Below are 64352 nucleotides of genomic sequence, written 5' to 3' on the forward strand. Positions count from 1 at the left end.
GGCCAGGTGGGGCGCGGTTGGCATAGTCGGGCACAATGTCTCCTTTGCAGTCGAACTTTATTGATGAACACCCACTATTCTCATTAGTATCATCTGCTTTCGAGTTATAGCGCTAACTTTTTTCCGTTTTCATTGTGTTTTCAGATGCAGCGGTTACCGTCGGTCTTCTTCTGCGTGGAGTGCCGGTGGGACTACACGTACATTAAGGATCATCATCCTTTTAGAAGAGGTCGTAAGTATTATTTTTATCTATTTGACTATCTATGTGACGGGATACCTCAGGGGTGTGATAGAATCTATGAGAATTTTCAAGTGTCATTAACTGACCCACCCTCCCTTACATCTGATTTTTTTTGGGTTTTTTTTTTTAGATACTTACATTCACTGTCACAGTGAACTACGCCGACCAAGTAAGTATGGTGATGTTTTTTTATATCCTCCTGATTTCCTCGCTCGACTACTAAGTTCTCCGTGTTTTCCTTGCAGTGAATATCGCACTGGGGAGGGCGTTCCGTGTGACGGATGAGGACCGGCCCGTCCTCATCCCTCAACATCCCGTAAGGGACTTCGCGGCGACGAGAGCGGCGTGCCCCTTTTGCGAGGAGATGGGTGAGTAAATGAGAGGACGGCGACGCATCTGGCTGCCGTTGACTGCACAAGTGAGATTTCAATTCAGTTTCAGTACTGTGATGGTGCGGGTTTGGATGAGGAGGTTTCCGGAGAGAGAGAGGAGGTGCGGCTTATAAACTGAGGGTCTACTGGAGTGAATACTAGTACAAGGGGTTGCGCGGAGCGAAGGTCTACGGGGCGCGTTGGGGGGCTGTTGATGCGCACGCGAGCAGTCGGCCCGGGCCCGCGCGGTCGGCTGGGTGACGCGGGGTCGTTATGTCGGGCGGGGTGGCGTCTGGCGGTCTCGCCTTGGGGTCGGGGCTGAATCTTGGCGCGCTTGGCTGGAACGGCCCGGCGGCCTCCAAGGAGAGCCGTGCCAGGACCGGTACTAGCAGGCCGTGGCACGGCGTGGTGTCACCTTTGACGTGGCGCGCTGCCTGTAGCCAGCTGGGGCGCGAGACTCAAGCGCAATGTTGGTCGTCAATTGTTCGGCCCCGGGCTGTAGTTTTTGAAAGTCCGTGTTCATGGTAACATGACGATTTTTAGCAGATGATACCTTTATACTTGAAACACACTCAAAACTACTATACACATGAAGGTGTCAGCGTGCTTTTACTCTTGAGTCCAGAAACCAAGCGGCTGGCTGCCGGGGCGGGCTGGTGGGTGATTCCGCGCGTAGAGGGCGTTTTCGTGTCCACACCCTCCCCAGGGTAAATTCATTCGAGAGCAGTCCATTTATGCACTTAAGAATCTTCTTTGGCACCAGTCTAGCTTGTTCCCTTTGAATATGGACTTTCAAAGCCAACATGTGACGCGGGATGGGGGCCAAAAGGGTCGATTTTGTAAGTTCCGTCATGTCCATTCGCAACTTACACCAACTTTGCGGCTCTGTAACCATTTGTTTCATTCTAATCTTCGAATTCCACACATACCCATCAAATCTCTAACGTATAGTGACTATCTTGCCTGAATTTTAAGATCGTATATTGACTGGAAGTGTCCTTTCAGAACGCGTTCAAAACGTCGACCGTACTGCGACTTTTGTCTTAGCAGTTTCAAAGTAACTATCATAAAAACTACTAAGAGTGCTCCCTGCTGAAAACCACCGCCGTATTTGGAATCAGCACGGTCTGCACACTAAACTTCTTACGGATACACCCTATCTGTATTACGGACATTTTTGTGCAATTGCAATTACGGATAGATTTTGCTTGTAATACGGATGAAATCATCCGTATTACAAAGAGTTTTACGTCCGTACCATACGGATATTTTCGTCTGTATGTTACGGACGTAAAACTCTTTGTAATACGGATGATTTCATCCGTATTACAAGCAAAATCTATCCGTAATTGCAATTGCACAAAAATGTCCGTAATACAGATAGTATGTATCCGTAAGAAGTTTAGTGTGTGTTGAACGAATCCCGGTGGCGAAAAAGTAAGGGGGCCGAGTGTGCGAGTGGAAGCTGTGTGTGAAAACGGTGGGTTGTACTAATTGATGTAATTCCCGTACGCCCATCTCGCCCCTCTCCTATTGGGTTTAGAAAGTCATACTACACGTGAAAAGACGTGTCTTGACGCCGGACTAATGTGCCAAACTTATAGCATATTTCTGAGGCGATGGGCATTTGCAGTGAGCCAGATACATCTGTTTGTAATTACCGTCAATCGTAATTTCCGTCATATTTTCAGTAAATTTCGTCATATGTTATAGTGGGAGAAAACGGAAGTCAACTTGTAGCTCGCCCACGCTAAGAGTGTCGTCCTGGTGTCCTATTGTCGCCATCTAGGCAAAATTCAGGCCGAACAAGCAAGATTGATTATGTGACTTTCTAAGGTGGCTAAAACTGCCCCTGCACACTAAACTTCTTACGGATACATCCTATCTGTATTACGGACATTTTTGTGCAATTGCAATTACGGATAGATTTTGCGGATGAAATCATCCGTATTACAAGCAAAATCTATCCGTAATTGCAATTGCACAAAAATGTCCGTAATACAGATAGGATGTATCCGTAAGAAGTTAAGTGTGTGCGTACGGAATCACCCTGGTGTGTCTGGCGGTGATGCGCAGCCTGCGCGGAATTCGACAATGGCACCCCCTCCTCGCGCGCGACGGCCTGCGCGCAGCATGGACAATCCCTCCCTGCTACAGCGCAGATGCATCGGTTGCTCGCAATCAAACGGGCACGGCGCGGCGGTGCAGGCCACGCGGCACAAAGGACTCAGTTTTTCAATACTATCTTTGGAATGAGCCCATACTACCCCGTAGAAGAAAACCAAACGAGTATCATCTGCTTTCATTAACGTTCGTTGAATGAGATTTTTACAACACTACCTTAATGCTTGTCATGGAACGGTAAACATTTCAGTGTAGGTGTAAAATGCATTTTTCCCTGCCTCGGCAAAATAATTGTTTGACTTTAAATTTTACATGAATGGATCCAAAATTTTGTCCCGCGTGCACACTAAACTTCTTACGGATACATCCTATCTGTATTACGGACATTTTTGTGCAATTGCAATTACGGATAGATTTTGCTTGTAATACGGATGATTTCATCCGCAAAATCTATCCGTAATTGCAATTGCACAAAAATGTCCGTAATACAGATAGGATGTAACCGTAAGAAGTTTAGTGTGTGAACAGTCAACTCTACAATTCAAAGAGTGTACATAGTATGCTCTTACTGGAGCATGCCTGAAAGCACGCTTTAGCTAGCGCATGCCCGCCAAGCATGCACTAACTAGTGCATACATGCCATGTACACGCTTCCTGATGCAGAAAACTCCCTATCCCTTATGCAGTAAATGTATCCTTCAGTTAGCGTGTACATGGCATGTATTCACTAGTTAGTGCATGCTTGGCAGGCATGCGCTCTAGAGCATGCTTGCAGGCATGCTCCAGTAAGAGCATCATGTACACTCTTTAATTTGTCGGATGTTTTTGTCCGTAATACGAAGGTTTTGATGTCCGTATTTTACAAATAATTTCGTTGTTGGCTGAGCGATAGCGAAGCCTATTACTTCAGTGGGGTTGGAAAGTTTTTCCTGTCTGTGTGTCTGTGTGTCCGCACTACTCCTCCTGAACGGCTCGGCCGATCTCGGTGAGATTTTGCATACTCTTTGGGTATGTCCTTGGCTCGGCACACGCGAAATTTCACTACCCTAGCTCAACTGGTTCAGTTTTTATAGCCGAAAAACATTACAAAACGGCGAAAAATCGAGTTTTCTGCAGATTGATCACTTCAGTCTTATTGACTGAGCGATAGCGAAGCCCGTTACTCCAGTGCGGTTGAAAAGTTTTGTCTGTCTGTCTGTGTGTCTGTCTGTGTGTGTGCACTACTCCTCCTGAACGGCTCGGCCGATCTGGCTGAGATTTTGCAGGCTCATTAGGTATGTTCTTAGCTCGGCACGCGCGAAATTTCACTATCCTAGCTCACGTGGTTCAGTTTTAACAGCCGAACAAGCTAGGGCCCGCCCTTCCGTCGAACCGAATTGCCAGCTCCGCTTCGCTGCGCCGGCAACTCGGTTCGACAGGGGGCCGGCCCAGCTTGGCCTGCCGGCGGTCTTTTCTCGGGCCTTCGGCCCTCGCATCAGACCCAACTTGGCCAGTCGAAGGCCCGAGCCTTCGGCCCGCTCGCATCACACACACCGTGAGCGGGTAAAGCAAAGTTATCGATGTACCATCGTGACTTATGCCCGCCCTTCTATTCACAATATGCATAGTCCTTACACTTTTTACTCCAACTGTCCTTAGAATATGCCCATTTCGTTTGTCTCTTCGCCCTCATTCCGAAAATACCCATATTTGCCATGCTACTGCAACTCCTTGCAATAGAGGCACAGCAGGAGCGCAAAACGAGTCCGTCGCACTTTTTCCCATAACTCATGAAGGCGGGCTCCTGGACCCCCCTTCCGACCCCTCGTTGAAGAGGTCTTGCCAAGACCTATCCCAAACTTAAGTAAAAATTTTCAGTCAGTCGACCCCCTTTTTTCAAGATCCTGATGTGACTAATAGACGAAGTCGGGCTCCTGGACCCCCTTTCCGACCCCTCGTTGAAAAGGTCTTGCTGAGACCAATCGAAATCTGCAATAATTTTTTTTAGTCGGTCGACCCCCTATTTTGAAGATCCTGATCTGGCCAACTTGTAAAAGCGGCCGATGGGGTCGGGACCAGGTCCATTCATCTTGTCTCGTCGCCCCGATTCCAAAAATACCCCTATGTGCCCTGCTAGCACCAATAATGGCGGAAATCCCCCTCCCGCTCATGTAAACCATGATGCACCTGCAGCAGCCCTTGTGCGACCCGGACGGGATTTGCACCACCGGATTATTTGTTTGGACGGTACTCCTGAAGTACCCTCCAAATCTGGTTACTCTAGCTCAACTCCTTCCTTGTACACAGACGCCAACAACAACAACAACAACAACACACAGACACAAAGGCAAATGCATAGGCCCTCCCCCTATTTTTTGAATAGAAGGGCGGGCCAAAAACACCTAAAAAATAACGAAAAATCGAGTTTTCTGCAGGTAGATCTCTGCTGTCTTGAAGAAAGGGGGGTCTGAGGGGCGGAGCCCCCCAGCCTCGACAAGTTGAAAAGTTGCAAGGGTCAAGGTCGTGTTATGTGTAGATGAAGCAACCCTATCTAGAATAAAGGGGGGTCTGGGAGTCCGAGCCCCCAGCTAGTAAGAAGTAACGGAGACGATGGACGAGCTAATGCCTGCCGAAGGCAAGCTAGCGCCGCAGGCCAAGGTAGGTACGCCAGGCGCGGATTGGAGAAACAGGCAGCGAGATATCGCGAAGCCTGTTACGACAAGACACGGTCTGGCGTAAACCTACCTTGCAGAGAGTGGGGTCTGGGGGACGCAGCCCCCCGGCCTCGTCAAGATAAAAATTGACAAGGGTCAAGATCGTATTATCTGTAGATAAAACAACTATATTTAGAATGTAGGGGAGTCTGGCGGAGCCCCCCAGCATGCAACAAGTTAATAGAAAATAACCGACAGTGGACAAGCCATTGCCTGCCGCAGGCAGGCTAGCGCCGCAGGCCAAGGTAGGTACGCCAGGCGCGGATTGGAGAAACAGGCAGCGAGACAGCGCGAAGCCTGTTACGACAAGACGCGGTCTAGCGTAAACCTACCTTGTAACATACGAATTCCCAAATCTTTTATTACGGACAAAAACATCCGAATTACAAACAAAATTCGATCTGTCATATGGCTGCTCAAAACTATCCGTAACCTACAAACACGCTATCCGTAAGGACTTTAGCGTGTGCATCGGTCATCGTTGCAAACATGTCGAACGACGCGTTAGAAATTTGACTCTCTAGACTAAACCTAGTGCTATAGCTGCTAACGACTCAACCTCAATCGGTCCTTCGTCTTTCGGGCCTGACCCGCCGGTTCACGGAGAGGATGGCTTCCGTGATGCGGTAATGGCTTTATGCAGGTTCCGTGCCGTGTTTCTGAGCGGCATAGCGAGCGTAGCGAGGGCTGGTGTCCTACGCGAGTAGGCGCTTCTTCGTGAAGAAAGAGCGGCTTGAGACGGAAGTTCGGCGAAACCTCGTTGTTTCGGTGAAATCCACCAAAGCAAGCTCTTTGCCGCGCGATGTGGATGCCGAGCGCCGCGGGTTCTGCGCGGTCTTGTAGGTGGCACCTTGGTGCACCATTGGCGGGGGTGGGCCATGTTCAGACAGAAGCGGGATGCCCCAGAGCAGACCTTACACTCTTAATGTTGTACAGTGAAGATTCTCCATATTATGGTGAAAATGTTCCCTATTATGCTGGTGCAGTTGACTTCATAATTGGCTGAGCGATAGCGAAGCCTGTTACTCCAGTGGGGTTGAAAAGTTTTTCCTGTCTGTCTGTCCGCACTACTCCTCCTAAACGGCTCGGCCGATCTCAATGAGATTTTGCACACTTTTTGGGTATGTCCTTGGCTCAGCACACGCGAAATTTCACTATCCTAGCTTAACTGGTTCAGTTTCTATAGCCGAAAAACTCCTTAAAAACGGCGAAAAATCGAGTTTTCTGCAGGGAGATCACCTGTGTCGAAGGAGGGGGGTCTGGGGGGCGGAGCACCTCAGCCCCGACAAGTTTCACAGTTACGAGGGTCAAGATCGTGTTATCTGAAGATGAAACAAGTCCATCTAGAATGAAGGGGGGCCTGGGGGGCGGACAAGCCATTGCCTGCCGGAGGCAGGCTAGCGCCGCAGGCCAAGGTAGGTACGCCAGGCGCGGATTGGAGGAACAGGCAGCGAGACATCGCGAAGCCTGTTACGACAAGACGCGGTCTGGCGTAAACCTACCTTGTTAAAGTAACCAAATCAACAGAAAGGAAGTAGTGAATGAATTATGTATCTCATCGGTGGCAGTGTTGTGGATGTTATGTTCCTCTGTTACTAAAAGTGAAATGTAATTGTTAATCAATCTGTGGGGATGGTCTTATGGGCTGTTCCCAGACAGAGCCCTTTGTTGAACGTCCATCCTTAAACCTTAAACCAGTGCAGTCTTTTAAGGTATTGTTGGTGTAGGTGTAAAGAATGTGGCTCAACTTATCATTCAAAATTGATGCCCATTTCAAAGCCATGTCATTAAAAAAAATGCATTTAGTCTTTGCAACAATAAACAAGGTAGGTTTACGCCAGACCGCGTCTTGTCGTAACAGGCTTCGCGATGTCTCGCGGCCTGTTCCTCCAATCCGCGCCTGGCGTACCTACCTTGGCCTGCGGCGCTAGCCTGCCTTCGGCAAGCATTGGCTTGTCCATCATCGGTTGCTTCTACCTTGTTGCATGCTGGGGGCTCCAGACCCCCCTTCATTCTAGATAGAGTTGCTTCATCTACAGATAACACGACCTTGACCCTTGTTACTGTTTAACTTGTCGAGGCTGGGGGGCTCCGCCCCCCAGACCCCCCTCCTTCAAGACAGAGATGACCAGCCTGCAGAAAACTCGATTTTTCGCCATTTTTTAGGTGTTTTTCGGCTATAAAAACTGAACCAGTTGAGCTAGGATAGTGAAATTTCGCGTGTGCCGAGCCGAGGACATACCCAAAAAGTGTGCAAAATCTCATTGAGATCGGCCGAGCCGTTCAGGAGGAGTAGTGCGGACACACAGACAGACCGACAGACAGGAAAAACTTTTCAACCCCACTAGAGTAACAGGCTTCGCTATCGCTCAGCCAATCATGTTACTCATCGGTGGCAGTGTTGTGTTACTAAAAGTGAAATGTAATTGTTAATCAATCCATGGGGATGGTCTTATGGGCTGTTTCCAGTGCAGTCATTTAAGGTATTTGTGGTGTAGGTGTAAAGAATGTGGCTCAACTTATGATTCAAAATTGATGCCCATTTCAAAGCCATGTCATTAAAAAAACATACATTTAGTCTTTGCAACAATAATTCATGTTACTTATGGGTGGCAGTGTTGTGTATGTTACGTTTCTCCATTAAACAAGGTAGGTGTACGCCAGACCGTGTCTTGTCGTAACAGGCTTCGCAATGCTGCGCCAGTTACGACAATAGGGTACTTCGGAGGAAACCTAGACCGGAAGTCAGCGACAGAACGGGAGAAACAATAGAGCATCGCGCGGCCGTGCTGAGCGGTGGTGGGGGCCGGAATCGGCAGAGTGGGGGTAGTATGCGCGCGCCGCCTTCACCCCCACTCCGCCGATTTCGACCCCCACCACCGCTCAGCACGGCCGCGCGATGCTCTTTTGTTTCTCCCGTTCTGTCGCTGACTTCCGGTCTAGGCTTTCTCCGAAGTACCCTATCCACGCCTGGCGTTACACCTAACTTGGCCTGCGGCGCTTGCCTGCCTTCGGCAGGCCAGGTTTCTTTTCCAGGCATCCGCACACCAATTTGCGTGATTGAAGGTCAAAACAGCATTTGATTTCGTGCCTAAGGCTGCATTGGCCTGACTTTTTAACTTGTCGAGGCTGGGGGGCCCCGCCCCCCAGAACCCCCTTTCTTCAAGACAGAAGTGATCTGCCTGCAAAAAACTCGATTTTTCGCCGTTTTTTAGGTGTTTTTCGGCTATAAAAACCGAACCAGTTGAGCTAGGATAGTGAAATTTCGCGTGTGCTGAGCCAAGGACACACCCAAAAAGTGTGCAAAATCTCACCGAGATCGGCCGAGCCGTTCAGGAGGAGTAGCGCGGACACACACACACACACACACACGCACGCACACAGACAGGAAAAACTTTTCAACCCCAATGGAGTAACAGGTTTCGCTATCGCTCAGCCAACAAAAATGCAAAGCAACACGAAATGGAATCGTTATGGTGGTGGTATTTTGGGCCACTCCCCGTGCAGTAATTTAAGTTGGTGTTGGGACTGGTTTGAAGTAATAAGGTCCATCATTCCTCACTCCATCACTCTTTTATTTCCGCCTGCCTCCGAATGTCCCCTTCACTTGTAGTCTTCCCCACCTAATGTTGATCCTCCTGAAAATGAAGAAACAATAGGTTTGAGAACCCCGACTGGTTTCTGCGCAAGGACAACTGTAAAGTGAAACTTGCATATCCTTGAAATATTTGTCACAGGAAGTTCATTTTGTGGTCAAAATTCCACCACTAACATGATTTCATCTAGAAAGTCGAGGGACCCAACTCGTTTAACTTTCCGAGCTATGGAGGAAGGATTTCATAGACCCTTGGCAGTTCCTCCAAAACTGTCCTCAGGATACAGGAAAAAATACGCTAACCTCACAGTCTGGCAAATGAACCTTCTAGGACAAAAGGATAGGATAGCGTTGGCATATTTGGGAATATGAGTGGAGAAGACACCTTCAAAGCTATGTTACCTGGCCAATTTATATTTTATTTCGAATTTGAGAGATCTTGGTCTTGTCTCCTGTCTATCAGGAAAACCAAGAAAGGTTTCAAGAAGAGCCCAACGCTATCATTTTCCTTTGCAAAAAAATATTAGAATGCCAGATTGAAGTGCCAAAAACAGGAGAAAGTGACTTTCCTCTCCTGAATCGGTGAAATTAAGCAGATTGTAAATATCATGGGGTTTCTTTGTGCTATCCAACTGTCCGCTATGGGGTGATAGGTCCTAGTCATTGCCTTTGAACCTACAAAGTTTGAATCCGTGACCCAATCCTAGGATGTCGGTCCTGCTTGGGGGTGGAGTGCCTAAATATCTGGGTGAGTCCCTGCATTGCGTTTAGATTGCTCACCTCAGGCGGCAGGCAAGGGCGCCCGCCACCACCGTCCCGGCGACTGCCAACGCCCGCATTGCTGCAACAAACGAACAATCCATCTTCACAAACCTGTTGAATGCAGCCACCTGTGAAACATGCCTATTGGAGGTCGAGTTGCGGTGTCATGGTCAGGGGTGCCGGTGAAACTGTAGCCAGACCCTCAAATCTAGCGTCGCGACTCGGCCACTACGGGTAGGGACAGTTAAATAACTCTACTTACTGAATTCTTTTGTGTCAGCAGTCGCGGGGTGGTGAGCGAGGCCGCCCTTGCCCTCCCCTGTCTCCTTTTTCTCCATTACTCCTTGGTTTTCTTTGGTGTCTGACTTGCTGTACGAGCTATGTTGTTGCATGGAAAAGCACAAAAATGTTTAGATCACCTTAAAAGTTTATCACAAAATAATGATGAAATCCTTGGGACAAACGGGCGTACCTCTCGCTGTGGTAGTCTGCTACTCTCTGGTGGCTGCTTTGTTGTTGGTTTTGGAGGGCTTTTGCTATTGCCGTTGCCAACATGTGCCCCTGCCGCCTCGCCATCCAGCTTAACTCTTAACTGCAGTGTCACTGCAATGTATTGGTGTGTACGCAACTCGCAACTATTTTCGACAATAAAAACCGATATCACCCACGAGGGACAATTATTATGCTGCAGTGTAGGAAGCCAATGACAAACATTGAGTTGGCAGCATCGTAACGTCCTTTGTTTATACGTATTCCCTGCCTTGGGGGTGGGGGTTGGAACGAAACAACCCCCCCCCCCCTTTCCCCCTTGCAGCGTCGAATGTCAAGACTGCGTCGCGGCAGACTGACTCCGCGATTCGGTTTCGTCGCTCTGTCTCTCTCGCACTTATGGGCCGTTCCATCTGGGGGCAGGAGAGAGGCAGCGTCGAAAACTACCCCTGCCCGTTCCGAGGCCTGGTGGACCTCGGCGCTGTCCAGGTGCCAGGACGAGCCGAGGCGCGGTGCTGCACGGCGTGCTGGGCCTTCTTGGGGCGCAGCAGCACGTCGGGCTCGGGGAGCGGGGGCTGCCTGCCTGCTAGCACGCCCTGCCCCGCGCCGTGCCGCGCCGCACCGCCCCGCCCTCGCCCTGGCCGGTCCGCACCGCGGCGCTGCTGAGGCCGCCGTCGTCGCCGGCGTGAAGGTTTCCGTCCGTCCATCGGCGGCGTCCTGGAGAACGCACTGGAGCAGGCAAGCCCTTGGCAGCGCACATCGTGCGGCGGCACTGCAGGCCGCGGCTAGGCCTTGCATCGGCACGCCTCTAGTGGCCGCCTGGCCGCCACCACACTTGGCTGCCGGTCCTGGCGCCCAGCAGCGGGTCGTCCTGCACCGTCCAGGACGACGGCCTACCTTCACGGGGTGCAGCGTCGGCGACCACCTGCCGTCCGCCGGAAGCGCCGCCCTGCCTGCTCGCAGTGCTCGGGTGCCGCGGGCCGCGGCGTGGCCTCGCGACGCCCTGCGCGAGGTGCGTTCGATGTCCCTGTGCTGGAGTTGGTGCTGCTCTACTCGTCGAGGCCATACGGCGCGCCGAGTGCGGCGTTCTGGCGGACTCGCGGCATACCCTCTTGGCCAGCGGCAGCATAGCGTGACCGTGCGTTCAAGTTTCCCCTGGCGGCCTCGCGGGTGCCCTAACTGGCAAGCAGACTGGCTGTGAGACTCCTTTTTGTCGCTGTCTTTTCTCGCGGAGCAGGGCGCCTGGGCACTGGGGCCGCGAAGCCTGTCGCCGTCAGCACGGCGCGGCTGCGACGCAGCCACCTGCCTTGCGATGTCAGGCCAGAGGGCTGCGATGCTGCCATCGCAACGTCTAGTCAGTAGACTCTAGTGCCCTCGTTGCCCCCCGCGCGTACACAGAGAGGGAAAGGGGGTGGCTCATGCCCTCCCACTCCCCATTCCGCCACCCCGCGGCCGTGCAGCTCTCGTGGGTGTCTGCGGCGTGAAGCTCTGGGCTGTTTACCCCCCCCCTCCCAAAATCGCCTCACCCCACCACACCAAGCCCATGCCCCGCCCGCACGGGTCTTCAAGGGTCCAAGACTGCGTTCCTTTGTTAATGGACGTCCCCTTGCCATGCTTGAAACAATTATTCCATCAACGAGGTGGCCGAGGCTGTACCATTCAAATCGAGGGGCAAACAACTTCGTCAAAATTTGTACACCGTTAATTCAAATTCACGTTATTTCATTGTTATTTCAACGTGATTTCGCTTTATTTCACGTTTTAGCCTTACTTCACCGTTATTTCAGCGTTTTTCACCGTTATTTCACGTTATTTCACTATCATTTCATCTGTGCAAAGCGTTTTGCAATCAATGGGCAAGATCTTCCAATCGAAGCAAAATACACAACATTGTACACTGTCAGTGACAATGACGTTGTCAGTGCCGATGTCAGTGACGATGTCAATGACGATTAGATACGAAATCAGTGACTCTGTCACTGACGCTGTCAGTAACGCTGTCAGTAACGCTGTCAGTGACGCTCTCAATGACGCTCTCAGTGACGCTCTCAGTGACGCTGTCAATGACGTAGTCAGTGACGCTTTCCGTGACGACGTCAATGACGCTATCGGTTACGCTTTCCATACCGCTTTCGGTGACGATGTCAGTGACGCTGTCAATAACGCTTTAAGTTACGCTGTCAGTGACGCTATCTGTGACGCTGTCTGCAACGCTGTAAGCGACGCTGTCAGCGACGCTGTCCATGACGATGTCAGTGGCGCCGTGTATGGTGTCGTCAAAGAACCCGTCAGTCACGCCGTTAATGATGCCGTCGGTTACGCCGTCAATAATGTATGTGTCACTGACAGCGTCACTGACGCTGTTACTGACGCCGTCAATTACAAGGTCCACTGACAGGGCCACTGACGCTATCATTTTCGCCGTCAATGACGATGCCACTGACGTTATCAGTGACAACACTGTTAAAAAAATCCATCTTAATTTTAAGAAACTTTTTTATGAAGCAGTTTACAAAGACTTTTTGGTAGTAAAAGTAATAAACTTTTTCTTCTTAAAAGTAAGAACCAAATATGAAAAGTAATAATCTGTTTCTTAAAAGTTGTTTTTGCATTTAAGAAGAATTTAACACAGAGTAGGGAAAAATTTAACGCCTTATGTACGTAATGAGATATTCATTGTACGGTAGTAGTCGATTTCACTGCCGAAGTTGCTTGGAAGCGTGGTTGAAACTCGGTCTCGAACCCGGAATTCCGGATTACCGCACCGCGACGCTACCAACTGCGCCACGAGTGAGCTCTGCGAGGCGGGCTCTAGGATGTGGATGACTCCAAGCCTCTCGGCGGAGACTCCACTAGGCAGCGGAAGCGCTCATCCCAGGGCCTCCAAACACGACTTCACATGACCAAGATCATCCAAATTTGTTCTTTACGTACACTGGTAGTGAAGCGTCCAATGATCACAATTTTAACTGGCAGGATGAGAATCAAATATGAAAAGTTATAGTAATTTTTAATTTTAAGAAACAAATAATGGCATTTGGCAAACAATCTTAAATTTTATGAACCTGTTTTTCAATTTTAATAAAGTTTCTGAAAGTTACCAATATTTTCATAACTTGTCAGAAATGTTTTGGTAAATGTAAGAAATTTTCTTAAACTTCACAAACCTTTATGAGTTTTCATATCCTTTCAAAAGGTTATTAAAATTAAGATGTCATTTTGTATTAAATTTAAGAATTTTTTTAACAGTGAATGTCAGTGAGTCTGTCAGTCACAGTGCCAGTGACGCTGTCGGCGACGATGTAAGTGACGATGTGAATAAAGCTCTCAATGTCGCCGTCAATAACGCTGTCCGTGCCGATGTCAGTGACGCCATCAATGACGCCATCAACGATGCCGTCAGTGACACCGTCAGTGACACCGTCAGTGACGCCATCACAGATGCCGTCAGTGATTCCGTCAGTGACATGGCCGATGACACAGTTTAACTGTACAGTGTACAGCTTTACTGACAGCGTCACCCACAGTGTCACTTGTAGTGTCAGTCGCAGTGTCACTTTAAGTTGCGTTGACAGCGTCATTGAAACCGTCTTTACGGTCGCCTGTTATAGCGTTTGGGTTCTGGCCTCAGATGCGACTATTAAGGCACAGGTGGAGAAGACTTATTTGACCCGCAACTTACACTCTACAAAGTATAGACCTACCCAAACATGTAAGAGTAAACTCCATTGTTCATTACTCTTTTTATACTTTGTGAAGATGGATCTCTCATCAAAAGAGCTGGATCGTAGCTTTCAACATCTTGATTTGTAACATAAGCCTTTGAGGGAGCATGCCAAACCGAAGCTCCAGGACGTCTTCTTACAAAAACTCCTCTATTCCCAACAACTACTGTGCAGTCTTGAAGTTTCTTCGGGAATTTAAAAGCGCAGTCATATGTTCCAGTTTTTTGTCGGCATGGGGCTCTTTCATTGTTTGAACAGGGTTTGTGAATTTGATGAGAAAGAACTAATTTTCTTAATTCTGGATCTGATGGTATCTCACCACTGATTATAGTATCAACTTGATGAGGTGTTTGTGGAACATCTGCATCGTTCATGAAGAGCACAATGTGCAAATGTGGAACAGCTGAAACAAGAAAAATATAAATAAGGAAAGGATTTTGTTCTTAATTAAAGGTTTAAATAGAAAAGAGTGTGATAGAGAATGTTGAGGGCAGTTAAAATTTGCCCATCTGTTAATGTGCGGGATGCGCCAAAGTTAATTATAAACTTTGTTGTTTTTTCTATTATTTAACTTGTACACTGAATCGTTTAGAGAATATTGCTAACAGTTTAGTACTTACTACTTTCTCTGTCTTCAACTACGCCGGTGAAGCCCAGGCACCTTCCAAGAACTGATTTTTCACAGCAATCATTTATGAATGTTAACATTCGCATCTTAAAGCTTCGGTCCATTAGATCGGACCGGAACAAAACCCACTCACGGCCCTGGCCTTGTCTTTTTAACTCATCAATAATTTCTTTGTTTTCAATAACAATAGATTTTGTGACAAAGTAAGTTGGGGAAACATTTATTTCTTCGGCAATGGCCAGACATTTAAGAAGACATGTCTTGTAGAACCGAACACTGCCAACGTGCGATTGAGGATTAATTACAACGGTTCCAACTTTCTTTTTCTCCCCGTCAGCCATGCTTTGTAAAGCTTTTTGTACTTCTTGTCGAGTTGATCGGTACAGAAGATGTTGGTTTTGTTCAAGGAACCTAAGGTTGATCTCCTCCATTTTTATCGCTGTGTAGACAAAAACACACCAGGATGTACGAAGGAATGAAACACGGAATTAAAGAAAAGTGAAAACTTACGTTAGCCATTACAACTCCAGGAGGACCCAAGCGAACAACCATCCCTCGGTAACACTGAGGAACGGTTAACCGATCTGGCCCCTGAAAAATGTGGAGATGGTTGGAAATGGTTACACAAAGTGTACTTCATATAATTTTACCCCTAAACTGTAAAAATAATACAGCGACGCTTGTGCGTACCTCGATATTGACCTTCAGATTTATTGTGTCTCATGAGGTCCGTTCGTAGTTGAGAAAACACTCCAACTTTAAGCTGCATATCAACTTGGGACCCTCTACACTGTGTGAAAAAATAGTTCCCGTCAAATGCGGCTTGGCTATGATGTTAAAACGGAGGTGAGTCATCATAAACGGGTGTTACGCCCCTGAACTTCCGTCAAATTCGATGAAACTTGGTGTCTCAAGTTACCCCGTACAGTTACCATTTTCTAAAAAAAAAAGTCAATATTGCCCGATGAGTGATGGCTTCCCCTCAAAACCAATTATACATTTAGAATGTTCAAATAATAGGGTTGAGAAATACACTGAGATTCCATACGCTATGAGTATAGCACGTATGGTACGGTACAATGCAGCTGAGATATCGCACCATACGTGCAATGCGATAGCCATATTGCACCTTACGTGCGATGCGTCCCAAAAATGCCCTATGCTAATGCATGGGAATGGGGAGGTATTGCACTTCATGTGCAATGCTTTTGCATCGCACCAATTGACGCTATACACATAGCGTTTGGATTCTTAGTGTACTGCAGTCATTTGAGTCTAAACAAGACTTGTTTCGAGTACCAAGGGAGACTCGTAACACCCCTCTAAAATTGTTAAAGTTCTTAAAATTGAAAAATCGTTATGAAAGTGGTGAGCCTGGTCCTAACCCGCCGTTCAAACGCTTAATCGTCTTTCCAAACAAGTATGAAACACGTGCTAGGGCAGTTTTGACCTCCGAATGTGCCGAGCTAGGTGGCACCTCCTAAAAAGGTGGAAAAGCAGAAGTGTCTCAAGTTACCCTTGCTGTCTCAAGTTACCCCGGTTTACGGTAGTGCCGCATGGTGGGGTGCGAAACGTCCACAGATACGACAAACCGATACTAAGTTTAATTCTGAACGTTTTAAACACTCTCATCCCAGTAACGTTCAAACGAGTGTGACAAAATGTCGCGTTCGTTTCGACGTGAATCAGCCATAACTTAGCTTATTTTCATTCAAACGAATGTGACACAATGCTCAAGGGAACGTGTCACATTCGTTTCAACGTGGGGCATTTAGGCCCCTTGCTCGTTTAATCGATTGTTCGCCCTGGAGCTTTCGCTACTCTACCACATGCATAATGTGACAGAACTGACAACTCACGTCACAACGGGTCAAACAAGGCAGAATCACTAATAATTATCGAATTTTCGTGTTATTTGATGTTTTCGGACGCCATTTTGACACATACGCCCTCCCCCATTGGACCCTGCACGTTTTCAAAATGTGGAAACTTACGAAAATTGACAAGAACTGCCAATTACTATGTACAAAAGAATAATGAGTACTGACATCGAACACGAAACCCGAACGAAATGAGGCAAATGACCCGGGAAAACAGCAATATTTCGTACTTATGGACGTTTTCGGACGCCATCTTAGCAACTAAACCCTTCCACATTAGACCACTTATATTCCCAAAGCGTGGAAATTTATGAAGATTGAAAAGAACTGCCATTGGACGTGAATCACGAGCAAGAGGAGGACAAAACCGTTCCAAAACACGGATATTTGGTGTATTTTGACGTTTTCGTACGCCATCGTGTCATTTGGGCCCTTGAAAAATGTGCAGATGGTTGGAAATGGTTACAGAATATGTGCCTAATATTATTTTACCCCTAAACTGTAAAAATAATACAGCGACACTTGTGCGTACCTCGATATTTTAGAAAAACAAGCTTTTTGGCGGCCATTTTGGACGCCATCTTGAATTTAGGGGCTTAAATGCAAAAATCGAGCTTGGCAACAGGGCGCATCGTTTTCAGCGGGGTCGAATTAGTCCAGAACCGCCTGTTGCCAGTTTGTAGCACAAATCGCCTCTCGACATGCAGTTATCGGCAATCTTTCCCGGTCTAAGCTGCAAGTTCAGAGAGAGACCAATATGGCCACCTTCCAACAGAGCGACAAGGAGAGAACAAGCAGATTGACCAACATTGGAAAGTTACAGGAAGTGTTTGAAAAGGACGCGCGATAAAATTACAAGGCAAAATTAAAAGCCAGAACCAAGCGAGAAGAAAGATCCAAGAATGGACATGAAAAGACAACAAGAGAGTCAACATTCAAAAACAAAGAAGTCACAGAGAATAAAGCAAAAGAAGTTCGACCGTTAAACAGACACAGTTGGTACGACTGGCGTCTGCAACCACCACCGAGCCAGACAGGCCGTAATGGAATGGCAGGAAAGCCGGAGTCAAGTATCAAGGAGCAGAGGCTCTTTGGAATGTCGGACACAGTAAAGAGTTGTAAGAGTCAGAGGCAAAATACTACTATGGTCTGTGACAGGGGTGAGCCAGATGGAGAACACCACACGGTATCTGAAGTGAAGGCCACATCATCGGCATCGTCAGCAAGCAGCACCTCAAGCGTACCCCTAACAGGAGCTCCTGGCGGCACAAGCTCTTGCAGAGCGGCGCGATGCTCATGGCCATGTTCCAGAGTACCATGTACCAACTGGACGGCTCAAGGCGGCGCACTCCTGCACGTCCCCAACCACTCCTACGCCAATGTCGGCAATTATTGTCCAAGATTTCGGACTGTAGATCCGCCTTCGAGTGAACTGAAGGGCGGAACCGGTCAGACGATCTGCCAATTGACATTGTTGTGAAGGTGGTTGTGAAGGATTTGAACCGCTGTTTCCAGAGCTGGGAGTCACACACGCTACCCACTAGACCATTGCAATACATCGGACGGAGCGGAGCGCTAGTCCTGAAGAGCCGCTCTACCCCCACCACTGACGCGAGCGTCGACGAACTCGGGAGCCAATCAGCGCAGCGACTTGACCCCACCATCGGCACGAAGTGACGCGCACGACGAAGCAACAGTGCGAACAGGGTAGCCAACCCAGTGAAAACAATAGCCATTCATGCGGATCAATCGCACTCGATATGAACGCACCGAGGCAATGCGTGCTGGAATGCATAACACGCGGGCCGTTGCCCGGTCAAGCCTTATGGTCAGTCGGCACTTGACAGCCAAGAGACGCAGACATGGCGCTTGCTTGGTTAAGTCGGCAGCCATGGTACAACAAATTCAAGCAGACAGCTGTCAAACAGCCGGTGATTGTTTACATTGAAGGAAACATAGGAGTTGGCAAGTCAACGTTACTGAAGAATTTGGAAGAAAAAGGATACCTTGTAGTGCAAGAACCAGTTTCCCAGTGGACAAACTATCATGGGATTAATTTCCTGGAATTGTACACTCAAGATATGCAAAAGTGGGCGTTTACCTTTCAATCAATGGTGCTCAGTACATTGTGGCAGACTCAATTAGAAGCTATACAACAAGAAAATCCTGTCATCATCGCAGAGCGATCTCTACATAGTGTGGTCAAGATGTTCGCTAAAACGCAGAAAGACGCTGGATTTATAAACGAAGAGCAGTATGTATTGCTTGACAACACAGCCAAAGAGAAAGGAATACTTCTTATATCTTCGAGGCAGTGCCACGACAGCCTACCAAAGGATCCAACAAAGGGCAAGGGATGAAGAGAACACACTGTCCAAGGATTACATCCAACAGCTTCATCTGATTCTGGACAACTGGATGGAGAACGAACCAGGACTTCATGCAGTTGTGGATGCCATAGGATCTCCAGAGACAGTGCAACAGCAAGTCATCGAGGCCTTGGGACAGTTACCAAGTTAAGTGTGGTAAAACATTGGTGTTAATTAGTCTTCTTAGATCAAAACTGGTGTTTTAGATAGGATTTAGCTAGCTAGTCAGGATTTGCAACACCAAGGCATTATCCCCAACTGTTAGTTAGAGGGGATTAGGTTACAAAATTCTGTGCGCAGTGTTATGTGTGTTACAGGAGAATCTACGAGAATTCTTCTAGAACTGTCTTCTAGAGTCAACAAGACCAACACAGAAGGAATAATCCATTTCTGTAACATTTCTTTATTTTAAAATGATCAGGCTAAATGGTTGCACCCCAGGATGGCGTCCCTAACTAGTTTTTGGACGTGCCATGGGAGTTGCTGTTGAACCACTCTTTAAGAGGATCATGAATTTTGTTTGATCGTTGATGGCGTGTCAAGGAAGGACTGGACACCCTTACCTTGAGTCAGATGGGCCTAGACGTGATATTGTTTTCAGCTCAACACTCAAGGTGACGCAGAAAAATTTAATTGAATGTCAAAGTTTGGGCAACTTACAATTTTCTTTGAAAGAAGGAGTGGAGTAATAACTTTAAAAGGAGGAGAAGTGATAACTTTAAAAGGAGGAGAAGTGATAACTTTAAAAGGAGAAGTGATAACTTTGAAGGAAAGGGAGCAATTTGAGAAAATTCTTTTAAAGGGGGAGTGGTGTAGAGATTTGACGGTTTAAAACAGAGCTAAACAAGTGTCAGTCAGTATTTTTATTTCTTGTCTTCTTCCCCTCTCTGGCTTGCTTCCCTCACTCTTGGCCAAGGCCTTACAGTACTCCTCTTTCTGAACTCACCCACCAAGCAAGGTGTCACTGTTGCCCAGACTATAAATTGGATCGCGCCTCAGCGCCGGTCAACAGTCTGTAGCCTGGTCTCGGTCTGTGCAAACCTCCCTAATAAACCTGTGAATTCCTACTCTCTCTCGTCACTTATCCGTTCCTCATCACTATTAGTGCCCTACACTACAGCTGCTTGAATAATATATTCTGCAACAAATAAACGATTTTTTCTAAACAGGCATTGATATGTTGGGCAGAATAGATTGAAGTTATTCTACAACATGAATGATCCATGCAGCGGCAGAAGAGAAAAATAGGAATTATTTGCAAATTTGGTATGCTCATAATTATTGTGCTAGAAATTTTATTGAAATTGAGGTCTTTTTGTTTGCCGGTGCATGGATCAAAAAGAATCAGATATTTGCAAGAGACACCACGTTGTACCATGCAACACTATACCAAACAGGAGAATATTTCGTTTTTCACTTTAAAACTTACCAAGGTATAATCGTCGACTCCAATGAAGAATATTAAATTTTCCTTCTCGTATCATCAGACGATAATTGTAATATTCTCTGAGAAGGGCTCCTCGTTCTCTGTTTTTGGACTCAATAAAAGCATCTTCACCATGCAGATGAATAAGTGGGTAAGACAGAGGATCAATGATGGATTTATCAGACCTGACATTTCTCTCGGATGTCTCGCCTGCTGGGGCATTCCTTAAAGTCATAATAAAGTCGTATCCCATGTTTGCTGATACATCAGAAACCAAAGCTGTCAGCCCGCAACCTAAAGGACGGTTCTTGAAGAGGCTATCCGATCGAATCTTATTGATAAATTCTCGATTGACCTTTCCGTAATCTCCGTACGGATATGGATTAAACACAATATTTACATCTAGTGATGAATCATTGTCCTCGTCGTGGTATACCTCCCATGCGTGTCGCAAGACACCAACATATGGGTTGTTCAAACGCATGTATCTTTCGAGAAGAAGTAAAGTGGCTTTATCCAATACCCCTTTACCGTAAGTCTTTCGCTCAATCCTGGCATTCACGGCATCTTCTGGACAATCAATAAAGTACATTCTTGCCGTACTAGGGGCTTCTAAATTATTGGGAGCAAATAAGCTGCCAATGTACGATATTTTTCCATTGAAATAAACAACTTTTTTTCCACGGTGAGTTTTAAATTCTCTTCGAACCACAGGCTGCACCAAAGCCAAAGCTGAATTGTAAAACTGAATATTATTTTGAAATTGTATTGCTCTTTTCGAGGTGCCAGTATACAATTCCATTATTTCCTGTGATGGCTCTTGTAAGGTTGAATAAATAGAATCATATACTCTATTGGCTCGTCCACAACATACCGATGGAGTTTCAGTGTTGAGAAACGGGCGGCGGCCAGTAAGCCTCTCAGCTGGCCAAAAAAGTGCATCGCAATCGGGGCATTTTATTGACACATTACCGTATCGCAGTGGGTGGTTGGTTTTATCTCCTTTCGAATTCACTTTTTGAGGAGTTTCGCCTCGAAAACAAGCTGCCCACATATACGTTGCAGTCATTGTTTCCTTAACAAGGTTTCTTGTTCCTTTAATTTGAATGTCATCTGAAAAGAAAAAACAGAATGCTTTAAATTTGTGTTGGCTGAGCGATAGCGAAGCCCATTACTCCAGTGGGGTTGAAAAACTTTTTCTGTCTGTCTGTCTGTGTGTGTTTGTTTGTGTGTGCGTGCGTGAGTGTGCGCACTACTCCTGCTGAACGGCCCAGGCGATCTGGGTGAGATTTTGCAGGCTCATTAGGTATGTCCTAAGCTTTCCACACAAAAAATTTCACTATCCTAGGTCACGTGATTAAATTTTTATAGCCGTAAAACACCGAAAAACGGCGAGAAATCGAGTTTTTAGCAGGCAGATCACTTCTGCCTCGAAAGAAGGGGGGTCTGGGGGCGGAGCCGCGAAAAGTTAGAAAGTTACAAGGGTCAAGGTCTTGTTATCTGTAGGTGAAGCAACTCTATCTAGAATGAAGGGGGATGTGGGGGCCCCCCAGTATGCAACAAGTAAGAAGCAACCGACGATTGGCAAGCCAATGCCTGCCGAAGGCAGGCTAGCGCCGCAGGCCAAGGTAGGTACGGGTGGCGCGGATTGGAGGAACAGGCCGCGAGACATCCCGAAGCCTGTTACGACAAGACGCGGTCTCGCGTAAATCTACCTTGTAACATTAAGGTTTAAATAATCTTTTAAAGTTTTTGCTTTTAATTTGCTCTTAATTTAAAATCTTTTACGGAAAGAAGCCATGCCCTCAATTAAAAAGAATTCAAAATTTGTGAATTTATAAGTGAATTTTATCGGTATTTGGCCCGTCCCGTTTTTTTTTAAATGACGGAGGGACGTGTGCTGTGCGTCCGTTCGTTGACTTTCCCGCGAAAAATTACATGTTCTGTTAACGCACGGGGCACTTGAAAAATAAGTTCTTAATGTAAAGAAAGGAATAAATTCTTTTTGCCCAAGCATTTAGACTGGATTTACAGGTGGCGCATCGCTCCCAAAGTGAAAACAACCGCTTTTTGGCAAATTTCACGTTTTCTTCACAGCCACGGCACTTCCCGGCCGTCCCTCGCGACTCGGTCGGACTCCTAGTTCCCTCGCGTAACATTCCAGAACCAACCCGACCCTTGCCGGTTTCAGTGCCAGTTTCGAATGAATTGGAGAAGTTCGAAGCCTGGTTTAAACCCAGCGGGGTATGTTTTGAACATTCTTTTTATTCGCATTTTGTATTGTTTCTGATGTTTTTGAGGGTGCTTATGACGCGAACGACATTTATTTTAACCCCAGACTAAGGTTTCATTCCCGTCAGGGTCAAACATAGGCGAAATTCGAACGTTTTTCAATGCACAGGACGGGCCAAAGTTGCCGATGTATATCACTACTTTTCCGGTTATTTATAGAAGGAAACACGAAAGACTAAATGACAAATGTCGTGGCAGACTTTGTTTTAAATAAAAATGTTTTGAATATGTCATGTTACAATATCTTGAGGAAACGTTCTTTATATGTTAGTTCAACTGACTTACATGCAAGGGGACAGGAGTCCAACTTCAATGGGTACAATCTTTTTGGAACGTAAATATCATTTGAAAAGGACTCATAAGGTATCACGTCTTCTTCAATTTCAAAATTGGTATCCATTGTTATGTGGTCACTTTGAGAGTCAGAAAACTCATGTGTCAGAAGTGCCGAAAGTCCCAATTGATCTGTCTGAGTTTATCTGAAAAAAGAAAAGGAAAATAACAAAAAAGAATAGTGTAAGGGAACAATTTGAAATTGTTATGAGGATGTTTTATGAAAGTGTTGTCCTAAAAGCAAAAAGGGAACATGATAAAAGACAAACAAAGTTAAAATTTAATCACGACAACAATTCATACGTTACAGTCTGTAAGGTATGACATAAAGAGACCGCAATTATTACCTCAGGAAAAGGTTCAAAGTCCATTTCATCTGTGTTTTCACCAATTAAAGTGTCACACGCATTCAAAGAAATTGTTTCATCACCTGTTGATTTATTATCTATAAATTCAACGCCTTTGTCATTGTCAGGGGTCCCTTTATCATTTCTTGCGTAATAGGGTACTTCGGAGAAAACCCAGACCGGAAGTCAGCGTCAGAACGGGAGAAACAAAAGAGCGTCGTCAGGCCGTGCTGAGCGGTAGTGGGGGTCGAAATCGGCGGAGTGGGGGTGATGGCGGCGCGCGCATGCTGCCCCCACCCCGCCGATTTCGACCCCCACCACCGCTCAGCACGGCCTGACGACGCTCTTTTGTTTCTCCCGTTCTGTCGCTGACTTCCGGTCTGGGTTTTCTCCGAAGTACCCTATTCAAATGAATATTTAAGTGGTGATTCAAGTTCCAACACTCATGATCCTGCAACGAAGAGAAAAATTAAATGTGAAACAAATCCGAAAGGGAAGTGCCCCTCTTGTAACATCAATATTTTGATTTAATTTCTGGAATCTCTTCTTCTATACAATTTTTTTACAATTTGTATTGCTCCAAAATCGAAAAATAATATTTTTTCACTGTTTTTACCATTTCAAAACTTAATGGTAAATTTTTCTTTTGTCCTTACTTTAAAATTATTTTTTTTAATATCAAAGCAACTTTCCTAAACGGAACTTTAGTCGTTTGTATAGTTCAAAGAATTTCAACATTGTACACTGTACTAAGTAGACAGTTAGGTTTGTAGTGTAAGTAATTCCTGCACCTTGCTCGCGCATGGCTTAACGCGCTTCCTAGGCCGTTCCCGCCCCCTGCCAGCACGCAGCAAGTTAGACGTAACCGACGACGGACAAGCCATTGCCTGCCGAAGGCACGCTAGCGCCGCAGGCCAAGGTAGGTACGCCAGGCGCGGATTGGAGGAACAGGCCGCGAGACATCGCGAAGCCTGTTACGACAAGACGCGGTCTGGCGTAAACCTACCTTGTAAAAGCAGTGTCATTACATCCCTAGCTCACCTCACACCAAAATTCAGCTTTCTATCTCGATTCCTGCGGTTAAAACCACCCTAACCACCAATAAACTCTTAAAAAACGGCAGAAAAAATACAACTCTTTAGGTACTTCCAACGTTTTGTCAGTTTCATAGTGTTTCCTATGTTTTTGAGGGTGCTGATGACGAAAAAAGAACCCAATCTGACCGCCGACCCAAAGTTCAGTCCCATTTGTGTGGATTTAGATCACCAAAAGCTGTTTTTTCTGGGGATCACCCCCCCCCCTTTTTTACGGTTGACTGAATAGCCTGCCTTTAACGCCGCAGGCCAAGGCAGGTGTATACGCCAGGCGTGGATTGTTGAAACTGGCGCAGCATCGTGAGGACTGTTACGACAAGGCACGGTCTGGCGTACACCTACCTTGTATTATGTGACGTGGTAAGGGCAGTGTCAGATCAAGGGCCCACAATCCGAGGAGCCATTTCTGAACTGAAAGCCAGCAGCCCCGATCAAGATGAAATTTTTTATGAAATTGATGGTCATTGGATTGTTTATCTGTGGGATATTCCTCACATAATCAACCAAGAATATTCGCAACAATTTATTACCAAGTGACCTTGAATACAAACCTGGTAAAGTTGCCAAATGGAAGCGTACTATTGAATATATTAAGCTGGATGATTCTCTCTGCAAAATGTCAAAAGTCTCAGACAAACACGTAAACCCTCAAGGTAAATATCGGATGAAAGTGAAGTTGGCTGTGGAAACATTAAGTTCAACAACATATGGTGCGATGAAAACTACCTATGAAGTGTCTGAACATACTAAGTTGGAAAGCTGCAGAGATACTGCAGAGTTTTGTAAATCTGCTGATTATTTTCTAAGCCTCACTAATGATTCCTATTTGTTGGGGGATCTGAAGAGTCTTTTGTCCCAAAATATTGATTTCTCTGAACAACCTGTGCTGTCTGAAACTTTGATTCGTGGAAATCAACCCTTGCTTAAGAAAATGGATGATAGACTCTTCAAGATTAAGAGGCAGGCACCCACTTTCTTTCGTGCTCCTACAGTCTTTGGAGTTTCTTGGGAAATTGGATGCAACAAGTGTCTGAGCCAACTGACAACAACTGAGAAAAGTTTAGATCTGGCTTTTACCCCATCCCGAGATCACTATGCCATGAAATAAAGTATCCGCAATTTTCCATCTGCTAATGTGATTAATGCATTTTTGCGGTCTGTCAGAAAGCCTTTATTGATCACTGGAAGAAGGTTATTTGCGAGGCTCAGGTTTTGGAGTCTATAGTCAAATTGTTTCAAAGTGCTGCTTGGTCTTGGTTTACTTGTGCCACTCACTCTACCCTGAAGTCCCACCTAGTTCCCAAGTTTGCTATATGTCTGATGGAACAGCAGTGCAGAAAATCCAATAATGATTCCAAAAAAAAGATGTGTTCAAAAGAACAAGGATAGAAATTTCCCTCTCTTATTCCCGTTTTGTACTTGGCAGTACTCGGAATCGCCAGTAGCGACTAGTTTCCCCCACTCACTGAGGACTTGGCTGGCCCTGGAGCAGAGAGCATCTACGCGTTAGGCAGACGGACGAGCTCGCGCGCTATTGATTATTTATTGTTTGCTGTTTAAAATACAACCAATCTTTTACCAAATCCACTCCCTGATTTAAACGGCCTCCTGTTCTACCTTCGGGTTCACAACAATACCAACGTTTAAATATTTTAACTATTGTTTTTGACTATATTCTAACCAAATTAGCAAATCATACCACGTCATTAACAAAGCTACTGCTGGAAATTTTTTGCCAAAGGATCCGTCGATAATGCCGAACATTTATTTTTCCGGTGGGACGAAAAAATCATTGAGAAGTTCGGTATGACTTTTACGGAAATGGGGTTATGCCCAAGGGCACCTCTGAGCCGAACAGAAAGCAGCCTTATCAGAATCTTTTGGGCCGCCTCTTGAATCTGGCTGTCTGCACGCAGTATCAGTGTTAAGCCAGTGCATCGCCCATTGAGGTGTCCTGAAGAGACAAAGTAACCACTACTGCTGCCGCCGCTGGGTGAGGGATAGCGGAGCGGCAGGGTGGGGGCAGCCGTCGGCCAGCCGCGCCGGAGCCGGAGCTCGGAGCTCTGTCCGCGGGCCTACGGGTGAATTCATTTCGATCGGGCTTCCTTCCTGTTAGAAGAAAAATAAAACCGAAGACATCATTCACCGCGTCAGACTTTCCTGAATCCAGGGTGACCCGACGCAAGGCGATGCGACAAATTCCAGCTGCATCAGGCTGGTGTTAAAGGCCGTCGGGCGGCGTTCCGGGCGCTAGAAGCTGGGACTCCAAGGCTCCCTTCTCTCTTCTCTCAAGCTTGAGTCGACGGCGGGCGAGCCGGACGGGTAGAAGAGTGGGAGTTTCAAGATGGCGGACCAGAGGGACATACCCTCTGTTTCTCTAACAGATCGAGGTCTCTCATCTTCACTGCAAAAAATTCCGTGGTTTGGTACCGAAAATGTACGGGAAAATGGGGTACAGACGGGTACGGAGAAGGTACGGACCTTCTGTACTGGTTCTCTGTGGTCCCCATAAGGATCTCATGTAAACGGGTACAGAAAACATGTACAGAACCTCCGTGGTTGGCAAGGTACGGACGGTCCAGGTAAAAAATTGACCAGACATATTCCGTGAAATTTCTGTACTTTTTTCTATCAGTGTTAATATGCCTCGCATCGAACACATGTTAAAGGATGGCGCGCTGAACGAGAAGTCAATGGTACTATCGACATATTTCCATAGAGTATTGTGTGAGCCAGTGACACTGTAACAAAACTGTCCTTCAATGCCGTTAATTTGTTACCAGTTTTCACTGTAGGTCAATTCACAGTGTTTACTGTGATCTGCTCACGCGATTCACTGTGATCTTGTTCCCGGTGTTTACTGTGATCTGGACCACAGAAAACTCTGTGAGTTTGACGCCGCTGAGCACCGAAGTACTGCAAATCAGGCTCCAATTCACGGCGTTCACTGTGGCCAGATCACAGTGAACACTGTGACTGAGATCACAGTGAACTAGTTCACAGCAAACATTGGTAATAAATTAGCGGCATTGACAAGACATTTTTTGCACAGTGGAACGTTGAAAACGAGTCTCGGAGTCTGCCTGCTGGCAGTATAAATGTCGGAAGGGTTACCGGCCTCAGTCTGCGTACTAAGGCAACTTCTCGATGGCGAACACTGAGAATCCAAACGCTATGAGTGCAATGCGTTTGAAGACGTTTTCATAGCACCAATTGGCGCAATGCTTTTACATCGTGCGTGAAGTGCAATGTCATCTCGTGCATTAGCATAGGGCATTTTTGGGACGCATTGCACGTGTGGTGCGATGCTGCTGCGGTGCATTCCCCCTGGCCGCGTCAAGGAGTAGGCTCCACCAAGGCCAGGGCCTGGCAGCCGCGCCACGGCTTGATCCGACTAAGCACGCATCCAGATCAGCCGTTATCTGTGTCGGTAAGTCGATTCGTTTCGGTGCTAGTCGCGGCGTGGGCACCTAGCCGAAAGGGCGATGGTGCTAGACATGCGGTGGGCCCCGCTGGGTCTGCTGCCCCTGTCACGCCGCCTGCAGACGCTGACTGTGGCCATGTGGATGTTCACTATCTTCGTGGGCCCGTGGATCCTGTACCTGACAACGTCCCTGCTCCTGCTGCACCCCGTGCTGCGATGGCCGGTGCTGCTTTACCTCGCCTGGCTCTGCCTCGACCGCAACACGGGCGACCAGGGCGGTCGGAGGAACGGTAAGTCAACGAGCCGAGTTCGGCACGAGGGGCGAATCATGTGTACTCATATGAACAAATTTGACCGAAATCTGTGTCCTCACAAGTTTGAAAAGCTCAAAATTCGCTTATTTTCTGCACGATTTTGGCGTTGTGTGTCGTCTAAAACGCTCATTAAAACCTAAAAAACATTTTAAAATGTGAAATTTATGAGTTTTGTAAGGTGCCCCAGGTCTAAAAATCTTGTGTGGTTTACGGGATCCTGTATCATTAATTTTGCAGGATTCCGTCTAGTTTTACGAGATCTTGTATGGTTAAACAGGATCCCGTAAGAACACTTGAGATCCCGGGAGGGTCGCACAGGATCCCTTAAGACCTGCAGATAGATGGAGCTCACGGTCTGGGAATTCGATCGCGTCCGCCGGTCAAACGGCCCTGTAATGCTCAAATCTTCAGTGAAAATATTGAAATTGAGCAACTTTGAGAGCCCGTAGCGTGCAAACGCGACGTCGTAGAGCCTCGTGCGACACGCCATTCGTAAGAGCGCCTTGTTTCTTTCGGTAAGACACTTGGGTAGTTTTTTGGCCAGCAGGTTCCGTTATCCCCACAAGCCCCAAACCCTCAAAACAGCCATTTTTAGGATTTTTTGACCTATACCAAAAAGCCAATCGGTGTTGAATCCGGCCCTTTTTGTGTTTCGGCAATTCATATTCATTAGAGGAACCAAAAAATCCGGGAGGGAGCCAGATCTAAGGGAGTCCCTGGCCTAGTGTTTTTATTTGTCTGGCTGGAGCTGTTCTAAGTGAACGCGCCTTGAATCGGAAGGTGATCGCCAGAAAATGACTTGAATGGGTGGTTGTGGTTTCGCCAGGCCGCGGTTGGTCCTTCGTGCGTGGTTGCGTGCTCTGGAACTACTTCCGGGACTACTTCCCCGTGCGGCTCGTCAAGACGGCCGAGCTGCCGCCCGACAAGAACTACCTGCTGTGCGCCTACCCGCACGGCGTCATCGGCCTCGGCGTCGTCTGCAGGCAAGTGCCGTGGACTCACTGTGCCGTGCCATAAGGCCACATCAGACCAGCTCAGGCGGACGCACTGGAGTAGGCACAAATTCCCCTGATGCACCAGTCTCGAAAGGGCTGCAAGCCTCAGACTGCCCTCTAAGAATTTTTGGTGTTTTTTTAGGCACGAAGTAGCCTTATAGTATACCCAGGATTCAGCCGGCCCGAGATTCAATTTGTGTGGCCCCTTATGCATTTCGGAAATTTTCTATACGATTTTTATGAGATTTTGCAGACTTGTAGAACTTTGAACGCTGATTCTCATGCTGAAATCTGGTTAAAAAGTCAACGGCCAATTTTGAGAAATTTGCTGTCAAAATCGCCGTTTCCATGGCAAAACTCGACTTGTCAAAGGGAGTGGGGGGAGCCGAGCCGGGGCGGACCAGTAGCCGAGCTTCATTTTGGGTCTGTACAGCTTACTCCAAAAGCTGAAATGGCACGTCCGAAGTGAAAAATTTCTTTGACTGCAGGTAGACAAGATGGAACACTAGAATTGGTGTCGGTTCGAACGCAGTTTTTCGGGTAGAACTATCCAATAATACTTCTTGATCGGAGTGTTTTTGGACATGCGCAGTAGGTTTGCAACCTGTTTAACAGTTTAACCAACTGTAGCATTTGAAATCTGTATTAATTTTGCTCTCTTTTTTGTTTTTTCTTTGTTTCCTGCTTATGAAAATTCATATAAAACAAATTTTTAATTTTTATGTGATAACTTTCTAAAAAAATATTCACAAAAAATTAGCAAAACAAAAGTTCTTTTTTTCTGACATAAAGTTTCTCAAATAATACTTTTTTTTCTGTCAATGAAACAATTTTGTTGTTGTTGTGATTCAGTTAGCACTAGGACCACTTCGCTCCACCTCGCGACTTGCAGTGCTCATGTTCCTCGAACAAGACTCACCCGCGTTTCGAAACCTTCCCTCCCGAGTTTATGAAGTTTGTTAAACCAACCGTCGTGTTGTTGATACGTTGTGAGTGAGAAGTATTACACAGAATTGAAGAAAACATGACTAGAGAACCATAGCCTTTTGAAACAAGCCAAACAATTCAACGTCAGCAACAATGGAGGGGCAGTTTTAATGCGCGACTGCTGGTGCTTTCAGCTTCGCGATTTTCGCAAGGGCGCAGACGCCGAGAAGATTGTTGCCAACCCGTGAAAATTAATTTACTGCCTTCTTTCTGCTAAGAACATTTTAATAATGATGGACTTCAAAGATGTTCCATTGTCAGAACACTGCGGAATACATTAGCATTGGAATTTTTTGAATAAACCAGCATTTTGATTTCTATTTATTGTCAAGTTTAAATTTCGACGGGTGGTACATCGAGCACATTGGTACCACTGCCATTGGTAGTCCCCTGAGCCACAACTAAATTCACAACACCACTTCTTTTCTTTCTCCACACTCTTACACAATAATCAAACTGACTTCGTGACTCCTAGGATTTCTTGAAATCGTATTTTTTTTTTGTTGGGATAACTATGTAAGATAGAGCTAGGTCCGAAAATTACACTAGAATAACAAAAAAATTTTGCTTACTGTAGTTTCAATTGTCTCAAAATTCCACTCCTTTTCGGAAATATAAGTTGAGTGAGATGACTCTATTTTCCATTTTAACGGAAAGTGATAAATCACAGAAATCCTCTACGGAGCGACCTGACAATTTTGATATTTTTCTCAAACTTTAACTTGTGCCTTTTGAACTTGTTATCAAATACAACATTCATTTGTTTAGTTTTCCCTGCTAAGAGGTTTTTTTTCTCTCCTGAAAAATTGGCAAAATGGAGTTATGCCCTTCTTCCGCTACTTGGACCAGCAAATGAGCAGCTAGATCTAGGGACCTTTGGGGTGGTTGGGGGCAGTGTTGCCACATCGTCCGATAGCTCCTTACTATGACGTCATCGTCGCGTGCCAAATCGCTGCTGGTTCAAATCTGGCTTTGAACCCCCCCCCCCCTTTTTGCCGTCGCCCCCTCCTCTTTCTGTCTTTGCCATCTAAAGATGCTTGTTCGATCGAGGATTTTTATCAAAGTGAAGAAAAAACACAAAGCTTTCTTCTTAGGTACATCATTTTTCATTGCAGAACAAACAGAGACCATTTACTTCAACTGAAAGTCATTAAAGGGTTTGACTAGAAATATTTCTCCCTTTCCTTTAATTTTGAAAAGGACAGTATGCAAATTATTGACCCCCACTTCATCACAATTATTTGAATCATCATTGCCATTACATTTTTAAGTAAACATATGACGAACATCAACACCATGAACTGAGGGCTGAGGTGACATTTTTCTTATAGTAGCAAAGTGTTGAGCAGAACACGTACAGGAATTAGAACAGAAGCGAGTGGTGCGAGGGGGCGAAAACTCGCGCAATCATGTGTACACGGCCCCCGAAATCGCACGCGAATCATTCGAAATCACGCAAAATTTAAGCAATCCGAAATCAACGGAAATCACTAAAATCGACCGAAATCAGGCAGAATCACACGAAATCACGCACAACATCACGCTGGTGCGTCGCGAAATAGGGCAGAATCAGCCATGAAATTAATTAAAACCATGCGCAACCACATATAATCACACACAATCACACGCAATCAAGATAAAATTTTCAAATCAGACAAAATCACCCAAATTATTCAAAATCACGTGAATGACGCGAATCATGCGAATCATTGCGTTTTCCGAATCATGTGTACACGAAAATCCCGAGTTTTTGCCCCCTCGGAGTGGTGATTCTGGCAAAGTCTTCAATATTTCCACATAAAAGCTTATTGTTCTTAGTGGGCATCACATATGTGGAAACCCGTTTACCTCTTTTGTAGGACTTTGCAACATACAGCATGTTTTGTTTTGAAAGGCGGGAGGGAATAAAGCTGCGCAGCAGATGGTTCAGACACTATCTTTTGACTTACAAGAATATTTGCAATCCAAGAATTTCCAATATTTACACTTCTTAAAAGTCCCAACACAGTCCAGTCCTGAAGAAATTTTTTCTTGCATGTTTAATTTGTGTCTCTGCTTTAAAATGCTGACACAAAATTCCTTAGCCTAACCCTCTTTTAAACTACTAACCATCAATGGCAGTTTAGTAACAGTTGACAAACTTGAATGCACTAGGAGAACTACATGGTTGGTACCATGAATAAAGTTAGCAATTCTTACATTTATGTCTTCTAATTTATAACAGGTCATTACAAACAACGGTCCTAGTAACTTCACACGTTCTCCCAGATGTAAGACCATCTGCAGGTTGTGGCTCATGTGCTCACTACCATAGAGAGCTGCAAATTCAGATACAAATTAGTTCAAGAGTAAAGACGATAACATCCTATCTTCTTCACTGTGGGTCCTATGAACAAAGACCACCATGCTTTGCATCCGTTGAACAAAGACCGCCATGCTTTTGGCCGCTTCTTTCTCTCCCATTAGAAACGCGATTTACAATTGAGAAAATGAGATCGCCGTCTGGAATTTGAAATTTTCTGATTCTCTAATGTTTCATGCACAAAATGAGCACACTATCATCTCACATTTGTTTGGACTACTATGGAATTTACTAAGATGAAATAAGAGGGCGATCTAACCTCAAATGCAGATCGGTCTTTGTTCAACCGATGCAAAGCATTGCGGTCTTTGTTGAAACGATGCAAAGCATAGCGGTCTTTGTTCATAGGACCCATCGTGATGCTAGATGAATTCACGAGTGCTAGACCTCTTACAAACAATAACCAATGTTGATAATATTCAGGATCAAGCTCTTCATGAAGGATAATTAAATTATCCCTTCAAGCCTAGCTCCAATGATTACTGTCCCGAACCTCCCTTCTCCGTCCCAGCACATTCTTATGCTCTTACAGACATTTCTAAAAACCTAGTACCTGCTGTATATGAAGAGGAAATACCATTTAGTCGGATGTGATGTTAATATTGCTGAGTTTTTTGTTTTGATCTTAAGAGATGTTTTCTGGCTAAAGCAGATGGGGAAGTGCCAGATGGAACGATTGTGGTTTCTTTTGTTTCGACTTAAACTTAAGTCTTGCAACTGCTAGTTTGGCTTGACTACAGTAGACACTAGTGCCCTTGTATACTTCAGTCTGTGAAATCGGAACAAAATATAATTGCTTCAATTGCTAAATTTTCAAACAAAATCAACTGCAAAGATTTAAAAAATTACCTTGAAAGCCAGGGGCAAAGGAGAGAAGCATGGCAAGTTCGCCACCATTTGCTTGATCTTGTCGAAGAGGTAGTACCTCTTTGTTCCTTTTTTTGGGGGTTGAAGTCCAACTCAGTAAATTTTTTAAACCAGTTATGTATTGCTGTGCAATATTTGTTAATTGTTTATCTTGGTAAAAATTATTTAAGGTTATTTTAACTTTTTGAAATTGAAAATATTTATTTATTTTTGTACAGATAGTTAAAGATTGAGATTGAGTCTTGAAATGCCAAAATTAGTATGATTAGTTTTTTAAGACATGGGACTTGCTTTGGAATAAAAAATGATGTACTTAAGAAAGCTTTGTGTTTTTTCTTCACTTCGATAAAAATCCTTGATCGAACAAGCATCTTCAGATGGCAAAGACAAAAAGAGGAGGAGGGCGACGGCAAGCGGGGGGGGGGGGGGGGAATTGAAAGCCAGATTTGAACCAGCAGCGATTTGGCGCGCGACGATGACGTCGTAGGAGCTATCGGACGATGTGGCAACACTGCCCCCACCACCCCAAAGGTCCCTAGATCTCGCCGTTCATTTGACGCTTTTTGGGGTAAATTCTACCACTTTTACGGTAAAAAAAAACGTCAAATCTACGGCGTGTTTACACCAAATGATTTTGACGTTATTTTCCCGTTAATTTATGACTTATTTTAGCCGTTAATACGAAGTTAATGTGACGTTCGTGAAACAGCAAAATAACGTCAAATTTACAGGGTCGAGATTCACTCGGGGTTGGCAGCTCCGGCTTGACTTCGATGTGGCGTTGTTGTGTTGGCAGCTCCGGTTTGACTTTGATGTAGCGTTGTTGTGTTGGCAGCTTCAGCACGGACGCGGTCGGGGTCCGCAAGCTGTTCCCCGGCACCACGCCCAACCTGGTGACGCTGCGGCATGGCTTTATCGTGCCCTTCCTGCGGGAGATGCTGCTGTCGCAAGGTAGGGTCCCACAGTGGGCCAGACGACCGGGGCAGGCGGCCAAAACTCTAGACGCGTTTTGAGCTCCAGAGTCGCTTAATGGGACTGAAACCGAACGTGTGGCCCCACCGATGGATTGCTGTCCAAACAAGGAATCCATTGGTGGGGTCACACGTTCGGTTTCAGTCCCATTTAGCGACTCTACACTCTCATTCCAGGAACGTGACATCACGTTGAAACGAACGTGACAAAATGTGACGTTCGTTTGAGCATTATGTCACGTTCGTTTGAATGTGAACAAGCTGAATTTTGGCTAATTCACACACACTCAAACGAATGTGACACAATGGATTGAGCAAGAGGTCTTTTGAGGGACTGAGACGGCTTCCCACACGTTTCAAGCACTGCCTCTACACGGTCAGAAAAATGTCCGTTATTTTACGAATAAAAATCCGATTAAGTGTTATACGTTACCACGAATCTCATTTACGGACGCCAGGAGGTCCCAGGCAGGTCTCGGCAGGTCCCAGAGATAAGTCCCCGATGGTCGCTGGAGGTCACACGCCGGTCCCTTTTGCGTCCCTGCTAGGTCCCGGATGGGTCCTCCCCTGCTGGAATGCTGGATGCGAATAGGACGTCCAGGATTCGTCCAATTGCCATCCCGTACATCCACGACCTACTAGATGCATCTTACAGCTATCCACGCATCCTGCAGGCCATCCTACTTTCGTCCAACTTATCCAATGACGTCCTACGCGCATCAAGATTAGGTCCTGTGCATTCCAGACAGAAAAACATAAGGTGTCCATGACGTATCCACCGCATCTCTGCGTTCCGAAATCGTCCCACCTGTGTCCACGTATCTCATCACGAACCATCCGCAACTCATCCTCGCATCCTTGCCATCTCAGAGCCATCCGCCTCGTATCTCTGCATCCACGTGGCCAAATTGAATCACAGTAGCATCCTAGTATCCAACCGTTTGACGCATCCCTGGCGCGTCCATGGCGTCCGCCTTCTTCCGCAAAGCATCCCCAAAACATCCAGCGCGTCTGAGCGCGTCTGCAATGTACCGTAAGCATCCGTAAGGTATCCAGACGACCCACCCTCATCCTGAGCGCATCCGTCGGCCTCCAGTCTATCCCAGCAATCCATTTAGCATCCCCAGTGCATCCAGGGCGTCCTGTAGGCGTCCAAAGCGCATCCGGACCGTCCCCTCGGCATCCGAAATGCATACCGTCCACCTCCAGCCATCCTCTCGTCATCCGGAATGCATCCGGGGCGTCCTGTAGGCGTCCAAAGCGCATCCGGACCGTCCCCTCGGCATCCGAAATGCATACCGTCCACCTCCAGCCATCCTCTCGTCATCCGGAATGCATCCGGGGCGTCCTGTACGCGTCCTGAGAGAAGCTGGAGTGTCCGAAAGGCATTCCGAAAGCATCCAGGACATCCAGGATGCGTCTTCAGTACATCCGTCGCATCTTGGATGCATCCAAAAGACATCCAGTGAATCCAAAATGCGTCCAAAGAACATCCAACGCATCTAGGATGCGTCCAAAGGATATCCAACGTATCCAGGATGCGTCCAAAAGACATCCAATACATCCAGGGTGCGTCCACAAGACATCAAACACATCCAGACCACATCCGCAACATCCAGATGGCATCCAAACCACATCAGTGACATCCAGATTGCATCCGAAACACGTCCATGGCATTCATTCTGCGTCAACGCATGTTGGGAGACTTTTGGATGGGCTGGATGTGATTTGGACGCGTCGGAGACCCATGTTCCGACCACTCTTTGAAAAGGTCTCAACAAGATCTATTCAAATCAACAATAAAAATTTTCAGTTGGTCACCCCCCTTTTTTCAAGATAGAGTTTAAAAATCAGTATCTTGAAAAAAGGGGGGTGACCAACTGAAAATTTTTATTGTTGATTTGAATAGATCTTGTTGAGACCTTTTCAAAGAGTGGTCGGAACATGGGTCTCCGACGCGTCCAAATCACATCCAGCCCATCCAAAAGTCTCCCAACATGCGTTGACGCAGAATGAATGCCATGGACGTGTTTCGGATGCAATCTGGATGTCACTGATGTGATTTGGATGCCATCTGGATGTTGCGGATGTGGTCTGGATGTGTTTGATGTCTTGTGGACGCACCCTGGATGTATTGGATGTCTTTTGGACGCATCCTGGATACGTTGGATATCCTTTGGACGCATCCTATATGCGTTGGATGTCCTTTGGACGCATTTTGGATGCACTGGATGTCTTTTGGATGCATCCAAGATGCGACGGATGTACTGAAGACGCATCCTGGATGTCCTGGATGCTTTCGGAATGCCTTTCGGACACTCCAGCTTCTCTCAGGACGCGTACAGGACGCCCCGGATGCATTCCGGATGACGAGAGGATGGCTGGAGGTGGACGGTATGCATTTCGGATGCCGAGGGGACGGTCCGGATGCGCTTTGGACGCCTACAGGACGCCCCGGATGCATTCCGGATGACGAGAGGATGGCTGGAGGTGGACGGTATGCATTTCGGATGCCGAGGGGACGGTCCGGATGCGCTTTGGACGCCTACAGGACGCCCTGGATGCACTGGGGATGCTAAATGGATTGCTGGGATAGACTGGAGGCCGACGGATGCGCTCAGGATGAGGGTGGGTCGTCTGGATACCTTACGGATGCTTACGGTACATTGCAGACGCGCTCAGACGCGCTGGATGTTTTGGGGATGCTTTGCGGAAGAAGGCGGACGCCATGGACGCGCCAGGGATGCGTCAAACGGTTGGATACTAGGATGCTACTGTGATTCAATTTGGCCACGTGGATGCAGAGATACGAGGCGGATGGCTCTGAGATGGCAAGGATGCGAGGATGGCTTGGGGATGCTTCGTGATTCGTGGTGATGACGAGACAAGGATGGTGGGTGGATGCCACTTTTGCATGAAGCTTAAGAGTACTCAAAGTTCTTTCTCCTCTAAGAAGGAAGCGGTGGCCGAGGGGCTTAAGCAGTCGACCAGCAAGCGGAAGGGACCGGGTTCAACTCCCGGCAAAGTAGCACCACTTCAAGACGTTCATCACACATAAAGAAGACACCCAGCACTTCCAGACGCCAGTCCACAAGAAAGATCCATCGCATCCTCATCCGGAAGTCTCCTAACTCATCCAGCGCACGGGGGTCATCCGCAAAGCATCACTACGACATCCGGCACCTACCCTTACCACACCTCGCATGTGCAATGGATGCGATCTGGATGCGATTCAAATATTTTGGATTTTTTCAAGATGCGATGGGTGTGGTTGGGATGCATTCTGGATGTCGAGAGGACGGACGGAGGCGGGTGGGACGCACTCGGGATGCTTTTGGGATGGTTCGGAGACTTTCTGGACGCGCTCGTGACGCCCCGGCTGCAGTGTGGACGCTGAGAGGACTGCTGGAGGCGGACTGGATGCACTCGGGTTGCCTCTGGGACGGTCCGGATACCTTCTGGACGTGCTCAAAACACCCCGGCTGCATTATGGGCGCCGAGCGGACAGCTGGAAGCGGGTGGGATGCATCTGGTATGGTTCTGGGACGGTCCGGGTACCTCTGGATGCGTTCAGGACGCCTCGGATGCATTCAGGATGCATCTGGCATGGAGCGGATACGCACTGGACGTTATTCGGAATCTCCGGCAGATTGTGAAACGTATGGGGTGGGATAGAGAGTGGAGGCGAATGTGATGCATTGTGGATTAATTTTGGCTACATTTGGGATGCACCTGGGACAGTCGGCATACGCTTCAGATGATGGCTGGACGACGGACGGACACTGACGATACCTTCTGGATGCGGGAGGGACACCTCGATTGAGTCTCCGGATACGTAAGGACACATGCGGGATGATCCATGGACGAAGCCGGCGCGTCCTGAGACCATCCATAATGAGAAAAACCTGACGCTCTCGGGACGTCCGGAATACGTCCCGAAAATTCCGCTAGGGTCGCGGGGTCCCACCGCGTCCCTAGAGGTCCCCACCAGGTCCCTAATGGTCCTTCAGGGTCCCGATAAGGTCCTGCAGGGTCCCAAACGGGTCCCCCAGGGTCCCAAACGGGTCCCGAATGGGTCCCCCAGGATCCGGAATGGGTCCCCCAGGGTCCCAAACGGGTCCCCCAGGGTCCAAAAAGGGTCCCCTAGGGTCCAAAATGGGTCCCCCAGGGTCCCGAATGGGTCCCGAATGGATCCCCCAGGGTCCCGAATGGGTCCCCCAGCGTCCCGAATGGGTCCCCCAGCGTCCCAAATGGGTCCCCAAGGGTCCCTGGTGGGTCCCTCAGGAACCCGAATGGGTCCCCTAGGGTCCCAAATGGGTCCCCTGGGGTCCCACGGGTCCCCTAGGGTCCCTATGAGACCCCTAGGGTCCCTATGGGTCCCTATGGGTCCCCTAGGGTCCCTATGGGTCCCTATGGGTCCCTATGGGTCCCTATGGGTCCCTATGGGTCCCTATGGGTCCCTATGGGTCCCTATGGGTCCCTATGGGTCCCTATGGGTCCCCAGGGTCCCTATGGGTTTGAGACCCTGGGAGACCCATTTGGGACCTAGGGACAACGAATGGGACCTTGGGGGACCCATTTGAACATTTGGAGACCCATTTGGGCCCCTGGGGGACCCATTCGGGTCCGTCGGGGACCCATTGGGGACCCTCGGGGACCCATTCGGGACCTTCGGGGACCCATTCGGGACCCTCGGGGACCCATTCGGGACCCTCGGGGACCCATTTGGGACCTTCGGGGACCCATTTAGGACCCTAGGGGACCCATCCGGGACCCTTGGAGACCTATCCGGGACCCTTGGGGACCCATCCGGGACCCTTATGGACCCATCCGGGACCCTTGGGGACCTATCCGGGACCCTTGGGGACCCATCCGGGACCCTTGGGGACCCATCCGGGACCCTTGGGGACCCAGCCGGGACCCTCGGGGACCCATCCGGGACCTCGGGGACCCATCCGGGACCTTGGGGACCCATTTGGGACCGTCGAGGACCCATTTGGGACCCATTCGGGACCCTTGGGGACCCATCCGGGACCCTTGGGGACCCATCCGGGACCCTCGGGGACCCATCCGGGACCCTCGGGGACCCATCCGGGATCCTTGGGGACGCATTCGGTACCCTGGGGAACCCGTTGGTGACCCTGGGGAACCCGTTGGTGCCCCGTTGAGGACCCATGGGGGACCCATTGGGGACCCGTTAGGGACCCATGGGGGACCCGTTGGGTACCCGTTCGGGACCCGTTGGGGACCCGTTGGGGACCCGTTGGGGACCTTGGGGGACCCGTTGGGGACCTTGGGCGACCCGTTGCGGACCCTGGGGGATCCGTGTGGGGACTGACTCAGGGACCACTCGCGACCGTGTGGGACCCACAAGGACTCAGTGAGACCCACCGGAGACGCGACGGGACCAAGTGTAACTCGCTGGAACCCAGTCGGGACCGACTCAGGGACCACTCGCGACTGGGTGGGACCCACAGGGACTCAGCGAGACCCAGCGCGACCCACCGGGGACGCGACGGGACCGAGTGGAACTCGCTGGGACCCAGTTGGGACTGACTCTGGGACCACTTGCGACCGGGTGGGACCCACAGGGACTCAGCGAGACCCAGCGCGACCCGCCGGGGACGCGACGTGACCAAGCAGAACGCTTAGGGACCCCGTTGCGACCCACTCAGGGACCGCACGCGACCTGATGGGACCCACAGGGACTCCAGTGGGACGCATCGGGACCCGTTGGAGACCCAAGGGGACCGGAAATTACGATTTGTGGCCGTAAATGTTGCAGAATTACGAATTACGGACGTGATTCGTAGAGAATTTATCGTTAAATGGCAGTAAAAGTACGAATTTTTCTGACCGTGTAGGAAGTTGTCATCATATTCCCACATGTTCAAGATGGTTGCAGCGCTTTCAGCTTGGGCAGGATCAGTAAACTGCAAGGATGAATAAAAAAATATGAGATTCCATCAAACTCAACATTCTGAAAGTAAATGCAAGCATACAGGAGATACCTCAAGATCAATTTTGTCTCCATCATAGAGCTCTGAAAAGCTTACATCCTCCAGTCGGCAACCAATTCTTTTCAAGCACGATTTTTGGAAGTGTAACTAAAAGAAAATAGGACAAGACATTAAATAAAAATTTTGCTGCTTCAAAGCTTCAAATAAGATGTTTAATAAAGTTGAGACTTACAGGTACAAGATCTGATGGAAGTTTAGACACAACAACAACCATACTGCGTGACTTTGGTACGTGGAGTTTTGCTTCTACCTTTTCTCCATCGTAGGAGGAATGGTTAAAGAGGTGCACAGCTTTTGCTGCTATCTCTGGTGTGGCAAACTGCAATGAGGTATAACAGTGTGAGATACAAAATGTACTTAAAACACCAAGGATAATAACATTTATACCTTACCTTGTATGTAATTTCATTGTCAACTATTTCTGACCAGCTTACAATTTCTGTCTGGGAGCATGAAAGTCTCCTTATCACAGTTTTGTGCAAATGTTCCTTCAATAAAACACCAATAAAATTCATCAAATAGCCACAAAATATAAAGATGAATAAAATTATAGTCTAACAAAAGAAAAGAAAGAAAGTTTGGAAATAAATTCTGATATACTACCTCAATAGTATCCTCAGGCAGGTTTGATATAACCACCTTGCCGCTTGAACTTTGAGTAAGGGAGGGTGGGGAACCATGACCACTGGGGCACCATGACCACCCCCCTCGCTCTCGGGAACTACTCTGTCGACGGCAACCGGTCGGCCGGACTTTCGAGAGAATCGGATTCTTACTATTTTCAGCCAGAGCCCTACCTACCTTCTAGCTTCAAGGGTGCAACCATGGCACCTCGCCAAAATTTTCGTTACAGTATTTTGGCTAAATTGGGCATATTTGAAATTTGGTATATTTTTTCTCACTGTCACATTTGAAGAGATAGGTTCGATGTCTTAGGTTTTTCTCAAAGTGTCCGCTCTCCGGCAAAATATCCATTATCACATTCAATTCTAAGTAGCTTTATGCTTGCTCGGGGAGCCCTAGAGTTGTAAACTGCATTGTGGGGAGCCATGACCACTTTTTAGTGGGACACCATGACCATACATATTAGGGTGCCGCGAAAAACACTTTTTTCTGAAATTGATATCGGCTCGGGTGGCAAAGTGTTCTCTCAGGGGCCACTATGAACGTTTTAAATATCACCCCGATCGGATAATATCTTCAGCCCCCACAACGGCCTTGAAAGTCGGAAAAATGGTTAAAGACGCCTTGTAGGTAGGCCATTTGTTTGCACGCTTCCGGCCACATCCAGGCATGTCCTTAGACGCAAAAAGTCGAAAGGGGACCCCCTTAGCCTAAAATAAATTGGTGGACAACCTCACTCAATGATTAATACCAGTTTCTGTAAAGTTAACGCATGATATTTAACTCTGTCCTGATTTGCCTGCAAATTCCCACGTATGTCAGTTTCGCCAATTTCGGCCGTCTTTTTCTCCAATCTGACTTGCTTCCTGAGGTCAGAAGGGTCGATTCAGGGGGGGTGGGGTTCATTTTGGGTCAAAAATCGCTAGGACGCTCCGTTTGGCGGGAAAATTGGGTCAAATTATTCAATTTTTCTGCAATTTCGCTTATTTTGACCCAATTTTCCCGCCAAACGGAGCGTCCTAGCGTTTTTTGACCCAAAATAAACCCCCCCCCCCCCTGAATCGACCCTTCTGACCTCAGGAAGCAAGTCAGATTGGAGAAAAAGACGGCCGAAATTGGCGAAACTGACATACGGGGGAATTTGCTGGCAAATCAGGACAGAATTGTTAAATATCATGCGTTAACTTTACAGAAACTGGCATTAATCATTGAGTGAGGTTGTCCACAAATTTATTTTAGGCTAAGGGGGTCCCCTTTCGACTTTTTGCGCCTAAGGACATGCCTGGAAGTGGCTGGAAGCGTGCAAACAAATTGCCTACCTATAAGGCGTTTTTAACCATTTTTCCGATTTTCAAGGCCGTTGTAGGGGGTTGAAGATATTATCCGATCGGGGTGATATTTGGCTGAGCGATAGCGAAGCCCTTGCCGTGTTTGGGCGCTCCGAAAAGTGACTGGTCGTGCGTCTGTCTGTCTGTCTCTCTCTCTGTCTCTCTGTATGTAATCACTCACGTTTCTCAGCAACTACTGAACGAATAGTATCCAAATTTCACACCTGATGTCTCCTAAACATCCTACAGGGGGAGTTTATCTCAGATTAAAAATTTATCATCGTTTGAAATATTCAAAAATCATTTTGAACTAGGTAATTAGCGTGTTTAGGTGGTAGCAGCGGTGTGGCGGACCAATTTCTCATACTGGCTGCCGCGCTTGCAAGCCGTCTGCAAGACGGGACGGCACTTATGCAAATAAACAAACTAAAGAGCAAAGGGGTTCTCAAATAGGTACTGAGATAGTTTTTTAACATTCTAGAATGATTGAAACCCTTCCGGGGTGTCAACAGAGAAAAATACGGAAACTAAATGTGAGAATGGTTTACGTGTTCGTTCCCCTCTTCCCCTCTCCCGTCACAGGGGAACAGGTCAGTGCACTGAGTGTAGTTGTGGATTGTAAATAGAATGTTTTCTTTGCCTTGTGTGCATCTACTGATTTATTCTCTCTGATACTATCCTAATTTTTCAAATTCATAGTAAATCAGCCAATAAAATCAGGTAAATGCATGAATAACTTCTGTTGAAACATGTTAATTGTCTTGGTTTGTCTCGGGGAAATGACACTCTATTGCAATGCTGCAAGCTAACATAAATATTCTAGTACTTACATCTATTGATCAAAAGAATCCATAAATAGATGTATTTTGTGCAATAAATAATCCATATATTAGTGCTAACAGATTTTGAACTGATATTGGGTTCAATGAGACGATTCAGGTTTTGAGCGGTGGGTGACTTGGTAATTGCTTTTAATGGGACGATTCCTTTCACTTCACCAAAGCTTGTGTCCGACAACTGGAACCAAGTATTGGTAACGATTTGAAAGCTGGTTTTCTCAATGTAAGCCCAATGTTAATACTATACTGTATTCTTTTACTCTAAAGATAAAATATCAAGAGGCATGAATAAGGTAAATTAAGGTGGCGTATTGAGCAACAAGTGGCCTCTGCATTTGACTTCATGAGACGATTCACTGAATTCGACAAAACTTGTTCTCCGTCGAATGCTTCAGATCAGCCTGCCCTAAACTGAGTCACTTAATAAAAACTATGATTCATATTCCAGTCTATATTGTTCAATTCACTGGTTTTAAATGAAAGAATGAAAAAAGGCTTTTCAAATATAACTAATAAATTTGTGAATTTATTAGTTTGAAGAAAAAGATGTATCGAATAGTGAGTCAAGCAGACGAGTAGCTAATTAAGCGATTGAATGCTGGCAATGGAATGTTACTCGACTGAAGGGAAACGCATTGGTGTGGCATTAGGGTACTGGTGACGACAAAGGGTAATCCATGAAGACAAACCCAGACCCATTTTTTACCCATTATTGATCAATTTGATATCAATATTTTCAATCGAATCTCATATTGATTCTTGGAGTTATTGGAGTGCTGATTATGAAAACCACTTCCATCTCTACTTCAGACTTGTATTTTCATCTCAAATTAGGTCATTTTGGACCAAAATTTTCAGGTCGAGTTTTTATTGTTTCCTGCAGTGTTTGATGAGGTGAACTCAAAAATAACTTCCAAATTTTTCCCAGACTCAAGCTTTACCCAATTTTACCAAATTTGGCCAAAAATTTTTTAATGGAGTTTTATGTTGATCCCAACAGTTTTTTGTGTGCTGATAACGAAAATCACCTCCATTTCGACTCCAGACTTATATTTTCATCCCAAATTAGGTAATTTTGGACCAAAATTTTCAAATCAAGTTTTTTATCGTTTCCTGCAGTTTTTGGTGCGCTGAGCTCAAAAATGACTTCCAAATTTTTCCCAGACTCACGCATAACCGAATTTCAACCAATTTTGGACCAAAATTTTGGAATCGAGTTTGACGTTGATCCCAACAGTTTTTTGTATGCTGATAACAAAAATCACTCCCATTTATACCCTAGACCTACATTTCACTCAATATGAGCCCACAAGCTGCAGTCCGAAGTGCACAAATTCGCATCGCTCAGCCACACTACGCGCCCACTCAAAACGGCGCGTACCCCTAGTTAACACCGTTCATAGTGGCCCCTGAGAGAACACTTTGCCACCCGAGCCGATATCAATTTCAGAAAAAGTGTTTTTCGCGGCACCCTAATACATATTTGAGTGTTTTTTCTCATTTTTTGGTCTGATAATGATTTATTTTCGTCAAAAATTTGCTTTTTGCTTCAGAAAATGTATAAGGGTTGAATAACTGCTGCAGAATAGATAGTTTTATCACAAATCGTGAATCACCAGGATGATGAAGAATGGTTCTGAAACTGAGACTTGTAATGGTAGTTTCTCCAGTAAATAGAGCTCCAAACCGCAAAAGTTGGCCGCGAAGGCGGTCCGTGGCTACTTTGCACCGAGACGGTTCTGGCATCATGAGAAACAGCATTTATTTCACTTGTTTGCAGTGTAGTAACCGCGATAATTTTCTTAAAATTTACCAAATTGAAATCTGCATACGAATTTGGATTCGTCTTAGCAAGACAAACATAAAATGTTAACACATGTCATAGCTTTAGATGTGAAATTTGAAAGCCTTAGAGCATTAATTGTTTTAAAACGTCCATTCTAAGGCATCTTAGAACGTTTGATACTTCGAAGGTTTTTACAGTGTTTTTTAGTTAAGTTGACTGGCCTGATGGTAAGGACAGCGACATAAACTATTTCAGTGAGAATACTGGTAGAAAGTACACTTTTTGGGCCAAAAAATTACTATGGTCATGGTGCCCCACGGGGTGGTCATGGTACCCCATAGGTGGGGCGCCATGACCACTTTGCGTTTTATTTTCCAAAATGTTCTGGGAGCCTGCCGTGCATTGCACACAAGTTCCAATGGGTGGAAGAGGTCCTTGGAGGTCCAAAAAATCCCCTCATGCTGGAAACTTAACTTTTCGAACCACACGGTGGAGTAGAGGGAGACCCAAAAAAAAGTGGTCATGGTTCCCCACCCTCTCTTAGCTTCTAAGAAGCACTCATCATACTCCCACATGTGAATATCATTTACAGCTTTTTGGGCCAAGTCAGGCCGAGATAACTGAAATCAAAAATAAAATGAGAATCGGGGGAAACCCTTCTATTTCCTTCAAATGCGGCGATTTCATACCTCCAATTCCATCTTGTTGATTACGACTGGGGAGAAACTGATATCCTCACCGCTGCACCCCAGTCTTTTTAGACATGACTTGTGAAAGTGTTGCTAAAAGAAAACACAGAGAGTAAATTAAATCTACAGTCTGCAGCCTATTTAGTAAGGGAGAGTGGGGTAATTCCGGACGCTTTTTTTTCTTTTTGGTCTTTGAGCTTGAATATGCTTTTTGGGTTAAATGTTATGACAGGAGCGTAAAGTATGGACCTTTACCTTCAAAATGGTATACATGAAAGCCAAATCTCAGCAACGGTTAGGGAGATATAGGCGCCAAACAAAGGCCCTGCACGTGTCCGGAATTGCCCCAGGCTGGGGTAATTCCGGACGACCTATGGGGCAATGCCGGACGACCTTAAAATTTGACACTACTCGAGCTTACTTTCGCTTGTTTTGATGTGAGGCATGCTCTTAGAAGGCGTTCAAGGACATTTGCTGCGAACTGAAGTGTTTGATCATTACTCAAAGCATATTATAAGGAATAATTTCTATCAAAACCCCTAAATTGACAACACTGTCTCGAGTAAAGCTCTTAAACATAGCTGCAATGCTATTTTTCGTTCTTTCTTTATCCTTCTTAACGGTGGGGATGCATGTCCACAATTTTGAACCCACTACCTTAACATTATGCGGGAAATTGAAGAAAATAACCCTTATTGTCCGGATTTACCCCACAGGTAGTGAAAACCTTTGATGTTCAACTGTAAGAAAACGGCGAGCCATACGAGCACTCCCGAAACGCCAAAGTAAAGTCCAATGACCATATAACATGATAAAATTTTATTCATGGGACTGAACTTGACGGTAAGGTACGATAAGTACATGGAAATACGAAGGAAAGATGCAGCTTTTGCCTATTTTTGATGGTACTCAAATTTCGTGAAGCGACCACAGGCAAACGGTTTGACCTCCTACTTTGACGATTTGGAATTCTCCTTATAAACTGATTATCTTCCTCTGTTAGGCGGGCTTTTGAGTTATCTTCACTCAAACCCGGTGAAAATCGAAGTGTCCGGAATTACCCCGTGTCCGGAATTACCCCACTCTCCCTTAATTTTAAAACAAGTGCACAAATTCCAAACTTACAGGTACAACGTCTGATGGTAGATTGGAAACAATCACTTTGCATGACAATTTGTCAACAATGACCGGCCTACTTTCTTTGAAAGGTGAACATGCGGAAAGCTGGTTGCACAGATCTTATAGAAAAAAGAATTCAATGAATTAGGGATGGTGCAAATTCAAATAACCACATAATACCATGAAACATCTGTGTTCCTACCTCCAGCAGGACGCACTTTGATTAAAATCACTTCCATTGCTTTCAGGCTCAAGATAGTCATCATGAGTGGAAGATTCAAATTGCTCATAAGATTCAGAAGAGCTGGATGGCAGCAATGTATTATGAGATTCAGTTGGTTTGGAAGAAGAGCTAGTACTAGGAACTGCCTCGACAGCAGGCTGGAGTCCTTAGAGTTGATCCATGAGATTATCAGCATATTCTTTGCCTAAGGAAAAACTCACTCAATGGTGAATGCTGACATCTTTCACTACATAACCTCAAGAATTGATGAAAATATGAACTTACTTTTAAGAATATCATTCCTAACCACCTGGTCGACACACAATTCCAACTTCCTGCTGCCTCTCTTAAGAACAATGTTATATTTTCTTGATTGATGTTGCAAAAGTAATAAAATATGACACAAATTCTGTGAAAGAGGTAACTTACTTTCTTTCCCGGGTACGTCCGACATACTGCACGCTAAATGTTAAAAATTCCAATGCTAATCGCATTGCAAGGTGTTCCCATTTTCACATTTGGCTATTTTTAGATAGCCATGTATTGGACCGTCGTGCAGTGCCAACTGTTCAATGATTATGAGAAAATCCAAAAATTTCAAAGCGCGCGTGCGCTAAATTCAAAATAACCAATAGAAAAGAGTTCTGGTCAAACCTGATTCAGTTAATACCATGACCACCTCACTCCATCTCGTGACTAACAGTGCTCATGTTCGCCAAACGAAAGTCACCCGCGTTCCGAAGTCACCCCTCCCGAGTTTATAAAGTTTGTCAAACCAACCATCGTGCTGTTTTCACGTTGTGAGTAAGAACTGTTCTACAGAATTGAGGAAAACATGACAAGACAACCGCAGCCTTTAAAAGCATGCCAAACAATCCAACCTCAGCAACAATGGAGGGGCAGTTTCAATGCGCGCCTACTCGTTTTTTCAGCCTCGCGATTTTCGAAAGGGCGCAGACGGCAAGAAAATCGGTGCCAACCCCCGAAAATTAATTTGATGCATTGTTTCTGCTACGAACTTTTTACTAGTGACAGACTTTAAAGATGTTCCAACGTCTGGACACCGTGCAATGCGTTAGCATTGGCATTTTCGAATTTCACGGCGTTTTGATTTCTCTTTATCGGCGACTTAAAATTTTGACGGGTGGCACGATGAAACCATGCCGTTGCCATGGAGATTTTTTTTCATGTTTTAATCATTTGCTCAGAACACAGACGATTTCTTGTTACTTTGATGAGCCAGGAGGTTTAGATTTGAGGAGTGGCACATTTTTTATTTGAACCATTTTTTCATATCATTAACGGTTCTCGTTTTCGATTGTTGCAAATTTATGTTTTTCTAATTTACGGAAAATTTCCACGATGAATTTTCGAAAAAAATTGGAATTTTCGTTTTTTTCATGGTTGAAATAGTTTAGAGTTGTTTATTTGAAAATCGGAGAGGGGGGGGGAAGAATCCACGGACCTCGGACAATAGGGGTTCTTGGGAACCCCTAAAAATCCTCACAAAGAAATAACGGCGCGAAAGGTTTCTTGCCGACAACAATCCACACAAGCACGAAATCTGCAAAGAATCAACAGCGCGAAAGGATTCTTCCCGCCTCTTTCTGCCGACAACGCCTCTCTGCTTCTCCCCTCTCCGCCGAAGTCAGCGCCCCCTGCGGGCAAGCGATCGGTCGTCCTCGAGACTGCTACAAGGCGCAGGGTGGCTCAGACACCCAAAACCACCCATAGACACACATAGACACCCATCTAACTGGACGCAACCGAAGATAGGTCGGCGCAACCGAGATGCATGCTGGGTCCGTCGCCGGGTGCAGCGAAGGGCCGCCTACATGCCTGCCTGCCGGCTTGCCCGGTCTCCCAGCATGCATCTCGGTTGCGCCGACCTATCTTCCATATGACCTTAGGTGGTGGGGGGCCGAGCCTCGCTACGGCACGGAGCGTCAAAAGTGCCGTGTTGCTACCCCCTGGTCGAATCGTCTTCAGCGCGGATTCTCTGTCCAGGCATCATCAGCGCGGCCGAATCCAGCCTCCGCTGTGCGCTGAGTGACCCCCGCGGCGGCCGGCTGGTGCTGCTGGTGGTCGGCGGCGCGCGCGAGGCGCAACTCTCGGAGCCCGGCCACTACCGCATCGTGCTCAGGAGGAGGAAGGGCTTCGTGAGGCTGGCTCTGCAGCAGGGGTGAGGGGAGGGGGAGGGTCACACTGTCCTTCGAAGTGTGGTACAGCCTACAGAAATAAATTTGTTTATAATCCAAGAATTTATTTTCTGCAAATGTAGGAGATAAAGTTTGTCCGCATAAATAATTTGTCCATGACATGTGTGTGATCTTCGTTAAATATTTTCAGTGACATTTCTCTCCGTTCAAACAAAGCTGATTGGAAGGTAATGCGCTTAGTCAAAATGATCGTACAAAACATTTTTAGCTTCGACAAGTCAAGACAGGACTCAATGTAAGCGGCTTTTATAAGATGGTTGGGATGTGACTTTTAGCGGAAAAAACCAAAAGATTATTGTGACTCTTAAATATCTTTTCTGTTATTTCTTGTATATATTATCTGTATGTAGAGAACATTTTGCATACATTTATAGACCATTTTTACTAGAATGCTACAGTAATTTCTGCTTGATCATAACTGTAGTTGCAGATATCAACAGACCACTTTTCAGTAAGGTTGCTGATTATTTTTTCTGTACTTACAATGAAAAAGACTACAATTGCACAAAAAATAATTAAATTGTGGGTTTACTGAAAAATAGTCCGTAGAGTGTCTGAGATTGTGTGTGTGAGAGAGAGAGAGAGAGAGAGAGAGAGAGAGAGAGAGAGAGAGAGAGAGAGAGAGAGAGAGAGAGAGAGATCCGCCGCTCGCAAAGGCGCAACCAGAGCGGATGGCTTCCGGCCGGACCTGCAGGCGCGCGCGCCGCAGCGGACTAAATTTGTATGGCCAATTTTTGTAATCAATTGAAGACAAAAGAAGTCAATAGACATTTAGTGTGTCCACTCTCATTCCAACAACGTGACATCACGTTGAAACGAATTTGACAAAATGTCACGTACCTTTGAGCATTGTGTCACATTCGTTCGAATGTTAATTTGCTAATTTTTTGGCGATTCACATCCAAACGAATGTGACACAATGCTCAAAGGAACGTGGCATTTTATCACATTCATTTTAACGTGATGTCACGTTTCTGGAATGAGAGTTTCGAGCGAAACTCGAGCGAAACAACGCCAATCGGCGTTGTCTTCGATTTTTAAGAGGTTCATGTTTCGTCGACTGATGGATTGATTGATTGATTGCAGCGTCCCGCTCGTGCCCGTGTTCACCTTCAACGAGCACCGCGTGCTGTCCCAAGTGCACGGCTCCGCCATGACCACGTTCAAGCAGTGGTTCCGCCGCGTCTTTGGCTTCCTCCCCGTCGTGCCCGTCGGCAGGGGTTTCTTCTCGTTCTTTGTGCCGCACCGGCTGCCGCTCACTGTCGTGGGTACGTTCACCACTAGGCGCCATGTGGCACCACACACTCACTGCACTCTCATTCCAGGAACGTGACATCACCGCTCTTATTCCAGGAACGTGACATCACGTTCAAACGAATGTGACAAAATGTCACGTTCGTTTGAGCATTGTGTCACATTCGTTTGAATGTGAATAAGTTAATTTATGGCCGATTCACATCGAAACGAACGTGACACAATGCTCAAACAAACGTGACACAATGCTCAAACAAACGTGACACTTTGTCCCATTCGTTTGAACGTGATGTCACGTTCCTAGAATGAGAGTGGCGTTGAAACGGACGTGACATAATGTCACGTTTGTTTGAGCATTGTGTCACGTTCGTTTGAATGTGAACAAGCTGATTTTTGTCCAATTCACACCCAAACGAATGTGACACAATGCTGTCACAAATTTTGTCACGTTCGGTTCAACGTGATGTCACGTTCCTGGAATGAGAGTGTGTCCTTAGAAGTAAGGTAATACCTACAGACTACGGATGGTGTGTGGTAGGCGCAAAAATGTGGTTACCCAAACTTACCACACGTGAAAATGCGGTCAATACACCTTAAAATCAGGAGTCAGCAAAGTACCACACAAAATCCATGGTAAATACCACAGCAAATATGTGGTCAGTCCTCCACACCTCACAAAAGGGTGGTCTTGACCACGCAATACACGAGGTAACGGCTAAATTATAGACTTTTACACCACTTATTTGAAGAGGTGTAATTCTTACCATATTTATACGTGGGGTAGAATGCGGTAACCACACTTTAGGTCTCACCACAGCCAAATGTGGTAACTTGTGGGGGGGGCAATTCTTTTATATTTTTATTTTACAGCCAGTTCCACAACAGTTTCTTTTGATGCTTTCTTGGTGCACATTTTCTGACCCGGGTGTCGGTCGCTGATCGTTGCTCAGTCATCCACAACTTTGCATACTTCTCTGCAACTCATGCATCAAAATGCAAAAACTCATGCACCCTAGGGTGGTCAATTGACACTTACAAATAGGACTCAAGATATGAGACAAAGTCAAGGAATTCCTTAGTGAAGTACAAATCATATTCGTAGCCTCGAACGAAGCGCCGCCGCGCCGCGCGTTGCCTCGGAATCCCAACAATGGCCCGCCTGGGCCCCAAAAGTCGAGCGTATGGCCAGGCCAGCGTATGGCCAAAACTGAGCGTATGGGCGGGGAAAATGTTCTGGACCATACGCACGGCCGAAAAATTGTTCTGGGACATACGGCGTATGGCCGCGTCCTCCAGTGCACCACTGAATGTCACGTTCCTTTAAGCATTGTGTCACATTCATTTGGATGTGAATTAGCCATAAATTGGCTGATTCGCGTACAAACGAATGTGACACAATGCTCAAAGGAACGTGACATTTTGTCACATCCGTTTCAACGTGATGTCACGTTCCTCGAATGAAAGTGAAGTCAGCTCGAAGAGAATCAAGATGGTTTTCGTGGTGTTGACCAAGGCCCAAAGGCCCTATGTGAGAAGGTTACTTGTTACTACTATCGAGTGCGAGGAGTCACCCACTCCGGCGAGAGGGCAACCACATGCGAAATCCCTCTCGAGCGCCTGAAATTTCTTGAAATCCGCCAAAAAAGACACGAAAATAGCTAAATTTCAGCGTAGAATCCGGCAACACTGAAATCGAAAGTTTGGTGAAGTTACCACATTTGGCTGTGGTGAGACCAGAAGTGTGGTTACCGCATTCTACCACACGTACAAATGTGGTAAGATTTACACCCCTTCAAATAAGTGGTGTACAGGCCTATAATTTAGCCGTTACCTCATGTATTGCGTGGTCAAGACCACCTTTTTATGCACTGTGGCAAAAAGGTACGGAAAATCCTGTTAATTTTTTTGCCAGGATTCTCCGTAGCCCTCTTATCAATATTCTCCGTAGGCTCTTACAGTGTTCTCCGTAGGGCCGCACAGTCTTCTCCGTAGGACCTCGAAGACTGTATAGTCCTACGGAGATCACTGTGCGGTCCTACGGAGAATACTGTGCGGTCCTACAGAAAATACTGTAAGAGCCTACGGAGAATATTGATAAGGGGCCTACGGAGAATTACCACAAGCTGTTTACAGAATTTTCCGTAGCTTTTTGCCACAGTGTGAGGTATGGAGGTTTGCTGTGGTATTCACCATGAATTTTATATGATACTTTGCTGTCCACTGATTTTTAGGGGTATTGACCGCATTTCCACGTGTGGTAAATTTGGGTAACCACAGTTTTGTGCCTACCACACATTACCTGTAGGCTGTACCACACTTCGAAGGACAGTGAAATGCTTACGAAATCCGACGAGATCTCTTCTTTTCGGAAATCTTTTGTACTCAAACATCGAAAGTGGTTGCACTTTCACACTCCGGGAATCGTGTAGACGTACACTCTGACCGTAAATCATTCGTAAATATTCCCAAATTTTATCAATAGTATCCTTAGTTTTAGTGGAGAGTCATGTACCTAATCATGTTCAAACACTTTCAAATGGAAAAAAGATTATTTTCGGAAATACTCTTTTTTTTGGTTGGTTTAAGAATTGTGGGAATCCGGAACCAAGAGCTCCAAAATGACCCCCCTGATCGAGTGGTATTCGACCGAATCCAACCATTTTTGACCGAATAATACTGTTTACGCGTCTATTAGGATTTCCCAAAAAAAGCTCCTTTTTTATTTCGACAGTTGGGGCGCCTATCCCAGTTGAACGAGTGGCAGAACCGAGCCAGGAGCAGATTCAGGAGCTGTTGGAGAAGTTCGAGAAGGCGCTAGTGGACCTTTTCCACGAGCACAAGGAGAAGTACCACCCCGGGGAGTACATCCGCCTCATCGTGGAGGAGTGAAAGTACGTTCCTAGCCGCGCGTGCCGTCAGCCGGGCGATTCCGCTGCCCGCTCTTCTCACTGTCTCTCTCGCAATCATGGAGTGTCTTGCATTGGTGCGAGAGAGACAGAGCGGCGAAAACGACTCTCGGAATCAGTCTGCAGAGAGCAAAATCAACTAAGACGGACCACTTCTTCCAGCGACCCTCTCCGATTTGCCTGATTTTTTAAAGAGCAGCTCCAGACAAAAAAAAAACACTTGGCCGGGGACCCCCTCAGATCTGGCTCCAACCCGTTTTTTTTGGTTCAACTAGTGAAAACGAATTGCCGAAACACAAATTGGGCCGGATCCAACACCTATTGGCTTTTTGGCACGGGTCAAAAACCCCCAAAAATGGCTGTTTTTGAGGGTTTGGGGCTTTTTGGGATCTCGGAACCTGCCGGCTAGAAAATCTACCAATATGGTTTTTCCGAAAGAAAAAAGTGCGCTCTTTCGAATGCCGGGTCGCGCGAGGCTCTACGACGTCGGGTTAAGACGCTACGGGCTCTCAAAGTTGCTCAATTTCACTATTTTCACTAAAAATGACTAAAACAGATTTCTTTCTTTCCGGATGTCGATTGTGACTCTTCCTATTGGCAATCTTCACCATGCAAGGTATTTTTATACCTCAGAGACATGGTTTAGGCAATGAAGTTACGTTTTTCTACCGTGGGGAAAGCCCACACACTACATAGCGTACATAGCGCCTATTGGGTAGGCAGCCCCTTGCTCAGGCAAGTCGGGCGGGCCTGCCGCGTCAGGGAAGGCAGAGGTGGGATCGGGGTGGGCTCTATTGGACTTGATTCAGCGAGCCCATGTGGGCTTCTCAAACCCATGGGGGGGAGGGGGGGGGGGGGGGGGGTAGCACTTCGGTAAATTTCAATGGCCGCCGGTGCAGGCGAAGCGGGCCTGGCGTGCCTGGCAGCCCGAGCGCCTCAGCGACATATTTTGGGCAATGAGGTTATGTTTTTCTACCGTGGGGAAAGCCCACACACTACATAGCGTATGTGTCGGGCCCGAAATGGCATACGATCATATGTGGTCTAGCCCTTAATGGTAATGGTAATAGTGGGTAGGCAGCCCCTTGCTCAGGCAAGTCGGAGAGAGGCTAGGAGGAGAGGGAGGGAGGGTTCGTGGGCGTTGTGAGGGAGTGAGGTACCCCCCACCCCCTCCCCCACCCCTTGCAAAAAGGAAAATATATGGAAAACACTGCAAATTGGATGGAAAGACTTTGCGCCAAAATATGGCGAGACATTAAAGTCTCGCCAAGTTTTGGTCAGACCTGAAAGTCTCGCCATTTTGTGGTGAGACTTCTGTGTCTGACCGTTTTGTGGCGAGACTTTTTTGTCTGACCAAATTTTGGCGAGACTTTCAGGTCTGACCAAAACTTGGCGAGACTTTCAGGTCTGACCAAAACTTGGCGAGACTTAAATGTCTTGCCTCTGGAGTGGCGAGAAGTCTGACCTTTGGATTTGTAGTGAATATATGAATCCATCTATGTTTCATGCATTGCCTATGTAATTGTATCTTGCTCAATATATAGCAAATTATCTTGCGCAATACGTGGTTTATATATAGGGGTATATCTTGGTGCCCGTTAATATATATAATGCATATATTTCCCCATATAATATTATCTTCGCGAAATGTATGTTTCAATACATGACACGGTGCCCGTCGTGGGATGGGGTAGGGTTAGGAGGGCAGACTTTTCATGTAACTTTTCTTAAAATCTTGGCACTCGATGTTGAAAGGCGGCTATATTTCTCAACATGATTTTATGTTGTAAAGTATATTGACACCATATATTGAGCAGGGGCATGGTTCTTTTCTATGCGTTTAAGTCTCCAAGAAATTTTTAGAAATCCTGTTAAACAAGTTAACTGGAACAGTTCGGAAATTTTAAACGTCTGTTTTGGGTGTAGCGCGAAAAGTTTTCGCATGGCACAGGTGATGGATAGAATATCTGTTAAAGAGACGATTAATCGATAATCGGTCATCGTTAAATAATCGGTCAGTACTTCGATTACCGAACCATTAATCGGGGGTTTGAAAAAATCGCACGATTAACAAAATAATCGCGGTTATTTTCGATTAATCGATTAATCGCCCAGGCCTAGGCGCTGAGTGCTGCGCATTCGATTCCTACTTTTTTGCGTCGCGGTGTTCGTACCACGTGACCCTGGATGGCAGGTGACATTACCGATGGGATGTTAGCAGAAAATACAATCCTACAGGGTCAAAAAGCTTAAAAAATTGGAAGGGGAAAAAAATGCTCAACTTTGAAAGTGTGCCATTTCTAAACGGTTCGTCGGAGAACAATATAAGGTTGAGCTCATTGGATTCCTTGGTTCATTCGCTAAAGTGTAGACCACTGGGAAAGCCTCTCACGGGAACTTTTGACCGTTTCCCCAGGATTTGGGACTATTTTGGCAACTTCTGGCAGTTTTTTTTGCCAATATCTCCTGAAGTATGAGTCCTAGCTCGATTCCGGACCCAGATTCGAATTCCTTGGCACATTTTACGTCTGAAAAACCTTAACTCAGCTTCCTAATGCAAATACTGTAGAAAAAGTAGAAAATACCCAAATTCAAGTTAAAAAACTCAAATTTAGAAATACAGCTGCAGATTGGTCAATAAATTTTTGCCGGACCTGCTACTCTGGCTTTTAGCATCTTTCTAGGGTGCTAAAACACCCATCAAAAATGAGCTAAATCGGAGTCGTGAAATCCAACCCGGTCACCTCTTATATATTCTTGCTCAATAGAGTCCACACCGATCCCACCTCTGCCTTCCCTGACGCGGCAGGCCCGCCCGACTTGCCTGAGCAAGGGGCTGCCTACCCACTAGGCGCTATGTAGTGTGTAGGCTTTCCCCACGGTAGAAAAACGTAACTTCATTGCTCAAACCATGTCTCTGAGGTATAAAAATACCTTGCATGGTGAAGATTGCCAAAAGGAAGAGTCACAATCGACTTCCGGAGAGAAAGAAATCTGTTTCAGTCATTTTTAGTGAAAATAGTGAAATTGAGCAACTTTGAGAGCCCGTAGCGTCTAAACCCGACGTCGTAGAGCCTCGCGCGACCCGGCAATCGAAAGAGCGCACTTTTTTCTTTCGGAAAAACCATATTGGTAGATTTTTTAGCCGGCAGGTTCCGAGATCCCAAAAAGCCCCAAACCCTCAAAAACAGCCATTTTTGGGGGTTTTTGACCCGTGCCAAAAAGCCAATAGGTGTTGGATCCGGCCCAATTTATGTTTCGGCAATTCGTATTCACTAGTTAAACCAAAAAAACCGGGAGGCAGCCAGATCTGAGGGGGTCCCCGGCCAAGTGTTTTTTTTGTCTGGAGCTGCTCGTAGGCTTAATATCTAACTAAAGGAGAGTCTAAAGCCAAAATATTAGGTCCGGCAAAAATTTATTGACCGAGATACGGCCAACTTTAGTTTAACTTTTGGAGAAAAACCACAAATTTGGGTATTTTGGACTAATTTTACACTTTTCATAGTAGAGGGCTAAAATTTGGTCACCTTATGTAAAATTGACCAAGGAACAAGAATATGACCTCAGATTTGACCTCCGACGAATACCTGCAGAGTAAACCCCCCAAAACACCTTTAAAACACCTAAAAAAACAGTTTTTTCTTGGGGTTTCTGGAAAAAATATGTGTACAAAAACTTCTGATGATCTTATCTTGTAGAAAATGACGCGATGAATCGAATGAGACCACGCGCAGATTTTTATGTCAAACCGTTTAGGAGATATAGCGGATCAAAGTATGCAAATTTTGCCATTTATTCTTTAAAAAAAGCAGGTTTTGAGCATAGTTTGACGTTATCTGCCTTCTTGGTGTGTGTGGGTGATCGTATCTCGTAGAAAAAGACGCGCTGAATTGAATGAGACCACGCACAGGGTTGTATCTCAAACCGTTTAGGAGATATAGTGGTTTAAAGTATGGGCACGGGAGAGCTCCTACAAACACCCGACAAGGCAGGCCCGCCAAACACGCCTGTTGGGCGGGCGGACTACCGGGCCCATACTTTGAACCGCTATATCTCCTAAACGGTTTGAGATACAACTCTGTGCGTGGTCTCAATCGATTCAGCGCGTCTTTTTCTACACGATAGGATCACCCACACACACCAAGAAGGCAGATAACGTCAAACTATGCTCAAAACCTCCATTTTTTAAAGAATAAATGGCAAAATTTGCATACTTTGATCCGCTATATCTCCTAAACGGTTTGACATAAAAATCTGCGCGTGGTCTCATTCGATTCATCGCGTCATTTTCTACAAGATAAGATCATCAGAAGTTCTTGTCCACATATTTTTCCCAGAAACCCCAAGAAAAAACTGTTTTTTTAGGTGTTTTGAAGGTGTTTTGGGGGGGTTTACTCTGCAGGTATTCGTCGGAGGTCAAATCTGAGGTCATATTCTTGTTCCTTGGTCAATTTTACATAAGGTGACCAAATTTTAGCCCTCTATTATGAAAAGTGTAAAATTAGTCCAAAATACCCAAATTTGTGTTTTTCCTCCAAAAGTTAAACTTAAGTTGGCCATATCTCGGTCAATAAATTTTTGCCGCACCTAATATTTTGGCTTTAGACTCTCCTTTAGTTATTTATTAAGCCTACAAAAAATCAGGCAAATCGGAGAGGGTCACCGGAAGAAGTGGTCCGTCTTACTTGATTTTGCTCAGACCGAACATCAGAATGAGCGAGTGACACTCTAAATGTTGTACAGTGAAGATTATCCATACAAGGTACATGTACGCCAGACCGTGTCTGGTCGTAACAGGCTTCGCGATGCTGCGCCAGTTTCGACCAATCCGCGCCTGGCGTTTAAACTTACCTTGCCTGCGCACTGTTAAAAAAAATTACTGAAAATTCATAATTTTTTGTAAGAAGTCGATTTACTTACATTCAGTCTGAATTTTCATACCAAAACTTTCATACTTCGCGGTCTGAAAGTTTCAGACGACGTTAGTCTGAATTTTTCAGATCAACAAGTTGTATGAAAAATGATACCAGTCGGTCTATTTTATCAGACTAAGTTGTACGAAGACGTTGAACAGTCGCACTAAAAAATGCCACTCTGTACAGTAGAACACAAATCGGCGAACTTTTGCCATCGGTTTATGGTAGACGCTCAGCGGATCGTCTCGGCTCAAAAATTACGTACACGGCAAGACTCCTACTTGCAAAGGTAGTGAAGAGGCTAGAGGTGACTGCTGAATTGCGAGGGAGAGCGGCCTTAGCCCAACCACGCGCCGACCCGTGGCCATGCGCGAGAGTGAAATTGTATTCTTTGTTATTTAGCTTATACTGCACTTATTAACCTGAATCTTGCTTTGGTGCGCTCATGCCTTTTCAGACAATCACTTGGAATAAGTTTGTAACAAAATGTTCACAATTTCGCCTTCAAGTGGCAATTTTAGCTCCAAAAGATCATCCATGCGACACTAGCGCCACCTAGCGGATAGAGCAATAAGTGTCCATTTCGGAGCTCTGAAACATTCTCTATGCTTTTACGACACTAAACGTAAATATTGTTTGAAGTACAACAGTAGTAATGATAAAAGTTCTCAGAAAATCGAAATATGTACAAAGGGGACGGGGTTTTTTCACTCGTTTTCCGATTTCACAAGTATGAATTTAGTTTTCGGACGACAATGTACGAAACTTGATAGCCATCGCTCTAAATATTCAGACTTGCTAGTCTAAATTCAAATTTCAGACAACAGGTCAAACTTTTCAGACAGTTGGTCTTAATATTCGTACCATTTTATGAATTTACGATTCAGACCGCCAAGTAAGACGAAATCAGTCTGAATTTTCATATTTTTTTTAACAGTGCGGCGCTAGCCTGCCTTCGGCAGGCCGCTTTCCTACACAGGCCATGGAAATGAGCGTGATCCCTTCAAAAATTAGAATTTGTTGATCAAAATCTACGGGGGTCGGGGGTTAGAATGGTTTCTACGTACTTTCGTCATGTGCCCAACATAGGAAACGATATGAAACTTGTCAAAAAGCTGCAAGTACCTAAAAAGTTGTATGTTTCTGCCGTTTTTAAGTGTTTTTGGCTCATATGACCGAATGGATTTGCTTGAATATTATACCATTGTGCTTGGTCTTGTGTTCTTTAATAATGCCTTTGTCTTCAACCAGGTATACTCATAATAATTCGTAAGGTTTCAAGCGTGTGACTGACTCACCTTGAATGTGGAGAAGTTAGTCGAGCAGCAGTCCACTGTGCTGCGCCAGATGGCGGGGCTGGCCGAGAACACCCCCATCGTGGCGAAGTGGCGGATTACTCCCGCGATGCGCGAGTCCTACCTCCCACTTGCGCTCGACTTGGTACACTTCCATTTCCACCAGTGTCAAGGAGGTAGCTTTAATGCACCGTTGTTAAAATAAATGTTTTTGGTAATATCCTACATGAACAAAAGTGAATGTTTCCTATGTTTTGTGCTTCTTGTGTTTTCACCCTTCACTGTTAAAAAAAATATGAAAATTCAGACTGATTTCGTCTTACTTGGCGGTCTGAATCGTAAATTCATAAAATGGTACGAATATTAAGACCAACTGTCTGAAAAGTTTGACCTGTTGTCTGAAATTTGAATTTAGACTAGCAAGTCTGAATATTTAGAGCGATGGCTATCAAGTTTCGTACATTGTCGTCCGAAAACTAAATTCATACTTGTGAAATCGGAAAACGAGTGAAAAAACCCCGTCCCCTTTGTACATATTTCGATTTTCTGAGAACTTTTATCATTACTACTGTTGTACTTCAAACAATATTTACGTTTAGTGTCGTAAAAGCATAGAGAATGTTTCAGAGCTCCGAAATGGACACTTATTGCTCTATCCGCTAGGTGGCGCTAGTGTCGCATGGATGATCTTTTGGAGCTAAAATTGCCACTTGAAGGCGAAATTGTGAATATTTTGTTACAAACTTATTCCAAGTGATTGTCTGAAAAGGCATGAGCGCACCAAAGCAAGATTCAGGTTAATAAGTGCAGTATAAGCTAAATAACAAAGAATACAATTTCACTCTCGCGCATGGCCACGGGTCGGCGCGTGGTTGGGCTAAGGCCGCTCTCCCTCGCAATTCAGCAGTCACCTCTAGCCTCTTCACTACCTTTGCAAGTAGGAGTCTTGCCGTGTACGTAATTTTTGAGCCGAGACGATCCGCTGAGCGTCTACCATAAACCGATGGCAAAAGTTCGCCGATTTGTGTTCTACTGTACAGAGTGGCATTTTTTAGTGCGACTGTTCAACGTCTTCGTACAACTTAGTCTGATAAAATAGACCGACTGGTATCATTTTTCATACAACTTGTTGATCTAAAAAATTCAGACTAACGTCGTCTGAAACTTTCAGACCGCGAAGTATGAAAGTTTTGGTATGAAAATTCAGACTGAATGTAAGTAAATCGACTTCTTACAAAAAATTATGAATTTTCAGTAATTTTTTTTAACAGTGTTCTCTCTCATGTATGAACTATGGTAATTACTCGCAGCCTGCGAGTCAACCAGTGGTGTGAAGATATCGTCACTGTACCTAGAACATCGAAATTTCACATTGCAGTATTCAGAGTTTGTTTGATATTTTGTACTTTAGGCCTTAACGATTTATTTGAAGTTGAAATGGTCCTTCACAAGAACATCTCACTACGGACTTGGCCAAATTTCTACACTTAATTCTCATGTTTTGGCGTCAAAAATATGCTTCAAAGGCCTTGAAGGAGACATGGAAATTGAAATGTGATCATTCAAGTGACCTCGTCTACGGGCTTCTTTAAGGAGGTAGTACACTTCGCAAGGTTTAAAAAATTGCGTGTTTAGGAAAATTATTTGCGGGTAGAGGAAGTGAGGTACGTCAAAACTGACTATGGGACCTTATTTAACTTTCATTTTGGACCAAAATCACATGTGGGTTGGTTCGTCAAAATGTGGAAATTTTAAAACAAGGTAGGTTTACGCCAGACCGCGTCTTGTCGTACACTGTTAAAAAAATCAGTTGTAATTTTCATAACATTGGTTGGCATTTTTTTTCACAAACAATTGTTATGAAAATTAAAATCACAAATGATTGTAAATTGTTTTACAATCACGTTATGAAAATTCATATTATGTTATGAAAATTCATATTCGCGTTTGCGAGGTCATTTTAGAGCAGTTAAGCAAAAGGACAACTAAGTGTTCATGTATATGAACACCCAAGCGGCCTTATGCCATTTATTGAATCGAATCTGCTTTTGATCAGCGGGTTTCGAACCCGGGATCTTTGACTTGTGGTGCACGCTCTTTACCGCTGTGCTACCACGTCCCACGGGAGGCGGAGGGTCAGCTACTGATGACTCTACCAGCGCCCCTTGGCCACGCCTCTTGAGCTAGTTATGAAATTTACAATCGGATTCGGAAAATTACTATTGTGTGCTCAAAATCAACATTTAAGATTCGCAATTTTCAGAACATGGTTTTAAAATTACCAACAATTGTCAATTTTACGAAATTGTTTCGAATTTTCGCATCAAGTTATGAAAATTGCAATGTTTGTAAAATTCATATCCGTATTCGTAAAATTGTCATCAAAATTGCTTTGAAAATTCATAACTTTTTTAACAGTGTAACAGGCTTCGCGATGTCTCGCTGCCTGTTCCTCCAATCCGCGCCTGGCGTACCTACCTTGGCCTGCGGCGCTAGCCTGCCTTCGGCAGGCAATTGCTTGTCCATCGTCGGTTACTTCTAACTTGATGCATGCTGGGGGACTCCGCCCCCCAGACCCCCCTTCATTCTAGATAGAGTTGCTTCATCTACCGATAACACGATCTTGACCCTTGAAACTTTCTAACTTGTGGGGGCTGGGGGCCCCGGCCCCCAGACCCCCTTTCTTTAAGACAGAAGTGATCTGCCTGCAGAAAACTCGATTTTTCGCCGTTTTGCAGGTGGTTTTCGGCTATAAAAACTGAACCACGTAAGCTAGGATAGTGAAATTTAGCGTGTGCCGAGCCAAAAAGATACATAACAAGCCTGCAAAATCTCAGTCAGATCGGCCGAGCCGTTCAGGAGGAGTAGAGCACACACACACACAGACGGACAGACAAAACTTTTCAACCGCACTGAAGTAACGGGCTTCGCTATCGCTAAGTCAAAAATATCAACCCTAAATAGGCCTTAAAAGCTATTTCACCCAACACGTTTTTATTTCTCTTCAAATTTGAGAAATTTTGCCCTTTGTTTCATCTTGTTTTTGGATTTTCAGGAAAACTAAGGGATACATTAAACAAGGTAGGTGTACGCCAGACCGTGTCTGGTCGTAACAGGCTTCGCGATGCTGCGCCAGTTTCGACCATCCACGCCTGGTGTATTCACCTACCTTGGCCTGCGGCGCTAACCTGCCTCCGGCAGGCTGCTTCCCTAGGCAGGCCGTAGAGATGGGCGTGATCCCCTCAAAAAATAGTATTTGGTCATCAAAATCTACACCAATGGGATTTAACTTTCGGTCGGTGGCCCGGACGGGTTCTATTTTCGTCATCAGCAGCCTCAAAAACATATGAAACGATATGAAACTTGACAAAAAGTTGAAAGTACCAAAAAAGTTGTCTTTTTTCTGTCGTTTTTGAAGTGTTTTTTGGCTAATATGACCGAATGGATTGAGATAGAACGCTGCATTTTGGTGTGTGGTGAGCTAAGTAGTAAAGAATACCCATTGTCACCCGCCGCCATCTTGAATACCCATTGTCACCTCGGCTAACCTAACCCAACCTAACCTAACCTAACCCAACCTAACCTAACCCAACCCAACCCAACCTAACCCAACCTAACCTAACCTAACCCAACCTAACCTAACCCAACCTAACCTAACCCAACCTAACCTAACCCAACCTAACCTAACCCAACCTAACGCAACGTATTTCTTCCTTCAAGTCAGGACTTGTCGTTTTTCAATGGGGCCTTTTGCTAGGTGAGTTCGCCTGAAGGCGCCCTCACCAGTGGGCATCTCCCCTGCGCGCCACTTGTTTATGGCATGTTTTTGAGGTTATAATAGTTTTAAGGGTTATATGTTGTATTAGTTTTTTTGTATTTCATGTATTTTTTGTGGAACAAAGATAGGTGTTGATGGAGCATCTTATATTTGCGGGCCATATAGATGCAACCAGTGAGCGAGTCGGCTAGCAGAGTCTAGAGCGCACCAAAAGCGGTCATTAGCTGCGTGTGCCTCGTCGCTGCAGCGTAATCCTAATCCTGGTTGTCGTGCTTCCATTGTCTTCCAAAACTTTTGTACGTTAATGACTAGTTTGCCTGGAAGAATTGACTGGAGCAGTCTAGCATTTTTCTTCCCAACGACGTACAGTCTATAGGAGTCAACTGTTAAGCACTCTAGAGTTTTCTGCATTGTATCGTAAGGGAGTCCCTCCTTGTTCCATGTCAATCCATGAATGTCCCGTGCATCCATGCGATTTTCCTCTGTGTTGTCGAAATCAACCAAGTCCTCTGAGTAGGGTGGACTGAACATGGCCACGCCATGAAAGGCGCCACAACCTTCGACTCTGTATACCGCAAATTCCTTCACCACTTTCGCCCCGTGTCGCCCCCTGTGGTAAATGACGTCTACTGCAGTACAAGGCATGTTGGTGTTGGGAAGCTGTGTTGCTCTGAGCGAGTCCGTCGAAATGATGCTCGTCCTCGGCCGGAGCGCCGTACTTATCCTTGCGGTGGAGCGACACTAGCGCCGCCTATGTGGCGAGTGAGCGCAACGCCGCGCGCCGCGTTCCGCCGCGCGCCGCAGCGCGACACTAGCGCCGCCTATGTGGCGAGTGAGTGCAGCGCCGCGCGCTGCGCTTCGCCGCGCGCCGCAGCGCGACACTAGCGCCACCTATGTGGTGAGTGAGCGCGGCGCCGCGCGGCGCGCTCCGCCGCGCACCGCAGCGTGCGGACAAGTCTCGGCAAGCGCACCGCAGACACGTCTGGACAAGCGCTCCACGCGCTGCGCGCCGCCTATCGGTAGAAAAGGAACTACGGCTGCCGTATAAATACAGGCGCCCCAGCCGG

General features: G+C 46.1%; 2 protein-coding genes across 2 annotated transcripts; both read left to right on the forward strand.

Annotated features, from left to right (window-relative positions):
* The first annotated feature begins 18095 nt into the window (after window positions 1-18095).
* On the forward strand, window positions 18096-19028 carry LOC117652670 (deoxynucleoside kinase-like). Its single transcript, XM_034397754.1, has 2 exons — window positions 18096-18762; window positions 18824-19028. Exons 1-2 carry the CDS (start codon window positions 18371-18373, stop codon window positions 19026-19028), a joined length of 597 nt encoding a protein of 198 aa, XP_034253645.1. The 5' UTR covers window positions 18096-18370.
* Window positions 19029-27011: 7983 nt separating this feature from the next.
* Window positions 27012-59639, forward strand: LOC117652671 (2-acylglycerol O-acyltransferase 1-like). The gene is made up of 8 exons (XM_034397755.1): window positions 27012-27065; window positions 27825-28083; window positions 28934-29090; window positions 34154-34269; window positions 48925-49099; window positions 50223-50404; window positions 53122-53281; window positions 59464-59639. The coding sequence occupies exons 1-7, from the start codon at window positions 27012-27014 to the stop codon at window positions 53277-53279; spliced, it is 1101 nt and encodes a 366-aa protein (XP_034253646.1). The 3' UTR covers window positions 53280-53281; window positions 59464-59639.
* The last annotated feature ends 4713 nt before the right edge of the window (window positions 59640-64352 follow it).

Source organism: Thrips palmi, unplaced genomic scaffold, assembly GCF_012932325.1.
Source record: "Thrips palmi isolate BJ-2018 unplaced genomic scaffold, TpBJ-2018v1 HiC_scaffold_7, whole genome shotgun sequence".
NCBI lineage: Eukaryota > Metazoa > Arthropoda > Insecta > Thysanoptera > Thripidae > Thrips > Thrips palmi.

Coding starts and splice junctions, on each gene's coding strand:
- LOC117652671 (XM_034397755.1), top strand. CDS start 27,012: ATGCCTCGCATCGAACACATGTTAAAGGATGGCGCGCTGAACGAGAAG. Junction 27,066..27,824: donor CGCTGAACGAGAAGTCAATG/GTACTATCGACA, acceptor TTTCGGTGCTAG/TCGCGGCGTGGGCACCTAGC. Junction 29,091..34,153: donor GGCCTCGGCGTCGTCTGCAG/GCAAGTGCCGTG, acceptor TTGTGTTGGCAG/CTTCAGCACGGACGCGGTCG.
- LOC117652670 (XM_034397754.1), top strand. CDS start 18,371: ATGGCGCTTGCTTGGTTAAGTCGGCAGCCATGGTACAACAAATTCAAG. Junction 18,763..18,823: donor GGATTTATAAACGAAGAGCA/GTATGTATTGCT, acceptor TCTTCGAGGCAG/TGCCACGACAGCCTACCAAA.